General features: G+C 39.4%; 4 protein-coding genes across 7 annotated transcripts; 3 read left to right on the top strand and 1 right to left on the bottom strand.

The window, feature by feature from the left end:
• The first annotated feature begins 20,995 nt into the window (after positions 1-20,995).
• On the top strand, positions 20,996-26,510 carry LOC107227592 (probable methylmalonate-semialdehyde dehydrogenase [acylating], mitochondrial). 2 transcript variants are annotated; one of them, XM_015668788.2, is made up of 7 exons: positions 20,996-21,137; positions 22,252-22,333; positions 22,661-22,860; positions 22,939-23,017; positions 23,121-23,488; positions 24,330-25,037; positions 25,761-26,510. In XM_015668788.2, exons 1-7 carry the CDS (start codon positions 21,105-21,107, stop codon positions 25,860-25,862), a joined length of 1,572 nt encoding a protein of 523 aa, XP_015524274.1. In that variant the 5' UTR covers positions 20,996-21,104; the 3' UTR covers positions 25,863-26,510. The 2 variants fall into 2 exon arrangements, with proteins under 2 accessions (XP_015524274.1, XP_046600203.1); XM_046744247.1 differs by lacking the exon at positions 22,252-22,333 and having other exon boundaries at positions 21,018-21,137.
• Positions 26,511-26,783: 273 nt separating this feature from the next.
• Positions 26,784-34,237, top strand: LOC107227591. Its single transcript, XM_015668787.2, has 3 exons — positions 26,784-26,880; positions 27,806-28,569; positions 30,987-34,237. The coding sequence occupies exons 2-3, from the start codon at positions 27,835-27,837 to the stop codon at positions 31,197-31,199; spliced, it is 948 nt and encodes a 315-aa protein (XP_015524273.1). The 5' UTR covers positions 26,784-26,880; positions 27,806-27,834; the 3' UTR covers positions 31,200-34,237.
• A 964-nt stretch (positions 34,238-35,201) lies between these two features.
• LOC107226814 (pyruvate carboxylase, mitochondrial) lies at positions 35,202-53,360 on the top strand. 2 transcript variants are annotated; one of them, XM_015667738.2, is made up of 14 exons: positions 35,202-35,344; positions 45,083-45,333; positions 46,172-46,491; positions 46,580-46,730; positions 46,808-47,019; positions 47,110-47,312; positions 47,456-47,717; positions 47,794-48,112; positions 48,631-48,681; positions 48,812-49,279; positions 49,648-50,037; positions 50,118-50,553; positions 50,675-51,071; positions 51,280-53,360. In XM_015667738.2, exons 2-14 carry the CDS (start codon positions 45,198-45,200, stop codon positions 51,526-51,528), a joined length of 3,594 nt encoding a protein of 1,197 aa, XP_015523224.1. In that variant the 5' UTR covers positions 35,202-35,344; positions 45,083-45,197; the 3' UTR covers positions 51,529-53,360. The 2 variants fall into 2 exon arrangements, with proteins under 2 accessions (XP_015523224.1, XP_015523225.1); XM_015667739.2 differs by lacking the exon at positions 48,631-48,681.
• LOC107226815 (zinc finger protein 84-like) lies at positions 52,700-59,361 on the bottom strand. Of its 2 annotated transcripts, XM_015667740.2 has the most exons (3): positions 59,012-59,361; positions 58,417-58,638; positions 52,700-57,736 (listed from the first exon to the last, which is right to left on the bottom strand). In XM_015667740.2, the coding sequence occupies exons 1-3, from the start codon at positions 59,021-59,023 to the stop codon at positions 56,147-56,149; spliced, it is 1,824 nt and encodes a 607-aa protein (XP_015523226.1). In that variant the 5' UTR covers positions 59,024-59,361; the 3' UTR covers positions 52,700-56,146. The 2 variants fall into 2 exon arrangements, with proteins under 2 accessions (XP_015523226.1, XP_046600202.1); XM_046744246.1 differs by lacking the exon at positions 59,012-59,361 and having other exon boundaries at positions 58,379-58,547.
• Positions 59,362-71,262: the final 11,901 nt, after the last annotated feature.

The following is a 71,262-nucleotide window of genomic DNA, read 5'->3' on the forward strand; positions in this document are numbered from 1 at the left end:
TTTAGCTAACTTTCGCAAATATTATTGTTTAATTTCTAATTATTTGTGTGTTTTCGAATCCGAATTTATTGTATATCAAAGGTGTACGATTGATGGAGCTTTTGATCATAAAACCTGCCCAATATTATAGGGAATTCTGAATTTTTTGACGAGAGAAGTCAGGGAATTTTATTTGCGAAACTTTTCGTCACCCAGTATTACGCCGAAGTCGAGGGGAAAGAGGAGAGAAAAAATTTTGGAAGTTTTCGCACACGCGGTGCTGTCGTATCGTGCCGTTTTTTCAAGAACACCGGTACCACGCTTCGGGGCTCAATTTTTTACGGACATCCTGTGCGCCGGTGTGAAGAAGCAATTTTACGTCATTCACTTATTCTTTGGTTCGAGTCTCCTTCATTATTTAAAATTCCCGCTACTATTTTGTGAAAAAAAAGAAGATGGAAGGTCATTATAATCACCCCGAAAATGAAAAGTTAAGATCTCGACGTTTCAAGGTATGGAGAATCAATCACCTCCGACCAATTTTCGGATAAGATTCTGGCCGCACGTGTGTGAATTTTTTGCCCGACGATATGTCAAAAACGAAGGAACAGTTTTGAGTGATTTTGGTCTCGATCGGCGAGGCTTTTCCTAGCCTGGGACTGGCTGAATTTTTGATTTTACGCAGCTTTTGAGAAATTTAAATGACAAACTTTCAAAAAATTCGAAAACTTAATTTCACTTGATTCGATTACGTATTATTCGAAAATAGAAAGTAAGCTGTACGCCCATGTTTCGCAGCGCGCATCCCGTTGCAGAATTGCGTCTCACTAGCTGCACTGCGGAGAATTTTTGCGGCGTGATCAGGTAACCAGAAAGGTCAGGATCCTCGAGACGTCGCCTTTCGCACGTATAATACCTACATTATATGCGGTTGTGAGATTCACTCTCGAAGTAAAAGTGATTCCTGGTATTAGATGGAAAATTTTTGCATTATGTGATTCACTGCGGACCTTTGACGTTTTGTGTAATAGCTACCGCTAGGAATTGTGTAATCACGACAAATTTCACGGCGTTATCCGTGTTGATTTTTACGAGAACTTGTCTCTGCGCTATCCTTTGAATTTTTTTCGCGCTCACGTAATAACGAGTTTCCGAAAAGTACTTCATCGGGGATATTTCGAAATTGAAACGAATGGTCATTTAAATACGGTACGTAACACTGAGAAAAATGTCATTTGTTACAGTAAGTAGAAAAATTCAGTAAAACATATATCGTTATAGAAATTGTTAGAATATTGTTGGAATCACGAAAAACAAGGTACCCGCAACCATTTTGCGCTATCGTCGATCTTTTTTTGGTAATTGAAACGCAAAATCAGTTTGCTCGGTTTACTCTACTTTTTTATTCAAACAAGGCTTCAACGTCAATTTATTGTTGCAGAAGCATTAAATTTTCGCAACAATTACAAGAAAATATGGTAACAGAGGTCGTAATGAGAAAGAATAGCAACGGATACTAGACTTTCCGGTAACAGCTACAAAACTAATTTTCATTTTGTACCTAAAACTATGTTTTTCGATTGTGGTAAAAAATGAAAATAGTTAAAGACTGAGCGGCAACCTGAACTAAAAATTTCTCTCAGTGATAAATTAAATTCACCGTCACTCCGTATTAAGCTCGTTTAGCAATTACACCACAATATTCCGTCTAAACCAAATGTCAAGATTTTTGACTATGATTTCTGTACTCTGTGGATCGCACGGATACCTGCTTAAAACAAAAATCTCGATGCGTTCAGAAATAGTGCTATTAACGATAAGCTCTAAAACGGCAATATCATTTTCCACCGTCTCCTAATGTGAAAAAGCTCGGCAATTGCGGAGATTTAATGCGTTTCTGAAATTAAAATTTTTACGACAACCTTGCAATTTCATATATTGCACAAATAATCACATTGAACGCGAAGACTGACAGAATATATCGACAGCCACTCACTCGTACATGATACGTAGCTCGTCTCTGAGCTGCAGGTCTAGTCGCTCTCTCTCTCTCTCTTTATCTCTCTCTCTCTCTTTATCTCTCTCTCTCTCTCTCTCTCTCTCTCTCTCTCTCTCTCTCTTTATCTCTCTCTCCCTGTCGCACGCAATGCCCGCGCGCATGTGAAGTTGGTGCATGGAGGTATCGCTGAGGATGTATACGTGTGATATCATCGGCGAGGTGGGGGCTTAAGAAAAGATGGAGAGTCGCGAGGGCAAAGGTATAAGGTGTATTATGTACGCATACATGCATGCATGGATGCATAGACGCGGCGTATGATGGCGGATGGAAGGTTGTATAGATATACCTGCAGGATATACGCAGCGTGTGCGCTCGTCTCGCCGCAAAGAGACAAAGGCCGCGGACTTTCTACGACGAAGGATGTAAGCATATGATACATGCATTATATGCATATACGATATACATATATGTATAATTGCGGGTGATGTAGGAAGCCAGAGCCGAAAGAGAGAGAGAGAGAGAGAGAGAGAGAGAGAGAGAGAGAGTGTGTTTTACAGGCATATCTATCCAACAACGCTGGTCACGTGGTCTGAGCTTTTCCTGCATCCGGGTAACATGGAACATGAAGTGAACTTTTATTCCTATTGCCATTACACGTATTTATTGCTAGATATTTATTTTGGGAATATGATATTACTGTCGTGTGTATTTTACCACTGAAATTATCGATTTGTCGAACATTTAGTAACTTGAATGCTTTTATGTCCGCAATTTTCGTTCGATGAAGAGTGTAATATAGTCGCCATTTCCCTGAACAGAGCAGGATTCAGGCTTATTTCTGCAGTCGAACATATTTCAAGAATATTTCATATCATACAGTTTTCTTTTCTTCAATTTGAAGCTAGCTCGTGTTATCGCATATTCGAATGTTTTTGAGATCATTTTATGTGGCGAATAACGTAAGACGAAAATGATTAGAATCGATTGAAAAACCACAAGGTTTAATCATTTTGTAGCATTTGATTATAAAATTTTTTCTCAAATAGTTGATGTCTCATCTTGCTTTATTTAAATTGACGTGGAATAAGTTTCACGCATAGCAGATACGTCGTTGTATTCGTGCTTACTATAATCGTCGCAAATACAACATTGCCAGCGATCTTTTAAACACGGTTTCATCCAGTTCGTCAAATTTTAATTCCGATTGATTTTCCTCGAGGAAATCAATTACTGTAAAGCCTCTTCGCGTCCCTCGGTAGAAAAAAAAAAGAAAAAAAAATTAACGGTGAAAAATTATGCACGAAAGCTATAGTTGAAAAAAAAAAAAAACAAAAAAACGTTGGAGTAGCAGCAACGCTGGGAGTCAGCGCATACAAAGTCCCATGCAGTGTGTATACATTATACAGTTCGTTCACTTGTCCCGGTGGGTATAACCTACTACGCTGTACTCGCGAGTTATTTTGAAGCGCGGGAGGAGCCGCGGAGTCGCCGAGGTGGAGGTTAGGTTAGGTTAAGTTAGGTTATGTCGGGCCGGCTTCGAGCCGCAGCCTGAAAACGCGGGGGGCTTTCAGACGCGGGGAAAAAAAATGATGTTGTTAACCCTGCGCTCCCTGACGGCTCCTCTCGCGATCTGTGTCTGCGTTTATACAAGCACAAGCGGCGTTTTGTCCTCCGTTTCTCGGGGCTGAGGGACTTATGTGTCAGATAAAAACCGTTTCCCCGATAAGATTGCCGCCAGGCCAGAGCCGATACCTCGGTACGAACGTAGATTCGAAGCTGCCTCAGCAGAGTTCAAACTCCTAGCCGGCTATTATCGGCTTTTTTTTTTCCCCCTCCGAGACTATTGATAAGATTTTATTATTGCCGTTGTACTCGACAATGATTTATTGTCCGAACGAAGCTCGACGGTCATGCCGCACAAAACTTTTCCAACCTCCCAGCAGCCCGGATGTGCGCTTTTGTAATGAGAGTGAAGTTAGTTTACTGCAACGATGCATGCTTAGGAAAAATCGTTACTTAGAATCTTTTGGAATTCCTGAAATTTATCAAACGATGATAAACAAGAGATGCTCTTATTTTGAAAAGTCATTCTAAAATTGCGCGATAATGAAAAATCATTATTCCAGCAAGTTTCGTTACGTTAACGTTACTAACTTCAGCCTCATCTTTTTTATCGGTCTCTACATTCGTTCCTATTTTCGTACAAATCCTGCCACTATTTGTACAAGAATATGTAGGCATCGTCACCTCGATTTCGACTCATTCGGATCATTCCAGAAGGTCCGACCAATCGGTAACGTTTGACAATAACAGAGGAGGAGTATATTCTTGAAAAATATAAATCACTTTGAACGTAGGTGCGCAGAATCGTCAAAATTCGCGCTAACCCGCAATATGCGTGGATATCCTCACGGTCCAAGATTTGCGAAGAGTTGACGAAAAAAAAAGACGAGAAGATAATGCGCTTCGACCATACATAACTATAATCGGGAGTCTTCTTTCCCTCGAAGTAACAAGATCCTAATCACAACAAAAGTCGTAAAAGATCCTCCGTACGTCGGTTAGTTTGGCGCTAATACGCATAAACTTTCATTGTAACAGCGTGCTGGAATATCCCATATAATGCAGACCGAGTTGGCGTCCGTTTACGTAAATCATGCACCGCGTATGCCAGGTTCCAGGCAGCCGGTTCCCCCACCTCGGCTGTTATCATCTTGAAAGACGAGAAAGAAATCTCCGGTTTATCGGAAGTCGATGTATACGACGTTCGTGCGTGCGCTTCCATCCTGTTTCGATTTTTTATTTGTATTCCCCCCCTCCCCCCCTCTTGTTTCGAATCTCTTTTTCAACTTTCCTCATCGTGCTGCACCAGGATTCCGATGCCGGTTTACAAATTTCAACGGAGGGTCAATGACAATATTGTAGATTTCTTATATCGGTCATTTAACGAAGCTCGGTGTCCTGCCTTTATCCTGGAAATTCTGCAGCCATGCTGGAATATCCATGAATTTATAACTGGTTTTACCGTATAGGTTTCAGACCTGGATTAAGAAGTGAGAAGAATGATGAGAACGTTTTTGCCAAAGCCGGGGTTTGAATGATCGGAGAAATTTCCGTGGAAAGATTATGGAAATCTAGGAAATTTCAAATTTGTGCAAGAATACGTGATGCTAGGTGATCACTTTATGTATATCTGCGATTTCGAGCAGGAATACTCGAGAAAAAAAAACCTTCATAAGACTAAGAATAAGAAATAAGTTTTTTTTTTGTGAATTATTAGCCCGAACGTGAAAATTCGGATTGTCAAAATTGTCAACAACATTAATTTCAGCGGACATCTGTTTTTCGCTTGATTACCGTATTTTGAAAAGACTTTAGACATGTTCTCTTACCCAGAAAATTATTACAAGCATAGGTAGAAATTTGAAAGATATTTAAGTGTTTACAAAAAAGTGTTGCAATAATTTGTTTCAAAATTTTTTAGTACAACTTTTAGTGGCTGTCATTTTATATAATTGTGAAACGCACGGAACAGATTCTTGGGTTGATAAACCAATTTCCAAACTCGATGTCTGACGACGAACACGTCTAGTGATTAAATATAATATTTCCATATTTCATATTATTCATAAACGTACGCGCGGCGGTATTTCCGTGAAAAAAACGCACCGCGTTAAGCCGCGTAGCCAGCTATAATACGTATCCGCACGCTGCACAAAGGCGGTGAAGCTGGCGCGAAAATATTTAGGAATCACATTGTTATTTATAGAAAATTATTCGTTGAGTCGGTCCGGGGAATCCCTGCGTTAAATTTCGTCCCTCGTTGAAAGTTCCCCGTGAAACGTAGAGAGAAAGACGTGGAGGGAGAGAGAAATGTGAACTCTATAACTTTCAAATGGGCGCAGTAATACTCACACGTCTAATTTCTAATTCGCTGTTCCAGAAAGTTGACTCGCATTAACTTGACGACAGTGTTATTGTTTTTAAATTAAAAAACGATTGACCTAAAAAAAATTCTAGGATAGATTTTTTGATTATTTTATTATCTTTTTATCAGATTCTAGTCCTTTTGTCTTCGATTGGTCATGACTCAAAAGACAGCAAATTGATGTTCAGGTCGAGGGGGATATAACTCATTGAATTGATGTGACGATAGGTTTGTGAATTAATTGTAATTCAACTGAATTATCAAAAATTAACTGGAATAATGAGAATTTCCGGAGGAATCATTGAATTATGGAAGATTGAGTCAAGTTGATTTGAATCAATTTTGATTCGTGCCAGAATTATCTGTTTACAGAGAAAAAAAATTTGGTTGAATTAAAAAAAAATTAATTTGTATTAACGGGAAATACAAAAGAATGAATTGAATATGCTTGGAACGTTTTTCGATTCGATTAGAATGAATTAGCGAGAGTTATCGAGAAGAAAATTGAAATGAATTAAGATGTATTAAAGAAATTGATCCGAATAAAAGAAAATCAAGTTGAATTACATGAATTAATTTAGATCAATTCAACTCAAAAATTATCGCGTCACTCAAATCTCGAGTCATTTCTCCCTCGGTTTGGTTGATCTTATTCAACTGAATATACTCGTATTCAGTAGACTAAACGAATGAGCAAAAAATGTGGTAGAATTGAGAACTGCAATCACACACTGAGAGAAATTTTTAGTTCCGGTTACCGCTCAGTCCTTAACTATTTTCATTTTTTGCCACAATCGAAAAATATACTTCTAGGTACAAAATGAAAATTAGTTTTCTAGCTGTTACCGGAAACTCTAGTATCCGTTACTATTCTTTCTCATCACGATCGCTGTTGCTATATTTTCTTGCAGCTGTTGCGAAAATTTAATGCTTGTGCAACAATAAATTGACGTTAAAGCCTTGTTTAACTAAAAAAGTAAAGTAAACCTCAGAAACTGATTCTGCGTTGCAATTACTAAAAAAGGACCGACAATAGCGCAAAATCGTTGCGTGTACCTCGTTTTTCGTTACTCCAACAATGTTGAAACAGTTTTTTTAACGATACCTGTTTTACTGAATTTTTCTAGTTACTATGACAGATGCAATTTTTCTCAGTGCACTGTAAACGGTTACTTGTAGCACGTTTTCTTGTAATTCGAACGATATTCAAATCGTTATCGTAACGACGCTCATTTAATTTCTGCTAATGATTGTAACAAATGATATTTTTCTCCCGGAACATTGTTTGCGGGCAAATTTCGTATGCGTATTTCTACCTCCGCTCTGCGAGGCATACGTGTCACGAGTCCGTATGGTATACGTGTATATTATACGTTGCTCAATCGAATCCACAGCGTTTAAATTTAAATTTAAACTCAGTTTCGTTTCAAAATAGACTCCCGCGTGCTTCCATTCTCCGCGGCATCTGCGATATACATTCATTCCGCCCTGAGCGGTTGTACAAGGTACCATTCTTCTGTCAAACTGTTCACTCTATTGCGGTATAAATTTATTACTCATCAGGTGAGTCGAAGAATTATTTGGGGCCGGGTTAAAGTTCCGAAAGCGAATAATTCCGAATTATTTGCTGACGAAACTTGAAGTAAAGAAGGGGAACTTTCAAGAAACATCAAAGTTTCGAACGGTCGGAAACCCGGCGGCTCAAAGTTCCGAAATCCAAGATGCCTAAAATTTAAGTTACGATAGAGCAAAATTCTGAAAAATAAAGTTTCTACAGAGTAAAATTCCGAAAATTAAAATATATCCATACAGCGTAGTTTACTCAACGAGTAAGTGTAAAAAGTGAGAAAAACCGAAAATTAGAATGACCAGGAATGTGAACGCAAAGATATCGAAAACCCAAAACAAAGAAAGTTCAAAGTGGTAACGTTTCGTCAATCCAGAAATCCACAGATCTGAAAATCTTCGATCATTCGGAATTTCGATGTTTCAGATTTTATAAATTTTCTCGTTCCCGCAGTTTTGTAACTTTGACTTGTCGGATTTATGCTCTTTCGGAGCTCTGCACTTTCAGAACTTTGATGGTCGGGTTTCGGACTATTCGAAACTTTGATATTTCCTCAAAGTTTGATTTCTCGACGTCAAGTTTCACCACCAAAAAATTAGGAACTTTTCAAATTTGAAATTTCAACGCCGCCCGAATTGCTTCACCCAAATTCGTATCGTAAGGATCTGAATTGGTGAATTGACAAAACATTCGATATTTGAATTTTTCCATCTGCATTTTCAAAATCTGGCTCGGGAAATTTCACAGCATTGAATCTTCTCTTACTTAAAATCGAATATCCGGTACCAAAAGATTAAAGTTTGTCGGACGTAGGTGTTCGAGGTCGTAGATTGCTCAACACTTTTGTCGTCCGGCGCCTCTGTAACTTTCGCTTTCAAAAACTCTCAAACATCCGTAAGACTTTCTTCGAACAAGCTGGCCGGCTATTTTTAACGGTTAACTTAATCATACCGCGCTAATCGGGTCCCGGGAATCTTCTTTCTTCCTTCCTTCCTCAATTTGTTGATTTCTCATTTCGCTACTTGTATACGACTCGCGTTGCTTTCGGACTTCGTCGTTAAATCCGCTAACAATTCGACGCAAATACCAGGCTGATACCTGTGCCTACATTCGCCAACCGTTTCCGGTTCTGCAATCAATTAGAGAAATTTCTCTTGCCTCAACTGCACTCCGCCGTTTGTTTATAAGGCTTGCCGCTACGTTTCTTGTAACATTTTCGGCCTTCCTTCGTTTGATTCGTAATTGGAAAGTTCACATGGCTTTGGGCCAAAACTGTGTACCTACATTGGAAAAAGTATCCTGCAAAATATTTGTCAATTTTTTTTTAAAACCGTACGTACGAAAATAATTCAACGCACCTCTAAAACTAGATGACGAAATTTATTATTTCAAAATCTATCTTTGGATGTTTGAGATTAAGAAAGATATCGAGTTTTTCGTTAGACTCTTAGGTCAAGTTTACAGAGAATTTTGAAGTGATTTCAAACAGAGTAATTATACCTCAGTGGCTTTGAAAAAAATATTATCTCTGAAGCGTGTCCATTGTTAATTCACAAATTTTTCAGGTATACTAACACGTTATTTTTCCCCTCATTCTTGGCTCCTGGTTCTTCAGTGTCATTCATTTCTGTTTTTTTTTTCTTAAAGTAAAAAAATAATCCGCCGACCACGTCTGATTGTAAAGCAAGCAAGGCTTTTTCAATATTTTATTCTCTCACAGTTTTTACGTCATTATTTAAAAAAACCTTGTCCTCTCTCTTTTTTGAAACTTTCTTCCATCTTTCAAATTCACCTCCACAAAAGCGACGATATCGTATATTCGTCTTCTCATTTAGAGAAAGTAATATTTTTACAATTAATTGAAACCCACGATACTTGGCCGAAACCTCGCTTATATACCGATCCTTATACGTCGTGTGGTTAAATTTTCATTTCCTTCCCTCCTTTTCTCCTGCAAAAAATATCGGTCCTCGGATAATATCCGCTGGTACGCGATAACCAGGACGAGAACGAACAGGTTGAGCGTGTGCTTTGGATATAATTTATTGTACGTAAATAATTTATGACAACAGCTGCTGGAATATGTAATCAATATAAGTTGGATCCTGCTGACAGTCAGCTAAAGCGTTTGTCCGAACGGTAAATATTATCACGTGCGTATACATGTTGGTGAAAAAAATTAACGATAATAACGTATGAATAGAAATTTGTTCGGATATTTATGATTAATTAATCACCTGAGAATATTAGAATAACATTTAGAATATTGAAAGTGATATTTCATTTCAATGAAGTTATTACCGAAACGGCGACAACTGAATAATTCATAAGTTGTACCCAAATGACTTTTTTCCATTATTTTTTCACTCTCCTATAAATATTACTTAATAGCTGGTCGATTAATAAGCGTTTTTTTTCTTTTCCCCCCTTCTAGTCCCGGAATAAATTGTCCCAGCTTCGTTATATCCATTGAATAAATAATTCCACAGGGTGTGTAACTCGTCGAATGAAAAAGAAACGAATAATAATCGGCTAAAAATAAACTCGTAGATTCATTTGCGCGCATACGAAGGATGATTTTTCAAGGCACGTTTTCACTCGTCAAAAGACTCGAATCGAATATCAAACTTACGAGTTATTTACACCGATTCTAAACCGCTGATGCATCAACGTGAGAATTGTCTCCCGATGATTTTACCCCTTATTCCACTTTTTTCATCCCCATTTTCCGCACGATTCTCGCTTTCCATCACGCCAAGAATATCCCGGTGCCGCGTAAATTCCTACGGAATGATGACGGAGCGTAGTAAACAATACAACGCGGACGAAATGGAAAGTCCGGCACCGTTTCTGCCGTTACAATTGAAAGTAGGCGGTTTACGCTGTGCTCTATGAAGGTATGCACAGTACATACCTGCATACAACTACAGTACCGTGCCATTTACACTCTGGTGAAAAGCTGTAGTAACACGTGGTAACTCGTGAAAAACCCGTAGCTTTTATGGTTTTAAAAGTTGCGGCAAAAGTGTCTTCATCAAGGTTCGAAAGAGGGCGTTTGAAGTGGCGTAAGACATTTTTTAAAATTTTTCTTCCCGTCTATGGTGGTTGGTTCCAATGGGGATGCTGAATTGAAAATAATGTGATTTGACGCGCTTGGGATAGACGAAGACGGCAAAAGAAATAGAACGGGAGAAACTGTGATACGAAAGACTGAAAGATTGAAAATATGGAAAAGCTTTTCGAAATAGTTGTAACGAAGCGTATTGTTCGTACAATCTCTCGAGAATGATCATTTCTCTTTAGTTCTTATTTGATTGATCGATTTCAAAGCGAGTATGCGATTTGTCGTAACTTTAACTGATAATCTGTCAAAGTGAAAATGTAAAATCGGTTTATTTTGAACAGTTAAACTACACATGTTTTAATCGGGAAATAAACGATTGGGGTATTTATCACTTAGTGACTTGAACAATTAATTGAAGTAACTAAATAACGTGTCATTATGCACACGTGCTTAGGAAAATAACGTACGAAACACTTGGCCAATGTATCCTTGTGTCCATTTTTACACACAATCGAACAATAAAATACATACGTCATAATTGCAGTTGTAGACTTTTCTGTCATTTTGGCAGTTAATTATCGCACATGCAACGCGATAGTGAATCAATGACCGAGATGAAATTTCTGTCACTAGAAAAATATAGTCAAATATTACTAAAAAACATATGGCAAATGATGATTCATCGTAAATGTACGTACATGCATTGTCTTGTTCCTAACAATGTGTTGTCCGTTGATTACTATATGAAACTACATTGCGCTTAAGGCAATTTCAACTCTTATTGTCAACCAATCGAATGATTCCGCAATACTCATAGTTGAGATTACCTTCGGTACCATACTTTGTTTTCCCGTATTCCGAATAAACTTTATCCACCGATTGTGAAACAACAAAGGAAATTTCTCGCTCACTTCCCAGTTTTCGTCCAACTTAATAAACTTATACTGGAAAGTCTCGGAGAAATGAAAAAATGTATCAATCAACTGCCTAGAAATATGTATTCATTTGCCGGACTTTACAATATAATTTGCAATAACTTCGGTGTGAAAATTTCCTGCAGGCTGTAAAACTTTTTCCCAGTGATAAGTAAGTAAATTAATAATTTGTTGCGACGAAGGTAGAAAATTTCCGGCCATTTTTTGGTAAAACAAAAATCATGCTGTATGATTTCACGCTCTTCGTTGTATTGCGGCGGTGTGGGGGTATAAAAAAAAGGAGGAGGAACACAGCCAAGGATTGATTCGTCTCCGAGAAAAGATTAACGCACATTCGTCCCGGACTCCATCAGCTTTCGAAAGTCACGAGGAGCTTTATTTATGCCCATTGCTATAATACCGCGAAGTGAGCGATCCGTTAAATTGGCGGATATGACCGAAGAACGGCCATTTCCGGTGAAGGTGAAGGCCTGCCGGTTCAGTAAACGAAGGAGGTGCGTTAGAGCTATCTCTTGGAACGAAAAGAGGAGAATGCATGGCTCGTTAGTCTGTCGCGACTTGCACGATCGGCGTAAGTCGTGATTTCATCATTTCTGAGACGTTGTTCAGCCGGCAAGATTTCGAGCCAGCCAAGTTTTCCACTTTTCTCACTTCGTCTCAAACACAGGAGTGTTTTTCTTCTTCGCACGCAGCCTGCATAGAACGACCGACAAGAAGTTACAAATAAGTTTTCAACCTGAGAAATTTTTATCGTAACCAGTTAGTCGTTCGTAAAAATACTGCCCAGTAAATTGGAGAAACGAATACGAGCATAACGTTATACGTTAGGCAGTTCTGAAATTGAAAATATCAGTTCATATTACGCTGAAAATATTTTTCCCTTGGAAAATTATACTGGATTTAGAATTGTGCAACGTCACGAGAATGGTTGGGAAAAGCCAGATAAAGAACTAAAAATACTTTATCCTGCTTAAATTTTATCAACCATTATACACGCAGGGAACTGATGAAAAAAATTACTCCAGCTTGAAGATGACGGTTCGAGTAATGTTTGAATTAAGCTGTTTATTCATGTCCACCATTCGGGTAACTGTAAAAATAGCTTTACCGAATTTCTTTACATACAATATAATACAGGCAAATCATCGCATGACGCGATGTTATTTCAACAAAAATAAATCAAGGGTATCTTAATGCATATTTATATAATCCATTGTACGTGTTTAATCCAATCACGCGGTATTACTCAATGCGGTCAATTTGCCGACACGGTAAATATGAGGATCTAGATTAAGTGTGTGGGAAAAGTGATTCGCTAGACCAGCCTCAAGACTTTTTTTTATAACAATTTATACGAGTACGACAAACAATTTCTTCCGCGTATATTAGCAACAATTTTACTGTTTTTATATTCCAGGATTTTTGTCAGATCTTGTCAAAATGTCAATAGTTTTTCTATTCTGGGGTAAACGATCTGCCGTAACAATTCTTAAATTTTTCGCTGTGATCGAATGCTCTATGTTCAGGCGCTGATTGTCAAGCTGAAAAGTCAGTATTAAGAAACCGGGAACTCCGTGCCATTCACGAGTCTCCAAAGTTCCTTCTGTTCTCCGTGTGCGGTGCCGCGGTTAGATACGAAAGAAATTTCTAAGTATACCTATCCGTACTGAAAGCTTGTTTCATTAGCTTTTTTCCTCGTCATTTAAAGCCTCTTACCATTTATAAATGTGCAAGTTACTACTAAAATTTTAACGAGAAATGGATTCACTCCGAATCCAATTCTCAGCTCGTAACGTTTTACACATTATAAATGTTGCATAATTCTTCCGGCAAATTCGTTCGCTGATTTCTCAATCGTAGAAACATATACCAAGCTTCGCCATTGCCGCTACATTTCATCCGCGAGCAATATTTTCTGCAACAATCTGAACAGAGTTATTCGAACCTACGTGACGTTCTGCAATCAGCCCGAGTTTGGTAACGTTCGTTAGCGTGTCCGGTTATCTGGAAATACGACGGGATTACGTTATACGTAGGTGTAGTCTCACCCGATAGCGTTCTCCGGCAGATAAGACGCAAGTAGTCCACGTACATCTGGTCAGCCGGATCGCGTATGAGCACAAAACAGGGCGTAGAGCCTGCTGCAGAGGCTCGTGAAGTGTCTAACGAGGCATTTACTTCCCGACCATATAGTCGAAATGTATTTTTCCCTCTCATCGCGCATCCAGACGCATCTGGTTCCCATCAATTTCCTTTAGCTGGAGCTTCTGTCTTGTAAAATAGGAACTAAGAATTGCGGTCGATATTTCAAGCTACAAATTTTTTTTTGCTCGCGTATAAAAATGTTTACGTATACGTGTATCCGCTGCCGATGCGTTGAAATTATTTCCGATCTAGGTGGTGTATAAATACGTGTGCCACGTCACAAATACCTGTGCTTACTCGCTATCTGCAACCTTCGTTGAAACAAATCGACTCTTATCGACCTAACATCCGGCTGTCCGGCAGAACTTCCATCATTTACCGTGTTTCAGAGCTGGAAGTCGGCTACCTGCACGTCTGTTGAATCTCAAAAATCGTGGCTCGAGTTACTTCGAGTCTCTGAAAAGTCGCCTTACTCCAGAGTCGGACGATGCCTGGTGATTCGGTGTCGTGATTAAAAATTCTGACTCCAACTGCGGCCGTGAGTCAACGATGATACGCGTGCTGCTGTAATTGCTCATCGGAATGGAGAAAAAGAGGAGAGCGAGAAATCGATTCGAATTATTACCCGCACAGTTACGAATGATATTTCGATACTTTGTGGCTATTCGTTTGTGCTCTGTATAACGACTCGAAATAATCGTCCCACATATTTTTCGGCGGTCGTCTGTTTCCGCGTTGTTATGCTTCGGATAACCGGAACCGTGATTTCCGGCAATTGTACCTGCAACAACAACAAAGCGTGGTTGTGACCTACAACGAAATTTATACTGCATCCATACGCAACCCAGAGTCAGTGCATTGCGTTTCGATTATTTTATCAAGTCAGAATTGAATGGATATAATTTCACTTCTTTGTTGATTTCGAGTAATCATTTTGTTGTAGATAATTCGTAAATAACGAGCGTTGGTTTTTTTCCGTAGAGAAATAAAAGAGAATTTCATAATTATTCCACCGATTTCATGAGTCCTGGCTTTTACCAGATGACTAAGACGAGTTTCTTTTCATCTGTAATCGCGATGATAGATCTTTCCGCGGTGTGGAAAAACCTGACGTAAGTTCAATTCACTAATGTTTCCCGCACCATAACTTCAAGGAATGCTTGACTTGGGTAAAACTGAATAAGCGTTATTTGCAAACGATCGCACAAAATTCTATACAGTTGTACAAAGAACGCACAGTTTCTTTTCGGCACAGCTCGGGAAGATTCGGTAGATCTGAAAAGGTTCAAATGAGAGTGATTATTTTAAGGTCAAGGACGGAACCGGAGTAGCTCGAAAATGTAAAAAAAAAAAAAAAAAAAAGAAACCGACTCACGTACACCAGTTGCGTGGAATACGCTACAAACGACCGTGACGTGTAGTTACAGGTGTGCGTTCCGTACGTTACGGATTTGAAGGCGGCGCAAAAACACGTGTCTACAGGACCTACTTAACCACCTGTAAATATAGCAACGATCGGGGAACAATGCTGGAGTTGACAATAATTCCGAGTCAGGTTGTAGATGCCCGGTTCGGTTTATAGAGTCGCGCTCGTTCGACCTTACAGAGCTCTGTACAGAGGTAATAGCCGATCGGATTGTCTGTCTGTATTTCTGGTACGTGTGACGAGCCAAGCCCGACTAGCTGTATCATTACGTAAATATTTTTAGAACGCGGAACAGGGAAACGCACCGGCGAAGGTTACACGCGACCACCGCGTAAGAACACCGACACAGGACATTGAACGTTGAGCCGGCTAATGATTCCTGCAGCCTTTACCTGCCCCGTTTTGGAAACAATCGTTCCATACATTTGCATAATTCGAGTCCAGCTTCGAGGCTTTATCTTTCGTTATACGTCTAACTGGCGGCCAGACGCGGCTCCGCCCTCGAATATTTTCAAACAGTTCTTGCGGCCAAGGTATTAGACGTGGTCGTACGCTCTCGCAAATTTTTTGCAGAGCTCGTCGGGACCTTGAAAACTTTTGAACGGAACTTTCATCTATCTGTGAGAGTTTAGTCGGCGTTCGCACGAGTGTGTGATCCCCTTCGGAATTGGCTTGCGAATATCGTCATGTCTCAAAAGTTATAACGATCAGGTTGTAACGAGATGTAGCCTGAAATCTTGCCAGACGTTTTAGCTATCCGCAGGAAAAAAAAGAATCGAAATCGGTTCAGTGGTAACGGAGTTACACGCCGAACATACGGACAAAGAGACGGAGAGACGTTGAGTCGTATACGGAGTGGATTTCTAACGACTGCGCGCTCCGTCGTCTGCTAAAACTTAACGCGCACGCGAGAAAATCTGAATATCGTTGTTTGCCAGGGCGACCAACCGTTATAAATTCGGACGACAGTTCGGCGCGATGTATGTAACATGAAAAATTTTTTTTACTCGCGTTTACGACGATTGGTCGTCCTGGCAAAGATCACCAGATAAAGAATCTCGTATTGTAGCGCGTGCGCGTCAAATTTTAGCGGAAGACGGACGATCCAGTCGTCAGGAATTTATTCTGCATGGATATGTAGAGGAGAGGAGAAGACGAGGAAGAAGATATGTAGAGAGGGAGAGGAGACACTCCGAGGCATATTGTACACCTTGAATATTCCTGAAGTGCCTAAGCGTGCTTTGCGTTCGCTATTCGTTCAATATTTGCCAGGATTTCCGATACCCCGGAGAAAATTGATGACGGGAAAAATTTCCAGAACAAAACTCGGATATATTTTCATTACCAACGTACCGCAGATGCGCCGATGGCGTCTATTGCCTGTATCTGATACAGGTAGGTATTTTACCTGGCGACACACGTGGGACGATGATTATAATCGTATTTTGATTTGTTTGTTATATTGTTATACCGTATGTACGCAAGTTGAGCCGTAACTGCATCGAGACTTTCAACAGGCAGCTACGGCGCACGTCTCCATTAAATTGCTTACACACGTTCGAATGATCGCCGCGACGATTCAAAGCGGCTGCAGACGTAGTCGTCTCGTCGGTCGGGTATATTTCGTTTTGAGAATGCTAACGAGTCGAGTTGAAGCGACGCGAAGCACGGCCATAAGAGCAGGTAAAGCATGCGCAACTTACATGTATACCTCTGCTTGGAGGAACGAATGTAAATGTGTTGCGGAGGATCCAGCGTGCGCGTCGGAATACTCAAATACAATATACCTGTAGCTTCTTAAAGCGGCTGGATTGTAATGTCATTTTTACCAACATGGCCGGTTGTATAACATCGCTTATTCGGACGGACGAGAAGAAGCGGCGAGCCAAGAAATTGATTCAAATTTTACGAGTCGATCGTTGTAATCAGGATCGACTCTTATCTTCAAAAAATCAACTCACTACCGGAAGATAAAGTTATAATTAGCGAGTTTCGAGAATTGCCTCTCGAGTTGTACAATATTTACAGATTTTCTTTAAATTTACTCCACGTGTGTTTAATTCTACGTAAGATCTGGGGAAAGTTACGTTTCTCCGTCAAAATTTGTATTTAATGTGATGAATATAATTTTTTCCAGATAAACAGAAAGAAACTTACATATAGCTATAGTTTTGAGAAAATAGGTATAAATTTTGATGCAACATTTAGCCACAATTTTCTAGTAAAAATTTTCAAACGAAAACTTTTGAGGATTTTCCGGAGAGATTTTTTATATATATTCAAAGAGTTTTTTTTTTTTGTAAAAAAATACACCGTTCACCGTGGTAACTTGGTTAGTATAAACACGGTGTCGAATTGCGTTTTTTTTTCTTTTAACAGCGAAACGGAATTGATTCAAAGTAAATGAAATACCCTTAAGTGAGTGTAATAATATGGTGGGTGAAATATGTAAGGAGGAGAATTTGAGGTGGGGTTATGCTATCCGGTACGACTGCTTGAGGCACTGTAACGAGTTTTGTAACGCGCGTATTGCCGCGTGGAATATTAAGCCAGATTACGTATGCGTGGAGTTTTACTTTATGCGTAGGTTACACTATGCGTGTATGACTACTGTAAATGCCAGGTAGTGTGTGTAATAGACACAAGCCTATCTGACTTTTATATATATATATTTTATACATACATGTATATATATATCAGCGACGTATAGACTTTGTACAAAATGAAAAGAGTCAGAGAGAGAGAGAGCGAGAGAATGGGAGAAACAAAAAAGGAGAGAAAGAAAGAAAGAAAAGACGACTCTCTATACCTATACATCGGTTAACGTTATAGGTGACACAACTTTCACAGTCATCTCCTTCACGCATCACCGCGTGTTTATAGATACAAGGTATGTATAGCACACGAGTGCCGAGAGACGTATGCAGATAAGGTGTAAAATTTTATCGTTTATCATACCCGCGACAATGTGACGTCGATTTAAGAAGCGAAAAATCAATTACTTCTGAAATATCTTATTATTTATGATTTTTGCGGTGATATCGTGCACCTGAAACTGAAACTCTGGTACGAATGCGGATGCGAAAACGGATCTCACGTTCAATTGAAATCTGTAATGTCTAAGAGAGAAGGGATCCTATTCCAAATTTCATTTGATGCGAAATATTTAGAAACCGGATAGATAAATTCGTCTGTCTACTCGATCGTGGCAGGAGGTATATATAACGAGTTGTTTTTCTTAACGTTTGGAAAATGAAAGTGAGAGAGATCTCTGGCTAATTTTATATGTTTTTAGGACAACGTTGAACCTCATGGCGCAGTGTTTCTTGTTGGTTCAAGGTGGCTTGGCTTTTTAAAGTTGTATATATATATAATGCGCGTGATGCGCCGAAGACCGAGGCAAAAACGGAACGATATTTCACTGCCAGACTATACGGGGAATTGCCCGTGGCGTAAACAGGCGAAAACAGAGCTGTGTGCGCCGATTCGTAACTTCCAGATATAAAATTAAAGAGAAAAAGTCTAAATGAACATTCAAATCTGCGACTCGTGTGGTCTGGACGCGAGGTTAATATTCCGGACTAATCGTAAGGAGTAACCGCATCGTGTTACAAAATGCATTGCGTGCATTAAACATTATTTATGCACACATGTATATCACATAGTCCGAGAAGTAAATGATTACGTCTTATCGCAATTATTCAAGATATTCCACATCGGTGAGCGATATAATTACTTTGTAATTCGTTCTCCCTCACTCTTTCTCTCTTTCTTATTTTTCTCTCTCTATCTCTCTCTATCTCTCTCTCTCTCTCTCTCTCTCTGCTGGCCAATCGTTCGCAGGCCTTGAACACACATGATAAACGCACTTGTGATATGAAAGTAGAAAGAATGAAAATGAATAATGAAAAGAAATAAATAAGTCGAATGAAACACGCTTGAACTTTAATCTCTCCCGAATGTATGCGCATGTCGTTAATTTTCCAAATATCGACCCGCGTGTACTGCGTAATCTCATTTCACGATTTCTACCGAATTATAATATAATTTGTACAATATTGGCCGCATCATGCGGGCATCGCGGGAGGCGTTAAACGCCGAATTACCAGTAAATGACAGCTGTTTCGTTATTTCGGCTCTATCAATCCCAAGGCGAGTCATTCAAGTCATTGGTCAAATATTCATCTACATGTGCGAAAAAAATTGTTATTCATAAACGAGCTGAAGAGAATGGAAGTTGTTTCAAAAATCGGCAAAGCTTCGAGCGCAAAAGTCACCGCAAAAAACCTTTCTGCTGCAGCGCGTATTTCGAATATAAGCTTTTATCAAATCTATTTATGTATTCATCTATTTTTCACGGATTTCATCATTTATTGAAGCTTTCTATACGGTTTCCATTAATTCGTAGTACTCATTAATGTATAATTAAACTTGTTTGTATTCGAAAGAGACTTTTTCCCAGACGATAAAAACGTTTGTATAAAGTACAAAGTAGAAGAAAAAAACAGAGCCGGCTGAGAGCGGAAGTAAAAGCTCGTATAGGAGACGTATGCGAAACGGATTTAAAAGCAACTTTCATCGTCTCTCTTTCTGACAGATATTATAGATATATGTGTGTGTGTGTGTGTGTGTATACATATGTATACACGTATATTTATTTTTTTCAGTATTGCAATTATAACCTGCGGTTACAAAACCGTTAGTTGTCAAATCTTGCGTGGAAAAGTTTGTACATACACAACGATGCACCTCGCGATAACGTCTATCAGCGGGTTCTTATAACAAACGGCCGAAACGGGTTATAATTTACCTGGAATTAAGGAAATATTTAGAATCTTACATTAATTATCGCGCCGGAACGGCGCCAAAAGGAGTGTGACTTGTGCATTGATACACGGCTCGTTTGTAGGCTTGTATACACATAAGTGTGTACACGAATAAATTCTTTCGTATTTTGTTGACACGAGACTGGTTCTTAACGCTAAAAATGTCAGCGTAATTATAGCGAGAGAGATTGACGAGAAGAAAAATGTCGCGCATTTGATACAATGTTGCAGCAACGTCGTTGATCGAAGTGCAATTTCGTATCAATATTACCAATTTTTGAAAAAGCTTCGATTTATGAAGCACGTGTCCCCATCTGCCGTTCATTTTATTAGATTGACGAGTAACCGACAATGATTCTTTAACCGGAGGCCTCCGGTTCCATAAAAATTTATCCCACGTATTAAAATTCTCGCGGAGAACATTCTATAATATCTTTGCTCCGCAAGTACGGCACTACAGAAAATATTTATCCTGAAATCATAATCATAATCTTTCATACAGTAATTCTTTTCTACAGAATGCGGTTTTACAGAAAGTGATGCCTAACTTATTCTAATCTTTGGGCTTATACAGTCACCTTCTGCGTTCTTATCAGGGGATCGTTTTCTATCGTTTCAGATATTACTTAACTTACTTACCATCACAGTGCCACGAATCACTTGAACGCAGTTTCTGGACAAGTGGTTCTCAACTTATTTAGATAACTTTCCTATAGAGAGAAACGCTGTAGGATTAAGTTTCTGTAGAATAGATCCTGTACAATATTCTCCGTAGGATTTTACCTCGGTAAGATAGATTTCTGTAGAACCGGTCCATCCCTCCGTAGATAACTCGACGGATAAGTTACCATCGTCGTTGCTAACAGGCACGAACGGATCTAGTAACAAACGTTGTTTCGACACGAAGCGACATCATTCACCTCGCTTGAATTGCAGATGAAATTATTAGCAATTGAGATTTTCTACCGGCTAAAAGCGGTCACGGCAAGCATTGTTTAAAATGTGTAAATACGGTGTTGGAAATGTACTTGGTTTTGTCGAACCTCAATCGGTTATCAGCGGCAATACGCGGCGTTATCGGTCCTGAAAACATCGGCCGTTCGTGACGTCAGCCGAGCGACGTACAACCCGGTTAACACAAACAGTGTCGCGCATTGATTAGACCAACAAGGCCAACCTGCTGCTCGACTCTATTCCAGTTGATCAGGCTTCACCAGAGGAATCACATCGCCGCGATGTCACGCCTCGCCAAAATATCAATATGCGAGGTAATTCGAACATACGCACTGAAATTAAACTCGCGTGTGAGGAAACGATCTTTATTTTTATACCCGTTGCATCGTACGCAGAGTCAGTGTCGAGCGACCAACGTGAAGGTGGCTGTAAGGCTTGCAGTCTGCGATTTCATTGCATCGTTTCGAATTAATTAAGACGTGTGCGTGTATTTGAATCGATGCAATTTGCTCGCCGAGATTCGATCTCTCTACGTTTGCTTTCAGCCCTGCGAAATACGCGAGTCCGCGTGTCCGTCGGACCGGGTTATTTTCGTAATATCTTGTTGCAATCGCGAACACGTCATTTTGCTCGGTCGGCTGGTCGGTTTTCGCGGTATTTTTTTCACCTTCAAAGTTGGCGCAACGTGTGTCCACTATTGCGATTTCAAGTTCAAGGACAGCGATTTCAGATTAGAGAATTCAACGTTGATAATTCAATTCTCGTACATGTATCTCGCTCACAAGCGTTATGTAATATAATTTCTTGACATATCAGTTCTTGTTTGAGGATTTTTTTTTTGATACCTCACTATCGCATCATATACTACAGGTTTTAGGGCTATTGCAAGGATTTGTTATCAGTAAAAGAAAACTAAACTTGCCAAGCATAATATGCAAGGTGAACATTTGATACCAACTTATAAAACTTATAAAACTTGTAAACTTGCCAAGTATAATATGCAAGGTGAACATCTGATACCAACCTATATAATGTATAAACTTACCAAGTATAATATGCATGGTGGAAATTTGATATCAAGTCATATCTGCATAAAAAAAAATCAGCCGTATCAATACAAAATCCGATTTCTAAAAATCGTTCTCATTTCTCGATCATCGTCAATATTCTGATAATAATTACCTCTATCGAATATGCAGAAACTGTTTTTAAGCATTTTGGGTTGACTTATGTTAGTCTCTTTTCTCCCGAGACTTTGATTCGTTTATCATTTCATCGCCTCGTGTTGTTTTCTTGAGATGCTCGAGCCTGCCGCTAAAGCTCTGAGTGATAGCGGCGATCTCATTTAACCCTTGTAGCAATAATTGATAAAGAGACGTATTCACCGTGAGTCTTTATTAATTTTACGTAACGATTTTTTTCTTTTAGCTAAAGAACAATGCCAGGTCTTTCAGCTCCGGCGGTTCCCTCGCGCCGGCCGTCAAAATGTACCTAAATGGAAAATTCGTTGGTAAGAATACGACGATGCGACTACCGATCAACGCATTTGTGCGATCATACTCACAGTATTCTGATCAATAACGATCGATTATCGACGGATTTAGAGATCAACCAGACTGCAATGAATTAACACATTCCCACCGGCAATTGTCGGTTACAATTATCGAATTCCCAATTACTGGCTAATTCCTCTCGCGATTCGATCAAGGGTAAATGGAACTGGTGTGAAAATATGTTTGGGCTAACGTCCTTTCGTCAGTTAGATGTTCGACTTCATTGCAAACTACGGTTAGAACACGTAGGACTGTAATTTATAATAATTTTTTTTTTTTGGCAGACTCTAAGACGTCGGAATTCATTGATGTCCACAACCCGGCTACTAACGAGGTTGTCTGCAGGACACCAAAATCGATGAAAACCGAAATGGAGAGCGCCGTCGAGTCGGCGAAAGCCGCTTACGAAAAGTGGCGATGGAGTAGCGTCGTTACGCGTCAACAGGTCATGCTCAAGTACCAAGCCCTTATCAGAGCAAACATGGTCTGTCCCCGTCTTTCGTATTTTCAACCTTCGATTTTAAATTAATCGCATATCTAACGAGAGAACAAATGTTCGCAGAAAAGAATCGCCGAGAACATTGTCGAGGAGAATGGAAAGACGATGGTCGACGCGGAGGGTGACGTGCTGCGTGGACTCCGTGAGTAAAACTTGGAGGTCGAAACTGCCCTCCCTCCTCCCTTTCCGAAAACAATTCATGCCCCCGAGAACGGCGACTCTATCAAGAAACCCCCGACTTTCAGAGGTCGTTGAGAACTGCGCCGGGATCCCGTCTCTCCTCCTGGGGGAAAGCATGCCGAACATAGCCACGGACATGGACACGATTTCGTACCGGCTTCCTTTGGGCGTGACTGCGGCGATCTGCCCGTTCAATTTCCCCGCGATGATTCCATTGTGGTCAATACCGGTTTCCGTCGCCTGCGGCAACGCGGTTATCATAAAACCGTCCGAGAGAGTTCCCGGGGCCACGATGATCCTCGCCGAGTTATTCGCCGAGGCCGGAGCACCGCCGGGCATCCTCAACATCATTCACGGGCAACACGAGGCCGTTGATTTTATATGCGAACATCCGGACATCAAAGCCATCTCCTTTGTCGGCTCGGACCAGGCCGTGAGTACAGGGCAATGGTTTTGCACATAATGGCTCATTATGCTCAGAGGTTGTAAACTCTCGTTAACGTATTCTTGAGCTCATTGATTCCTCCGTCACTCGATACATCGTGTAGACCTTGTATACTGACTCTAATATGATCAGCCATGACTACTTCGTTTGTTCAAGTTCGTTTTACTTGTTTCCAGCAATCTCTGTTATGTAAATTGGCAGAGAGATATACCGTATCAGATAGGTTCAACTAATCCCGCAATTTATGATAGTTTAGTGTCGGACTAAACGTATCGCAAGTAAACTTGTAATATGTCGCTGAAGCAACAGTCTTTCGTAACTCCAATAAAAAGCCGTCAGCGAAACTCACAATCAGATGCGATCCATACGTCTGACATCAGGTTATACTGAAAAGAATGACGTCAAAGTATGAGCTTAGTGTCACTTTAGCTATACTGTTGAAGCAACGTTTATTACGAAACTGATTCAAGAAATTATGTCAATTTAGGGCACGGGAATAATTTCATGCGTTCATGGATAATGTTGTCAAAATCAATGAAATTTACATAAAAAATTGACAAAACGTGGATATTTTTGTCAAGTAGAATGTGTGAAGAAATCGCCGTCCGATACAATTTTATAATATTCAACAACTCCTTGGTTATTGTTAGACTGTAAAAATATTGATGATAAAACAGACTGAAAATTTGTCGTTGCGGAAGTGCTATGGAAGAGTTTTTGTGTAAAATTCGGATATTCAAAATCAGATGGTGTAAAATCGAGACCAAATTACAGTCTACAGATATTCCTACTGTTTTTTTTTTTGCCTACAGCGTGAAATTCCTTTCAGGGTAAATACATCTACAAGAAGGGTTCCGCCCACGGTAAGCGGGTGCAGTGTAACCTCGGGGCAAAAAACCACTGCGTGGTGATGCCGGATGCCAATAAGAACAAAACGATAAGTCAGATCGTCGGGGCAGCTTTCGGAGCGGCGGGTCAACGTTGCATGGCCCTGTCGACGGCGATTTTCGTGGGGAAGTCGCAGGAGTGGATCGCCGACATCGTCAGCGCTGCTAAGGGCCTCAAAGTGAACGCCGGGCATGTTCCAGGCGCCGATCTGGGCCCGGTGATATCGCCGCAGAGCAAGCAGCGCATCCTCGACATCATCGACGCCGACCTGAAGAAGGGCGCCTCGCTTCCGCTCGACGGAAGAGGCGTCGAGGTGCCGGGATTCGAGAAGGGCAACTTCGTCGGGCCGACCGTCATCACCGGCGTCAAACTTGACATGCGTTGCTACAAGGAGGAGATATTCGGACCTGTTCTTGTCTGCATCAACGCCGACACTCTGGACCAGGCCATCGACATCATCAACGCCAATCCGTATGGAAATGGAACAGCCATTTTCACCACCAACGGCGCAACTGCCAGGAGCTTCACTCATCGGGCTGACGTCGGTCAGGTCGGCATCAACGTTCCAATTCCGGTACCGCTTCCGATGTTCAGCTTCACCGGCAGCAGGGCTTCATTCCTTGGAGATAATAATTTCTATGGGAAATACGTGAGTACACGAGATGTTTATCTGCTTTCTAAATGTACTCTTCGTACTGTCTTTCACATTGTTATGCTTCAAGGATCAAAACTAGTCTCGAAGTATTTCGAGTTCGATTTGAATATACAAAGATACACGATCTTTTGTTAGTATCCATATTTTGTCTTTGGACTATTGAATATTTTTTGATTCGTAATATTATTCAAAATGTTCGAAATTTCGACTACAAATCATGAGAGGGAGTTTGCATTACGCTGAATTAGAAATATCCTTTTCGTTCAGAATTTTTATGTCTTCATAAATTATTAAAGCTTTCAGAGACTTGAGGAAAATTTAAAACGGCTAATAACCGTGAAATTTATCTATGGATACAATTCATGTTTTTTAGTAACCTTCATTCCCTTACGAATAAAATTTCAGTTCTGCTTGGTAAATCAATTGTACAGCAAGTTTCGCTGAAAATGAATAATTTCTCTGGTATATGATGCGATAGAAGGATGAATTATTTATTTTTAGTAAAGGAATGAAAAAAGCGACAAACCTTTTAACCTGTCTCATAGGAACCAATAAATCGTGAATCCTGCAATATATTTTACATCTGTTGTGAGTCTATGCTTGAGGTTGAAATGAAAATGAATAAAAAAAGGTCCCCGTGACTAATAATCACTATCGGTGAAATTTAGCGAAGCACCGCGAAAGGAAACGGAGATAACTCTGATAACGTTTTCGCAGGGAATTAACTTCCTCACGCAGACGAAGACGGTCACGCAGCTCTGGCCCTCGGCGGATGCGACACACGTAACATCGGCGACCGCAATGCCCACGATAAATTGAATTCGAAAATAAAAAATTGAAGAGAAAACGAGGAGACGATGTTCCGAAAAGGCTGATACTGTTGGGTACCGAATAAATTTTTTTTCCGATATACGGAGCGACCGACGTTTGTGTAAAATGGATTAATAACGCCGTCTGCGTGCAGACAATTGATTTATATTTACTAACGTGGATTGAAACAGGCACAGGTGTGGATAGGCGCAGCACTTGGTACCGAGTCGAACCACAACTAGCTTTTAGCCGGTCTGAGGCTGGTAGGTATTAAATCGATTCCGCATAAGGTTTAATTCTTTAACCAACGTTGAAAGGAGGCGGAAGAGAAATGTGCAGAAAAACCGTATTCCGAGTAGAAGATCTGAAGGTCCTTTGAAAATCAATTCATACGAAATAAAACCCCAGTGCTGTCACAGATATACCAAAGATATGCACGCAAAGTACGGCCACGGTATAGAACTAAGTTCATTCATTTTATCACACGATAAGGTCTTCCATTTAGGTATACATACACAATGTACATACGTATGCATGTAGGTATAACACGGAGTTGCGTATCGCCAAAAAATAACTCACGGATTTGATTCTCCGATATTTCCCAATGATGTAAAAACGTATTTTTGTTACACTAATAAATTTGTTGCAATAACGTTATTAACGAGATATTGATTTTTTTCCTCTGATATTAAATTATCTTCGTATCTGGTGTTTACTAAAAATGCGTCGGTATCCGCATCCCAACCTTGCGGTCGGATTTTATTCAAGATCAATTGTAATTCTCTGTAATCTATTAACTCTCATGTACGCAGCTTGCGTTATAAATTGAAAAGCGTAAATATAAGGAGGCTTGCAGAGGCGCAAGCGCGTTCGATTCCTCCCTTGAAGATCGAGTCTGCGCATTTTCGTGGCAGAATTTTCTCAGGCGAGGTTCAGCCTGTCCCGGAGAAGCACGTTCGTTTTGAGGACCAGTGTGGAAAATTTTTTTTACGAAGAAGAATCTCGCCACTCTTTGTTGAGACATACTGTAAGTTGTTCTTTCGATACACAATTCTTCATTTCGAGATTCGCACCGAGAACTTTGCCCCAATCCTTGCATTTATTATCAAAATAGCATTCAGCTATCGCTCTGTCAGTTGTGCGACGAATATCTCTTACGCCTAGAGTCAACCGACTAAGGAAGAACCTCGTCGAATCTTACTTTTCGTTTGTTTTCATTTATCTCACGGAATGAGCTCAGAGAGATACGCGTTGCTAGATTGCAGTGTAGAAACCAACGAGCATTAATCTCTGCCTGAAATTTATCTCTCACATAAAAACTGACGAGATTATCACGCTTTTCGTTTTTCAAAAATTTAAATCGATAGAAGAAGAAACACATCTTACCTGCATTTCGTGACAGCTGATGTACGGTTCAAGGACTTTGGAGACACATCGCCTATACTCGATAAAATTATGAGAGCGCAATCTTGTGACAAGTATTTACCCTCGATGGTTTTACGCGTAAGAGAAAACAGTTTCTTACCTCGTCGAAGGCCGTATGTTCGGGAAATCTGAATCCTGGAACTTCTTTTGCCGAACGTAATAAAGCAAGAAAAAATTTCATCTCATTGGGTACAGAAATTAGACAAATTGGCAATTTGCGTCCTTACCCCATAGCAGGTGCATCCGTGACACGGATGGGTATTTTTTCGCATGACCGCGATAAGCATCGGGGGCGTAGTTATTCGTTCTTCATAAAGCGGCGGTTAGGAAATAGAAGTGTCAACTCCTAATGAAAGGATGTATTGTTCGCGGAGCTGCTATGAATTGCAAATTTGTATTTGAACCCGGTTTCAGAGTGTGCAACACGTCCGCGCACACAAAGTCTATGAGGATAATGGCTGGGTACTCAGTTTCGCGATATACCTGTGCAACATCGATTAAAACCGATGGGGTGAAATTATCCGCAGGTGAAGCGGGTCGCAGACAGAAGCGAAATATGTACAAGACAGTGCGAAAGGGCGACGCGTCTCTTCAGTACACCATCTTACCACAGACCGATCAGTTCAATGCCGCCGCGGGATTTTCCCCTGCAGCCTCGAGCAAGGCGAGACCAATGGTCCTGAGGTGCACGATGGCGCTTGTCGTTGCGCTGATAATCCTCTCCTGCATCGCGACCCCTTTTCTCATCAATCAGAAGGACCACAACCTGTTCGCGAGCACGATGCTGAGCATGGGAAGAGTCGAGGTCAGTATCCGCAAAAACGGGACCAAGACTGACGCCGAGGACGTCGTCACGGACAAGCAGGAAGTTAAGCTCGACGACGAGCTTTCGGCGACCTCGGCGAAGCCGGAGGGAAATGGCCTCCTCGGGACTTCCGCGCCGAGTTCAACTCCCCTGAGCTTGACGACGACCACGACGTTCTTCTCGACCCAGCAGCAGACGTCCTCGGTTTCGTCGACCACCTCCAGGTCATCCGCGAACCCCTCGTCCTCGACCGAGGTCCCCAGGAAGCTGCCCCGGGTCACCCTGAAGCTTAGAGAAAACGAAACCATACCGCAGATGTACATGAAGGCAGGCATCGCCTCCTACAAGAAGGGCAACATCACGACCAGCGTTCTCGCACATGGACTCAGCCTCGAAGGACTCATCTTCAAGACTCCGGAGGGCACGATCAAACCCTGGCCGCAAAAATGGTCCTTTGCCGATCCGTCATCTTACTTTCAATGGAAGGTGAGTGCTTTTCCTTGTTTTCATGATCGACTGGTATAGGTATTGCTGTTTCCCCTCATGTGGGACGGTTTTCGACAGAGTCTAAAGAAAATTAGGATGTTTTGTCCGTTTTTCATAACGGTGGATCAGATTTATGATGCAGGAATAAAGTTTGTTGAAGCAAAAAATCATGAAATCAGGATACAGGAAATGAAACCACCGATGAATCTCTATCGTGGAAAATTTGGAAACCTCAAATTCGAATAAAGAGTGTTTGCCCTTTAATAACTTTAAAGCAATTAAATATTTCTATTTTTTTCACACACCACAATGGTATTCTTTGTCTGATTTTTCAGAGATTAAAGCAATGATTCTGAATTTAGCACAAGTTTAATAATTGCAATCTACACAGTGACCTTATTAATTTGTTTTTGTAGTTGTTTGAAAACATGAGAAAGGAATTCGTCCCGCATGATCTATGGGGAATTTGTCAACAACATAAAATTTACAATTTATCAGAGTGTAAGAAACGGTAGGTTTGTTGCACCGAAGCAATCGTAAAATGATTCAATCACTCTGAAATGATTAATTAAGGGCTACCACCACTCTAGCGGCCAAAGAAAGGCCTAACTTTGACGATTTATTTTGAGAGTATAGAAAATGGAGAAGGCCTTGTTTTCAGAGGGTTTAGTTTACATATATTGAAGTGTGAAAAAAATTATTCTTATCATCATTCTGCTGCAAAATGGCAACGACAGAGCTAATCTTCGAAATCACATTTTTTTAAAACACCTTCACGGGAGGATAGATTTCTCGTAAAGTATAAGATCTGAAACAAAAAACAATTAATAATCTATATACTATTGCCTATGGAAGTGCGCAGGATTTTTTAAAATTAAATTTTGTCGAAATAAATCGATTTTTTGCCAAAAAATAAGCAGTAAATCGTTTATAAAAAAAATGTTGGCATTAAATAAAAAAATGGCTTCGCACTTTCACAGAGAATGTAATTGCGAAGATATTGTCAAAATTTCAAACCGATCCATGCAACGGTGTTCAAGTAATTTGTCCTCTCAGTTTGAAAAATGTGGTTTCGTGAAAAATGCGTTAAAAGTTTTACGAGCACTCAGCGCGCACTCCAAGGTACTGTGATAAAATCGTGAATGGAACTTGAAAAAAAAAAAAAAAATTTCACCACGAGACCAACTGGGTATGGTTTTTATGACCCTAGACTATTGTTTAAGCAAAAAAAAAAATCGAATTTTCCAAAATGCTAGAGTGGGGTTACCTCTTAACAATGACGCTTGCCAGGAAGCAGAAAACAGACGGCAGGATACTTGACAGGAACGAGCTTTTATCGATATACTCTCAGACAAGTTTATTGGATATACTGATAATATCATAAATCAATTTCAGTATAAGAAAATCTTGTAAGAAGCGAACGTTATATTATGCATAAGCTGCTCATAAAGTTCGGTAAAACGAATGATGATTCGCAACTCCTGAGTTGTTCATTTTGCGATAAGATTAAGATTTATTTGCAACGGAAGAAGCGTCAAATTATTTGGACCGCCAAGTAAAACCGTATAACCCTTCACTTGTCCGTGATCTAGTTACAATTTCCACGGATTCTAAAACATTTTATCATAGTTAGAAACGATCTCTAAGCATTTTTACAAAAAAAAAAAAAAACAAAGAAGATAATACGGATGAATAAATGGAAAAAATTCAAATGAAAAACTTGACTATTCCGTGAAAATGTGTCGCGAAATTTTGCAAACTTCCAGGACTTTCAGTTGCAAAGTCGCGGGAGACTTAAACTTTTTGAGAAACTGATTATCCGGACGGTTTATTCTACTCGCTATCAGTATCAAATTTATGAAGAAAACTTCCGTTACCGTTTCACATCGCGCTAATTACCTAATCCTGAATTTTTCACTGCTGGATTTGGATGAATTTGACATGGCATCAAATTTTTTAAACTCGAACTGGAACATTGCCTGATATTCTCGACCCTTAAAAGATCTGTCACTTTTGCCTCGTGCAAAAAACTCAAAGTAGTTGGATCTTATCCCGTTCTTATCCGGCGATATCCGGTAACCGCGAGCACTGCAAATAAGTGTCCGGACAAGCGGTGTATGTACCTGATTCCAACTGGAACTTGAATGCGAATCGTGTGTTTGTTCGGGGGCGAGAATCCGCCTTCAGGATCGGAGACGAAACGAAGCTCTTGTCAGATATATCGGTTCATTGAACGAGGGAGCGAATCGAGGCGTGGAATCTGAATGCTCCTGATCGTGCATGGCTAGGTCCAACTTGGGTGTATCGATCATGTTGCGGCAGAGAAAAGCATAGCATTAAGTCGTGGCGGGTCGATAGTATGTACATGAAATTGAAGTAACAACCTGCAGTTGCTTATGGTGCTGACTCTGTTTCAGGGAATCCGACAAGTTCCAAGGATGGTGTACTTCATCCTAGGCGGACTGGCGGCCCTCGCCATCCTCAGCATAATCCTGATGACCTACGTCCAGTGGAGGGCGTCGCGACGCCTTCAACGAAGGAACGTCGAGGTCCTGGAGATCGAGAGCCAAGAGGAGGACGAATCGACGCTCCTCGGTCCGGAGACTCGCGAGGGTGTCGATAAGGAGTAAATCGTGCGAAGTTTGGCTAGATTCATTTGATTTGCATATTTTTACAGACCCAGGCACAGACAGACACACACACACACACACACATCGGTCAGAGTGAGGGTCTTCCACGCGCCTTGGTCTACAAGGGTCTTCGCGACGGTGTGCATGATGTACGTTACGTTCATCCCGGTTCCAATGTTATGTGCGACAATTCGTTTGTCGAGTTGCAAATTAAGGCGGTATATATATGTACGGGTGTAGATGACTGAAGATGCTTGTGAATTTTGGGAATTTATATCACGAATATCAATTATTCAATTCGGTTCGGGATCGTTTCATTCAAAAGTATGTGGATCGAACTTGTACAACATATTTTCTTTATTATATTCAATCAATAGTAAGCATTGTTATTTACAATAACGTTGCCCATTTCGTAATGATGTGTTCTGCGGTGCCGACGATATCTCAAAAATGACTTTGACCGATTCACTACAAAGTTGGCGAGAGTATTCAGGACAGGAGAGTTTATGCTATTTTTTAGCAAGCCATTTTGTTGGAGAAAAATAAATGTGTCAAAGGATATACTGACTCAGAAGACTGTAGCTTCAAATTGGAAATAAATTGGCTGAACCGTTTTTGAGATATCGTGGGCATCGCTGAAACATGTGATCGACAGAAATGGTTGACGTTATAGTTGATAAAAATGCTGCCTATTAAGTGATTTTAATAAAACGAAAAATGTTTTGAATAGAACAAACTCCGATCGAATTGAATAATTGGCTGTCGACCTGTAAATGCTCAAATTTCGGCCAAACTTTCAGCCGTCTAATCGTATATAATGTGCAACCTCTAAAGTAAGATGCAGCGGTAACAGGGCGAAGACAAATCACTACATACCGCTTGAAAAGCGAGAAAAAATGAATAAAAATAAATAAATATAAATTGACGTACTATTAATGTAATCTAAGAAAACGGTTCTTTATGCTCAACTGTTTTTTACGTACGTACATTACTACTATCGTATACATACTTATATGTAACATATATTTAACATACATAGGACGTTATTGTCCAGCTTAATCAAAGCTAATATCTTTTTGAGCGACTCCGGCTATCAGCCCTGATACTTATAATAACATTACAATACGTGTAATCTTTGAGGTGTGTTTTCTCGCTTACGCATTTGAAATATTGAACTACACAGATGGTGATGACAGTATTATTATTTTCAAAAACCAGTTCCGTAACTTGTGTTAATTAGTACGATCGGTTTTTCCTGGGACTTATCACATTGTCGAGTCAAAAGTTCCTTAAACGAGGTCACAATTTGTTCATAATATGCGCAGGAATTTTTGTGGTATATATTATCGTGGAATTCGATTGTTTTCTTATTGGTACTGAACATTGAATGAAAATAATGAAAATAAAAATGAAAACCGAAGATGAAAGATAGAGAGAATGAGACGGAGAGATATCGCGAGATTGAAATAACGGCTGTATGTAATTATGCATCGCCGGGTGTGCGAATGAAACGATTTAAAAATTTAAGGTCTAACACAATAAAGTCTAAAAATTAAATTTGTAATATGTATTTCGTGATATTGTGTCAATGAGTTATAAATTTCAAAATGAGCGATCAGGACTCAGTTGTTTCTATTCGGTAGCTTTAGCAGCTCACATAATATACATATACATATACCTAGATGGTTTCAGCTCGGTACAGAATAAGTTTTTGACTTTTCCCTTTTGTTGCGTTATTGCTTGAACGCGGTGAACTTTATCCGGCGTCCTTATTCTCGAGACGGAAATGATGCGAAGAATGATGCGAAGATGTCAAAAAAAAAAGGCAATTTGTCTAAGCGAAATCCTTGAATCAGGCGAGAACTGGTTATAGCTGGACGCGGTCAAGTTCACCAAACCTTTTATATCGTATTAATTACTTCATAGTGTAAATTTTCGTACAAAATGATGTTCGATGCGTTTTCCGAAAGAAGAAAAAATTCCATGGTAGCAAACAAGCAGAGGGAAAAAAAAAAAAAAAAATCAATAATTATCAAAGTGAAACGCAAAACAATAACAAAACAAAGTAATTAGAAAGAGGACAAAAAACAAAAATACAAAAAAACAAAAAACAAATACGATATAATTAAAATCATCAAAAAAATAAAAAGAGAAAGAATAAAGAAAAAATACGGTTATAGTTTCTATTTTGAATATTATATTTTTTTAACTTGATTCATTTTTGACTTCCAAGAGTGATTAATAAAAGTAAATAACATAATAATAATTGTTGTAATATTAATTATAATAACAAATCAACAAATTATTGTATATATCCCGCGAGTCAAGGGAACGTAACGGAGCGTCAAAATTACCCGGATCCGGTTTTAGGTATGATATAAATAACAGTTTACTTTTTGTATGATGCATTGAATGAACGTAAGAATTTCGAGCGTTGTAAACCAACCACTGTAAGACAATTGGGAACAGACAAAAAACGAAATTGATTATCTTCTTAAGGTTTAACAAACAATACGAAATCGCCCGGTATAGTTTAGCCACCTAGGTAGGTATGAAAAATTTTTCATCAAAGACGCGAAAGTGTTCATTGATTGTTGTTTTGAAAAACAGAAGTGAGAGGATCCGCATCGACTAGAATTGTTTCAAGTAGTTCATAAATGAACGTAATGATATGATATATATGAGGCAATCCAACTTAACGAGTAAATCTGAGTACGTAATTATCGAAAATGTTCAAATTAATTGTCCGGCTAAAAACTTTGACATTCGCAGTCAATGACACGTCGATAAAAAAAATTGACTGCAGTGACTGAGAATTATTAATCCGAGTACGTGTCGATGAAAGTCAGACCTCTGTTACGTTGCTTCGATGCCCTATTAGCTAGCTTAGGTAGGCAAAATAATAATTATTATATTATACATGTACATACATGATTGAAATCGCGTGTCATAATAATTATGCATATAAGTATAATATATATATATATATATATATATATAGTTATCGATTACGGTGTTTATTAATGAAAGCTAAGAAACAAAAAAACTGAACTGTTGGATGATGATATAGCTCATAAATAGTTAGGGCCTTACTGTGAAAAATAAATATTATTAAATAAAACGTTGATAAATATTGAAAAGGGTGAGAAATTTTCTCTGATTACGTTAATTTTTTATCCCATGTTCGAAATAACCTAATATATCGATCAATAATTGACCATTGAAAATACCAACTTTTTTTCGTTGTTGTTTTCTCTTTTTTCTGGCGAGCTATAACGATGTGAATTTTAAAGGGCATCCGCTGGAATAACAGGTGAAAGCTTTAAAGCTTTACCCCAATGAAAATTGTTATATTTTCGTGATTTCTTTTAACACTCGTAGCAATGCAATTACCTACCTTTCACTAAATACGAATAAATTTGAGAATTGTGAAAAAGTCAACAAGGCCAATGAGCTTTTTTGTATTTTGTTTTCAAAAAATGATCGTCAGATTTACAATTTTCATAGCTCATAAAATTTCAAACAAACCAGTGTTACCGTTTTCTGCAAGTTAAGAAATTTCTACTCTCTCACAAGTGTTTTGAGCATGTTTTATCTTGACAATCTTTTTGTTACTTCTGCTGCAGTCGCAACTTTGTCCTCAGTACAACAATACAAACTTAATACGAAAGAAGATGATTAAACTGTAACAACGTCACGATCACAAGAGGTTTATAATAATTTATGATATACTCGTTAAAAACCAAATTCGTTCTATTTCTAGTGCCATAAAGCCACGAAGCGCAGACAGGCGTAAAAAATGGAATCAAATTTCGAAGAAAACGACGAAATCTGAAAACTTCAGTCCGTCCCGTCGAAGCAAATTTCTTACACAGCAAGCTACCGTACCGACGGTTTTAAAGATTCATACCGTTTTGGATGTGCTGGTTCCGACTACGAGCCGCTGTGGCGTTTACATCGATTCGAAAAGCGTCAACAGCAAGCCTCGACGCCAAGCGTCTCTGAAACACGCTGTTGTAACTATATACCAGCGGTGTAGAGTACAGGTCGAATACGCATGTGTCTCTCAGTACGGTTTGGGACACGGGCCGGCTTCAACCGGACGCTTCTACTGCTCCTTGCACCATCATCGGCAGCTTAGTTGTGTGAGTAGAAATTTTTGAGTCGACTTTTTACATCCGCCCAGCGATTAGTAGGGATTCCGAAGGCACCGATGCCCCGAAAAATTCATGAAACATCACCGCCTATTGGAAACCATTCGCTCAATACACGCACAGATAATGTTGGAAATCCCGAATGCGGTGCTGTCTTTTCTATAGAATCGTATTATTGATAGGTTTCAAAGTGCCCTTGAACGATTCATTAAAAATTCGAACAAAATTACATTTATATATTAGGGCTGTTCTATCTCTCCTTTATTTCTTTTGATACCGTCTTAGTTTCTCTGCATTGCCTCGTTATTTGTTTAATTTTTTTTTTTTTTTATTTCATTAAGTTACGTAAAACCCGCACAACTGTTCAGCATTCGTGTGATTGATTGAAAAAACATATTTCGTAATCGTTTGTTCAAAGTGACGTGTCTCGAAATCCGAGCCAACAGCGCGTCGTTGTAAGATACATGAATACAACGACGGAATTCTATTTACTTAGGCGTATACGCAGGCCGATTAGCACTGGGTAAAGAAAAAAAGAGAGAGAGAGAGAGAGAGAGAGAGAGAGAGAAGGGTGGAAGCAGAGTTCAAAATTAAGGAAATACCACTAACCGTTAATGCGCCACTATCAGTCTGTTCGTCCAAAGCGAGATAATTTTGATCTCGGCATAAGTTCACGGCGATAATGAAAGTTATAACAATTGGTACGCAGCAATTAGCATCTGTAATTATTACCTTATGTTAAAAGTGTTGATCAGGTTAGTTCATTGAAGAGGCGACGTTTGTTTATTTCATTGCTTATATGGGTTATAGCGCGTTTCACAGAATTCCAGCACCCGTGCCAATATAATAATTAAATAATAATTATCTCGGTTTAATCGGCTGTTGTTTTGGCAAACGTTGATTACTTTATCCCGTGACGCACATTAATTTACCGGACGCGTGCGTGTAAAATCGATTCCACGACGCCCTCGTGCTTTTGTGCGAAACTCTGCAGGTACTCGAGCCAATTTCTGACTATGCATTATTTCCGCATTGTATGTGATGCAAATAATTTACAGTAGTTTGAAGCATCGTCTTCGATTTAAGTCTGTGCGAGTAAATCTTCGGAGACCAGATATTGGGACGTTTACACAACTTGCAAAAATTTTTCATTATACTACGTTCGATCATTTCTACCAAAAACACAGATTCATATGAATTTGTAAACAATTACTGTACTGTCAGCTCTCGAGGATTTTTATACTAGCACGAGTCTGTAGGAACTACCCTTAATTGACTTGAAATTCGTCTCTTGGAAATAACTTTGACACTTGCAAAATACTTATCCGTGGTACAATAGAGTGCAAAGTTCAAATGTCCGACGTTATGACACTCCTGAATATTTTATCTAAGCCCTTAACTGTAACCTTCGGTATTGGAAGCCAGAAATTCATCGGAATGAAGCCTGCGACAGGTTTAATGGCGTCCTGTCTGCGTCAACAAACCGAATAGGAGTCGTTATTGAATCTACGTCATCGGCTATCGGAACTATCGAGTGTTGAATCCCCGTTGAATCTTGCCTAGCATCAGCTATGATGATCGGAGTTGGAAAAGCGGGGAGAATCCGGCATCATTTTACTTGGAGAAATATGGTGTAGTAATAATTGGTGGTTGGAGTGCAGTTTTGTCATACTTGCAATTAGGGCGCATACCAATGTCGAAGTAAAATATTAGATTAATAATATTTAAATGCAATTAAATTTACATTACTTTTGATCAGTTTTCTACGGCACTGAAATTTTTCGAACGATTGAAAAAATTAATATTTTGCATAACAGTTTAGACCTTCGTTTATTCCTTATCGATAAACGGTCATAGTTGAAACGCAAGTTAAATATCTTTGTATTGATGCGTATGTCATTTGGAGTCGATAAATTTATACCACGAGTCGTCTCTTTTCGAAGAAAATCAACAACATATTTAATAATTAATACGCATCGTCTTAGCCAAGTTTTCCAAAGTTTCTGTGAAAACTACTCTGCAACTTTCCTGTATGCGTATTATGAATTTTCCCAGTCAATTGTTATCTTCTCATTTTACAATCGACTTTTTATCTCCACTCTCATGATGTAACAGATGTGGATTTACTTGACAATTTCAGGGAAGGAAAATAAAAAAGTCTTTCTCGTATTTATATCTACAGTAATAAAAGCATAACCGCAGCAAAGTTGTGGCTGAGTTGTGCGAGTCGCACGCAATGATCTGGTTATATCTACTATCGTAATTTCGTTGATATTGACGGCGTCTAATGCGAGCGTGATAAGGGTTGTATAACGTTGTAAGATGGACGGTTCAGCAACCGAACATTCCGAGATTAGTGTAATCTTTATCTGACATTAAGATTTTTGACAGTTGTCGGTGGTGGAAGCTCCCTGAAAATTTTGCTCAACTATTCTTGTTGATTTTTGAAATCTGCGAGACTTACAGTTTACAGAAATATCATGAAGCAGTAAAAGAAATATAGAACTGAACCGGGATAAAGAAAATTTTCGACTTTCAAAGTTTTGGAAATTCGTATAGAAAATATTTTCTACTCGTGCTATCTACGACGGTTATTTCTGTATTCATTTTTTTTCTATTCAGTACATTCGTGTTCAATTTCTATGCGCAGGTAACCATCCTTGCGACATTCACTCGACAATGTACAGAATCTCTATTCTTGTTAGGAAGATTATGAAGAATACAGTAAATGGACGTAGAACATGTCCTTGAATGGTAAAATTTTCTATTTAACGATCTATTCGTTGTATAATTGGCAGAAAACAGCAATGACTAGTGATAAAAAGAACTGTACATTGGCTTGATAAATTATACATGTATATACGCGTAAAGGAAGCAGCTGATTAATCGTGTCGCTATACTCTATTAATAATACTAGATAATATCTCTGAGTGGGATTATCAGGCCAGACGATTATGTGGTAAAAAAGGTCATTTACGTCAAAGACTTCAATAGAGATCCGTACGTGAGTAATGTAACAGTACTGTAATACGGTGGCCATTAAAAAAATATTTATGCTCCAAGTTGAAAAGTCTTAAGTTTACCTTGAAAAACAAAGATCCTCAAAGTTTCAATACTTTATCTCATTATTAAGGGGTGCCGGCGGTTTAAAAAAAAAATTGTCATTCTTGTTTTTATTTTATTTTTTTTCCTCATAAAATAAGATTTCATTTTTTACGGACATTGATAATTTAAAATTTTATAACCAATCAAAAGAAAAAAAAAAAATAAAAATCAAACGGTACACAAATAATCTGTGATTAAAAATATCTTATACACAAATATTTTCAATATTTTATGATGGAATAACCAACATAGCATCAAAAAAAAAAAATATAGCCTAGAAATTAGTCCATAAAATTTTTTAAGGAAACCTAGAATAAAAAATTAAGAAATCAAATTACTAACAACAAATAAATCATGTGTGCACAGACGGTGTACGTTTTTCAATTGATTTTTTTCCCAAGCTCTGTTATTAATTCTTACATTAATTAAAGGTTTTCTCGATAGTTAATTAATGGGATGCGGTAAAGATGGTTGTAAATAAAATTACCTTATTACAAAAATGAACAAACCATCAGTACAGAATTACAGATACGATCAATTCGCTTTTTTTTCGCAAATTGTCTTATAACTGTCTGTTTTCTAGAGTCTGGAAATTTTTATACAAGTTAGATACTGCGGTACTCAAGGTAGATAAAGAACTGAAGTTTAAACGGTAGTCGTTGACGTAGTTTTCAGTTGACGGTGCCAGATGTCGAATCGGGCAAAAGTATTGAACAACAGGTTAAAAAACGTACACCGTTAAATACACCTGTGCATACATGATTTGCTTTTTGTTACTATTGTGATTTGTTATTTTTTTATTTTAGGCTTCTTTAAAATTTTTTATACACCAATTTCTCGGCTATATTTTGTTTGGACGCCAAGTTCATTACTCCATCATGAAAAATTGAAAATGTTTTAGTGAAAAGGATTTTTAATCCCAGATTTATTTTCCTACCGTTTGATTTTTTATTTAAAATTTTTTTTTTTTTGATTTGTTGTAAAATCAAAAAAGATCAAGGTCTAAGAAATGAAATCTCATTTTTTAAGGAAGAAAATGTATTTTAATAAAATCTTTCGGCACCCCTTAATAGTGAAAATATATGTATGTATAATTTATACAAAATCGCACGTGTAGCCTAATATTCTGTAAGCTTGTCACGAGTGAATTTATATGCTTAGCTTATGCTGGAGGTGAATTAAAGGCAGGTAATGATTTTACAAGCTTCGAAGTGGCGCCAAATGAAGATGTAGGCGCGATGATGAACGGGACTAAATTCAGAAATTTCTGTCTCATACAGAAATAGAGAAAGAAAAAAAAATCTTACGTACAACAGTGGAATAGACTTGTAAACATAGGCTGCACATGAGTTGTGCAATGTAGCTAGATAAATACTCCCTCAGCTATATGCTGCGATATGATAAGTGCCTTGGCATTTTCTGAATAATTTTCAGCTCGGGAATATAAACAGAACTTTCTTTATCAAAATTAATGTGCTTTCTTTAACCACTGTGAAAAAGCTGCACGTCTATGAAGACTCACTGGTTTTGATAACGAGATTTCAACACTTGTACATCAGGGTACGATTTTTTGAAAGTTTAACTTAGAAAAGCTTCGGGAATAATGGCAAAAAAATAAAAATAAAAAATCCCACGAGTTTGAATTTATCGCAAGCTTTTCAATATTCCGAAAATTGTATTATATAAATGCAGAAGAATACAATTTTAAAATCAAGCAGTGTTAAAAATGATCGATGTGCGCTCGTAATTTTTTAAATTTTGCCTTTTGCCGTTTGGTTATAATATAGATTTGCGAAAACATGACACGTGTGACGCGGGCCGTCGTTCTACGGCTTAACGCCGATTAAGAATGTTATATGAATATCTTGATAAGGCACTCAATAAGGACGTCGTAGATCGTGGGATAATTTGTTACACTCAGGATTGCTTATCTAGCGATTAAAGTGACCTGCGCAATTTTTGCCTTTTTTCAAATAAGGGTGCGATATCCTAACTTCTCTAACTATTCACGTTGCCTGTCAAGAAAAGAGTTCTTGCAGTCTACATTCGTCGAAATTTTATAGGGTGTTACAGATCCTTCCAGCTCGAAAGAGTCTGCATAAATAGTTGTTGTTACGTTCGATCTTATACTTAAAATGAAGCCTGCAAAATTGAATAACGCCGAACTAGCATCGATCATTATTTAACAACGCTAAGCACTGTCTCCCATTTTAAAATTCAGTGGATGTTCAGAGCATGGATATAACGTGTATCGTTCGCGTACGAAGGTGAAAATGCCTGAACCATCTCGTGTGTAACACGTGGGAATAATTGTTAGGTTCATTTTCAGTCTTGGAAGGTAAAAGACAGGATAAATCATCTTGGTACGTGCGAATAAAAGGCTGGCTTTTATGAACCAGAAAATAAAGGAGCTTCCAATGTATAATATAGCCGAAAACCTTGTTTGGTTGAAAAATTAGAGTAGCTGAATATTTTAAGTACGTCAATATTTAGAGTGACACTGGAGGCGTCGAGTTTCACTGTCTTCTTGGTAAAACACGTGCAAAGTAGCTCGATATGGATTTTCCCAACACGACAGCTTGTTCCGAGGAAAGAATAGGGAAAGAGGAAACCGGCTGCCTGTTTCACAACGCGTGTTGACTTAATCCAGATATTGCATTTGATAATTAATTAACTAGGGTTGCGCGGTATCGAAAATTTCATACCGATTTTCCGTATCGATTTTGTAGCCGGTATTTTCGGTTTACCAAAATACTGCTCATATCGGTGATTGCCGAGATATTGTTCTGCCGGTAAATATTGGAATACTGCATTAACGACAAAATGCCAAAATATCGGTAAAACATTGAAGTAAACGTGAATCAAAAACTGAGCCGTATGAAATTAGAAACTTAAGTGAATAAATTTTTCACCACCGGATTAAGGAGGTACGAAAAATGTTTACCACGCGGCTGCTGATCTTCTCGGAATAATCAGCGAATGATTCGATAAAATCGTTTTTGGATCAAGTTGGTATACAACGATGGCGAGTCTTGTCGCTGATGTAATAACATTTTAAAGCTCTTATCGCTTTTATCGCTCGGGTGATTGAGCTCGAGGCATATTTCTAGCGTTATAAGACGACCATATCAATTCGAGTATACCTACTTGCGTTTAAGCATACATGTACAGGGTACGTAATTCGTCAGTGTTAATATCTCTGCGGTTAAAGTCATTCACACCTCTCCTCATTGCACAAATTACGAGCAATTTAATCGTTCGACTAATCTTTCACGAGTTCTTCAAAAACGTAAGTAATGACTGTTGACGCGCAATCCTTAACTTTGCCAATCGCGTGATAGTTAAGCATCGAACTCTTATCATTTTTCACGTGGCCACTAACTATATCTCAAATAATCTGCACTAGGAAATCAAGAAATTCACTGTATTCTGCGTGTTATAATTGTTATGTCAAGATACCGGTTAAAACCATTCAAAATCATGTATACAACCTTATCGCGTACCTACCACAAGTCATGCGAAACTCATACGAGAACCTAACAGATTTCACGGTAGAAGTGGTGTTATTTCGAAGATAATTTGTGTGCCAATCGTCCCTGGTATCTTATATTTTCCAATGCTAAATCTGCTATCAGATCACCATGGGAGCGATATTCGAGGGATTTCGAACAGTTTTCGTATAACGTAGATTTTCGACAAGGGAAAGATCGTATTTGTGCCTGCATTTCAAATTTCAATATAACATCCTTTCAAGTATATTTCCAGACAGCTGTGAATTACGAGGCGTCATTTAATCTTTCAACCAATTAGCAATAATGAAAACCCAGGTGTTTCTACACAGAGAACAAAGCTGACTAGAGATCATGAAGTAATGGTTAACACGAAATGAGAATGATTCAGATGGGTAGATTACCAAACGCAGTGTTTTTATTGCTATTTTAAGGAAAATATGTCGTTCGAATCTTTAGTCAATACTATAAGATATCTGATACCTAAGTTTAACGACCGACTAATGTTAGTTGATTACACGTTCACGATTCGGAATTGTTATTCTAGTTCGACTTTCAAATATTGCATAACAGCTCCGGCACTCAGAGACGGTTTGTTCGCCTTCGCATGGACTGTCGGTGTTTTATGAGACTTGAAGTTGATTTTTCAAACCTTGCTGTTGACTCAGCATAATTGAAGGAGAAGGAGATAATTGAGGAGAGACATGCATCAGGATATCTAACCTCGATCATTTTAACGTAGGAGATTTTGACAAAAACTTCGTTAACGCGAAAATTTGATTTTTCGTACTTACTCTAAAGAATTAAGCTTGCTCAGATAATAACGACAATATGACCTAATCTGTGCTCATTATATTTGTTAAATTTTCCGGTCCCCTTATAGCAGACACATATCAATCAGGAGGAAATGTGCAGATTGTCATATTGTATGGTATAGGCATCGCAACGTGGCTTGGAAAACTCGGTGTAAAAATAGTTGGACCTTCAACAGACCAATTGATCCAATTTATTTAATACAGTTGGACTATGATTTTGCCCAACAATGGACACGCCTACCAAGAGCGATTGCTTATTTCTAGCTTAATCGACGCTTGGTAGTCATAAATCGTAATTAAATGATACCGCAAAACAGCAGGGTTCGCAAAGAAATCACAAAAGTGCAACCACGCATCACGATTCCGCTCCACTCTGTACGAGATTTTGCTTTCCGATCGCTGCAGCGTTTAAAACCACAGATGCTCTCTTCAATCACATTCTTTTTTTTTCCATATTTGGTTTCCAGTAGTCACGTCGATACGCAATAAGATCTTAATTGGTATTCAGCTAATGATTGAAGAGGCCTTAATCACGCTATTTCAGTTGCGGATTCCGATTTGAGCATAATGTTGATATGTCGTGTCAACCACACTTGAACCAGTTAAACACATTTCAGTTCCCAATGAGCTATCGAGCACAGAGGTTGATCTCACGGCCTTGGCACATGCTCAGACGGATGTCAAGCGTATCTACAACTCCAAATAATTCGCATGATATTCCAAGATGGACTACCGTTGACATCCGATGTAAAATTAGTAATCTCGCGTCTCGATAGACGGCGGAAGAAATTTTGTTAGGGAGAAGAAAAACATTATGGGAAGATTATGGGTTTTGACTTTCGATACAGATGCGACGGTCCGATTTGAAAATTATAGAAACGATAGCAAAAACCGATCTCTTAGAATGGCAGACCTTGTATTGCTCACCTTTAGATCGGCGATTTTGTCATCAATTGCACAATGTTGTACTACGACTCTCTGCTACATGTGTCTAAAAAAATTTACTCATTCTATTCTTAAAATTGGCTCGGTGAGCAGGAAACTATTCCTAGGGTCATCACGTGAGCTATTCTACAGTTGAGGGTCTGAGTCTTGTTGATATAGATAGTATTCTGAGTTCTTCACCAGTACGTTTGCCTTAAAATTTAACGCGTTATTCCGCGGATATTTATTTATTCCTTTTTTGAAATTATAGAGAATTTTTTTTTTTTTTTGTCATTCATAATAAAAAACTAAAAACGTTAACGATCATCAAATCTGTCAAAATCAATAAATGTATTCACATCCGTAAATTTACCGTTGAAAACTTATTCGTTAACAAGCATTGTTCTTCTTTTGTAAATGTACATTAGTTAATAAACAATATATCAAAGAAGAAATTGGTTCCATTCGCATCAATTATCGTTCCACGAAATCACTTAAACTTTGTAGTTTTATCATACGCTGTACAAATACCGTGTGTTAAGAAGTAACGCTGCTAACTCATGCAGTGCCAGTTATGCTATTGCAATGTCGGAGGAAATCGCAGCAGCGAAATAGTGGGTAAACGAAATTATAATTAATGAGAATTTCGCACGCCATGACGGTCATGCATGCGAAAGCGTAATTAAAATTCTCCCAATGAACGCGATTCGATTGAGTTCGAAGAATATGTCTGTACTGCAAAACTGTCTCAAGGTAATGTTTAACAAATCGCGCATCCGTCTGGTCAAAGTTCGAGTTGTGTAAGAATCAGCGACCCGATCGGCTGCGTTTCTGCAAATTTTGTAATACAACCAAGACGGATGGAAATCGCCGAGCGTATATTGAGAACCGTTCATTTAAAGTGCTGGCATAACAACGTCATAAGTATCTTTTCTGTCATAGGTTGTATGATATTTCATATATTATACGTATACCCGCTCGATATCTAATCGCGACGATCACGTGATCATGCTGCAGGTTGCACTATCTGTACAGAATGTTTCAACTCTTGCTTTTCGGCAACTACTTACAGTCGAAATTTTTTCACCGATGAAACGGAGATTTAAGTACAAAAAATAAGAATCTTTAATAATCCAGCCGACTTGAAAGTGGGACGGTGAATGTGATTGGCAATGCATGTAGAATCAACGTTTCTTGCGACGATAAAATTTAAACGATAACTGGGATACAGTGGATAACCCGAATATTTCATAGGTTCAACGAACCAGTCGCATGATTTCACTTGAACGTCAACGATGACTGTGTGAATAATCGAGCTCAAAAATACAGCCGGATATATACAATAATATGCAATAATTGTATGATTATTTTTTCAGGAGGTTACGAGTCCCGATTCGAGAACGAGAATTTTGGGACGCTGCAGAGATCAGGAAGCGGTTCCAAGGGGAAACCGTACTCCAAACGCCGATAAATATACAGAGATAATCGAAAATGTATTCGGCAAGAAGAGCGACGCGGGCTCTCTCCAGGCACCGGGTTATCCTCCAGACCTGGAATGTGGCTAAAAACAATTTCGCTACAGATGTCGAGTACAAGCCAATAAGAAGCGTCCTTGTAGCGAACAGAGGTACGTGCGAGATTATGCGACTCGCATTTTAATAAATCAGAATAAATGTATGCCGCAATTGTTTATTCCAAAACGACTATACAAATCTAAGTGTCGAACGTAATGCGTTGGTGCTAAATACAAAGCTTAAAGTCTTTCAATGGTCACACATATACACACGTTAAGCGGAAAGACGAACTTTGATCATGTAGCAATCAGTGGTGGGTCAACGCAACGCGATAGGAGGAAAGTTATAGTTGTAAGTTTTTAATGGTCTTAGAATGCCGGATGAAGAACGTTCGCTTCACCCTTGGCGTAACGCGACTTGTGAAAAAGGACCATTGCGATATCCCAGACACATTTATCTCTCTGCGGCAAAAGATGAAATTCCAAAGTGATACGTGTGGTAATCGTAGTTCATTGAGTAACATGAAGATGTCAAGTTCGTTGATTGGAATTTTTCACCCCACTTTAGTAGCGCTTTAATGCGCTGCAGTTACGAAATAACGCAAAACACGTCGATATCATTTCATGAATTTCAATCACTACGTGGGATTCTCCGATATTGAGCTAGAAGTATTTTACAAATTTCTCACGATGCCGGTGCATCGAGTCATTCAATTAAGAGCACGAGACCACAGTTACCACTGGTTTTACAAATGCTTCTTCACGTGGCTACAATGATCGAGTACGTTATCGTTGAATTCCACTACATCACTTCTGTTTGTGTCTCAATCGTTGAACCGTACACATTGCGATCGTGTCCAAACTCCGTTTTCTGCATTGCACGGCTTGAAATCTATCGTAAACCATACAAAACCCCTTTGACGAGTACCTTATTCCAAATTCGTGACCATAGGTGAAATCGCCATCCGAGTATTCCGGGCGTGTAACGAGCTGGGCATCCGTTCGGTCGCCATATACTCGGAGCAGGACAAAATGCACATGCACCGACAGAAAGCCGACGAGGGTTACCTGGTAGGTCGAGGCTTACCGCCGGTTCAGGCGTACCTCAACATCCCTGAGATAATCCGCGTCGCCAAGGAAAATGACGTCGATGCGATCCATCCAGGGTACGGTTTTCTCTCGGAAAGATCGGATTTTGCGCAGGCGGTAGTCGATGCCGGCATCCGGTTTATCGGCCCGAGTCCAAAGGTGGTCCAGCAGATGGGTGACAAGGTAACGCACGATATACGTGACGATCCTTCCGATGTAGCATCGAAAGCAATATCTCAGCAGTCTTTTAATATCCAGTAAATCCGACCAGGTCGCCGCCAGACAAGCAGCGATCAGCGCGGGAGTTCCCATCGTCCCAGGAACTGATGGACCCGTCACGACGGCCGACGAGGCTCAAGACTTCTGCAACAAGCACGGACTTCCGGTTATATTCAAGGCTGCATACGGTGGTGGTGGTAGAGGTAGGTCTCGCCGGATGATCAACAGTTGTCTCACAACTGCCGGCTGACTTTAACGTCCTGGAAATATTTTATTTCAGGAATGAGAGTTGTCAAACGGATGGAAGAAGTGCGAGAAAGTTTCCAACGTGCGTCATCCGAGGCTCAGGCTGCCTTCGGAAACGGAGCGATGTTCATCGAGAAGTTTATCGAGAGGCCTCGTCATATAGAAGTTCAACTGTTGGGTGACCATGCGGGGAACGTCGTTCACCTTTACGAACGAGACTGTTCAGTTCAGCGTCGTCATCAGAAGGTGGGTGGAGTTTGCGTTAGAAGAGAATGGTCCTCAATTGCAGGTGTATGAAAAGTCTGACCAAATACTTTCTTCTGTCGCTTGTGTCAGGTCGTCGAAATTGCACCGGCACCCTCACTGGACCCGAAGGTTCGTGACAAGATGACGGAGCACGCGGTGAAGCTGGCAAAACACGTTGGCTACGCGAACGCGGGAACGGTTGAGTTTCTTGCCGATGAATCCGGAAATTTCTACTTCATTGAAGTTAACGCGAGGCTCCAGGTGGAGCACACTGTCACCGAGGAAATCACTGGGTAATTATGAGGTTTCGAACCCTACGTGAAGTGATCTCTTAACTCTTAGTTGAGGATCCGGAGTTTGGTAGAGGAATTTTAAAACCTTGAGAGTCTGGTCACTGTGTCTGAAGATCGAACTGACCCCGCTTTTTTACTTCCAGAATCGATCTTGTCCAGTCTCAAATTCACATCGCCGAGGGCATGACTCTGCCCGAACTCGGCATGACGCAGGAGAAAATCGTGCCTCAAGGATTCGCGATTCAGTGCCGAGTCACTACCGAGGATCCAGCCAAGAACTTTCAGCCGGACACTGGGAGAATCGAGGTGTTCCGATCCGGAGAGGGAATGGGTATCCGGTTGGACAGTGCCTCGGCGTTCGCTGGGGCTATCGTATCGCCTTACTACGATTCCCTGCTGGTCAAGGTGAGAGCGGGCAGTCCTTAAGGTGCTCTGCGCATTCTCGACGCTTTTTGAAAATCGGGCTTTTCCCGAGTTTTAGGTGATAGCCCACGCTGGAGACCTTCAGTCGTCCTGCGCGAAGATGAACCGTGCACTGAGGGAGTTCAGAGTCCGTGGAGTCAAGACGAACATTCCGTTTCTGTTGAACGTACTGGAGAACCAGAAGTTCCTTAACGGGAACGTGGACACCTACTTCATAGACGAAAATCCGCAGCTATTCCAATTCCAGCCCAGTCAGAATCGGGCGCAGAAGCTTCTCAACTACTTGGGAACTGTGCTTGTAAATGGGCCGAGCACCCCGCTTGCCACGTCGTTAAAACCAGCCGAAATCAAACCACAAATACCTCAAATCGCTCGAGGTACGAATGAATGTTGGAAATGAACAGACCTTAGGTATTGGTGGATAACGTAGTTCGGGATGGATTGCCTCTTCTTCACGTTCGGCACATTGAATCACAATGGCCCAGGTTCGCATCGGGAATCATACTCACATTGTCAGTTTCGTTTCTAAGTTAATTAATGCAACAAATACATTAACTGCAATCTTTAGCCGCAATTCGGTACGATAAATACAAAAAATGTTATCTTTGCACGCATTCGAAACACGAGGCATGAACTTTATTTATTTGCAAATTTTAACGACACCTGACGTAAACAATGCTGGGTCGTTTATGAGTTTCAATTTGTATAGCCATTGGATGCCCAAGTCATACCGTAACTATCTCATACGATCATTGATCTGAACACTCGCTCATGTTACGTATACCCACCCAACTTACATCTTAAACTTATTAATCTCTTTTCATTTTTATACCTTACACTATCATTTATTTATCGCATGCCTTTTATCCGTTTTGTTTGACAATTGTTTTTTTAGACTTTGCTAAGCTTGCCGCCGCTGAAGAGACGATGGATCCAGATGCTCCAGGTAGGTTTGCACAATTCTTAGGTATGAATTAAACAACCTAAAGCATACTACGTCAATATCCACTTTCACCGCTCGTTTCAAATCTTCTGAATTCACCTTCAGATATTCTAAATGGTGATCTAATTTGTAGGAATATTGGAACCACCACAAGGTCTGCGTAAAATTCTCAAAGAGGAAGGACCAGAAGCTTTCGCAAAGGCGGTTCGGGCCAAAAAAGAGTTACTGTTGATGGACACTACCTTCCGGGACGCTCATCAGTCGCTGCTAGCAACGCGTGTTCGCTCGCACGACTTGTTGCAAATTTCTCCGTTCGTTTCCCACAAATTTAGCAACTTGTACGCGCTTGAGAATTGGGGTGGTGCTACATTCGATGTAGCTTTGAGGTTCCTGCACGAATGTCCTTGGGAGCGGCTCGAAGACATGCGAAAAACCATTCCAAACATTCCGTTCCAGATGTTACTCCGCGGAGCAAACGCAGTGGGGTACACGAACTACCCTGACAACGTCGTCTTCAAGTTCTGTGAGCTGGCCGTGCAGACTGGCATGGATATATTCAGGGTCTTCGACTCCTTGAATTATTTGCCAAACCTGATTCTGGGTGAGCACAGCGATGATGAATTTAATTCGTACTGAAAATCCATTGAAAGTGGTAGGGTAGATGCGCCGTAGTGACCACCGATTAGAAGTGTTTGAATTTTTTTTAGTACCGAAAATCGATTCAATTATTGATGAAATCACAAGCACATCTTCTACAGTAAATGTTCACGGTACTTTTGACCACTCAATTGTACAAAAATTAAAATTTACAGCGATCAAAGCAAACTTAACACTATTGTGCCATTTGTGGTCAGGACTCCACTTACATGTAGTTGATATACCCAGAAATGGATCAATTGACGGTCACATACGGTATTAAAGTGGCAAAATATGGTACTTTCATTCTAGTAAATGGTAAAATCTTTGCAGGTATGGAGGCGGCTGGAAAAGCTGGTGGAGTTGTAGAGGCTGCAATTTCTTACACCGGTGATGTTAGCGATCCTAAACGAACAAAGTACGACCTGAAGTACTATACAAACCTAGCTGATGAGCTGGTGAAGGCTGGAACCCACGTTCTATCGATCAAAGACATGGCTGGTCTCTTGAAACCTAAGGCTGCTAGTTTACTGATAGATGCTATCAGGCAGAAACAACCCGACGTACCCATCCACATTCACACACACGATACAGCTGGTGCCGGAGTCGCGTCGATGTTGGCTTGTGCCGAGGCTGGAGCCGACGTCGTCGACATTGCCGTCGACAGCATGTCCGGAATGACGAGTCAGCCGTCGATGGGAGCCGTCGTTGCCTCGCTTCAAGGTGTGCTTGACTTCGGTTCAGCTTGATGGTGATTTTTCGATGGATCAGTAGAAGCCTTTAACTTGGAAAATGTATTGCAGGAACGCCATTGGACACTGGGATAAAACTTACTGATATATCTGAGTACTCGGCCTACTGGGAACAGACGCGTACCCTTTACGCACCCTTCGAATGTACGACCACGATGAAGTCCGGAAACGCTGATGTTTACTTAAACGAAATACCCGGAGGCCAGTACACCAATTTACAATTCCAAGCGTACTCTCTTGGACTTGGCGAATTCTTCGAGGACGTTAAAAAGGCCTACAGAGAAGCCAACCTCCTTCTCGGCGACATTATCAAAGTCACACCGAGCTCGAAGGTCGTTGGTGACTTTGCCCAGTTTATGGTACAAAACAAATTGTCCGCGGCTGAGGTGCTTGAAAAAGCTGAAGAGCTATCTTTCCCGAAATCCGTCGTCGAGTTCCTTCAGGGTGCCATTGGTGAGCCTTACGGAGGATTCCCAGAGCCTCTCAGGTAAGTAGCAACTTTAATACAGATAACAATATAAGCGTTGTCTCGCTGTATCCGATTTTCCCTAACTTTTTCGTCTATGCAACAGTCAGGTTAATACATCCAAGTTCAATTCATCCTACAGATCTAAAGTCCTGAAAGCGATGCCGCGCATCGAGGGAAGACCGGGCGCGAGTTTACCCCCGTTGGACTTCGCTGCTCTAAAGACTCAGCTCAAAGAATCTCACCCTCACGTAACCGACAAGGATGTGATGTCAGCAGCTCTGTATCCGCAAGTAACCGAGGATTACCTCAACTTCAAAGAATTGTTTGGTCCGGTGGACAAGTTGGATACGAGAATATTCCTGACTGGGCCGAAAGTTGGGGAAGAATTTGAAGTTACAATAGCGAGGGGTAAGACTCTTGGTATCAAAACTTTGGCGATGGCTGAGGACCTCACGGCAAACGGAGAACGTGAAGTATTCTTCGAGATGAACGGACAACTGAGATCGGTATTCATTAAGGATAAGGAGGCTGTGAAGGTATGTAAAAGCCACTCTCTTACCGTAATTTAATTATTATATACATTGCCGTGCCCTTAACTCGCAGTAAGTCAGAGCTAAGTGAACCTACCTTACTTTCACGATATTCTTCCATGGTGTCTTACCATTATACTCGCTAATTAATACTTTGTCTTTAGAATATTTGTAGAAAACTGCAGTGACGTCACTCTCTGTTTTATAATTTCAGGAACTACACATTCACCCTAAAGCATCGAAGTCAGACAAGAGTCAGGTTGGAGCTCCGATGCCAGGAACCGTGATCGATATAAGGGTGAAGGTTGGAGACACTGTTGAGAAGGGGGCTCCTTTGGTGGTACTTTCGGCTATGAAGATGGAAATGGTTGTGCAAGCACCAAAGGCTGGAAAGATCAAGTCGCTTGACATAAGTCAGGGTATGAAACTAGAAGGGGATGATCTTTTGCTGACTATGGAATAAACGCCGACTGTGAAAGGTCAGACTATCTGTTTAAGAGTCAAGTCAGTTCTTTGCTGTCGCAGCAGAAAAACTACAAATGGACGATTAGACTATATCACAATATTAACATTTCACAACAACTGCAAAGTACTGAATTTCAGTTACCGACATAAGTGAAGAAATGAAAAGAAAAAGAAATGATACAAGTAAACAAAACTTCGAACAATGGACAAAAAAATTGAAACATCCCAAAAGTACACTTTGAAATACGAAAAACTGCGTTGAGTCCGAACGAAAATTGATATTTTTCTCAAAGTTCCTGTAATCAGGGGCGCAAGATGCGGTTATAAATTACAGTCATCGTGACATCAAGTAATTTTAATAGGTCGTAAACGTAGATCAAACATTTTGGGATTACAAATAATAATAACATACTTAAAGCCAATATATGTATGCATAGTTGGAGGCCTTATATTATAGTTCCGGAGATATTGTGTGACTTAGAATGGATCCAAACACACCGATAAACGAATGCATAATAACGGAGTGATTATCAAAATTCAAATTCAGCATGGTGGCTGAAATGTTTACAAATTTTGAACCTTAAGCACCTTTATAATGTAATAAGCCGATGGAATATAGAGGCAATTGTAATCTCAAATATTTTTAGAACTTTTAATGTTTAGACGAAAAAGAATAAGATTCGTCAAACAAAAATAACGTAATAAAACATCCAGTCGATGATAAAATCACGTATCGTATTAGAATAATAATTACATAGCATTAGTCGTAAAACGGACATGCAACACAGCGAGTTGTCATGTCTCATCAAATATCGCATTACTATATACGGATGGCATGTCAATACAAAAATATTAGAAACACCAGGATTTTGTACCTGAGTCAGTTTTTTTTCTTTCTTTTCTTTTTGGTGTTCAGGATTCCTACATTCTAGCAAACATCGTCACGTGATGTTCATATTTCGTACAATTTTTCTCATCAGATTAGATTTTTTCTATGAAATATATCTGTAAATAAATCCGTTTCACTCACAGTTACTTTTACGCATAATAACTAGGTTGTGGATCGATCGATAATTGCGCTGTCTAACTATCGAATTATTATTATTTTTTGTTTTAACTAGTAATTGGGATTATATGAATGCCTAACTGTTTTTTTTTTTTTCTTAGAGTCTCGATTTTTGTTCTTATAAAAAATCCAGATGAAATACACACGTCCTTGGGACACTGCAATCGAATTGTACAGCTGTGTATGTCATGTAAGTACACTTTACTTATTTGGTGAGAAACGATATTGTATCCAGCAATACTGTATAACACGTTCAAATTATCGCCGCAGACTCTAGCAAAGTTCCTATATAAACAGGTGCCCAATTCTTTTGTTATTTTGTTATTGTAAATAATCTTCTGTTTTTTATTGTTGCATTAGGTCTATATCTTTTGAATGAATCAATATTACATCATGTACGTTAATTATATTTGTAAGTATGCTGGGTCGTTGATTTGTACATAGATGTAATAACTGTATCATGGGTTGCCTACAATACGTATGATGCAAGAGAAAATGTTATTTCAATTGAAAATACTTGGAAATGAACATCACATATAATGTTGTTAGATATCTAATATTATGTATTATATTATATATAATATATATATAAGTATATAGTGGTTTTGATATTTTGCCTGGAGCAATTCTATTATCTGCAGCATCACGCAGCTATATTCATTCGTAAATTAGTATATTGTACAAGTCATGTAAACGGGAGGAAAAAGAAATTGAGAATGAAAGTGAAGAAGGAAACGCTTCCAATAAAATTATATTTTCAGTAATTTCTGTGAACCTGTAAGTACCAAACCGCATAATCAAGAAAGGGACATTTTGTAAGAAACCGTGTAAATTGTAACTTCAATCTATGCAGAAGTTTACATCAAATCACGGTATCAAAAAAGTTTATCCATTGTTGAATATGGGTTTTTTCAATCACTTGAGCTCGAGTTTGGAATCTTTTTTCATGTTGAATCCAGTTTTCCCGCAGTTTTATAGCGCAATTTTTGTTTGAAAGAACGAATAGGTGCTCAACTTCAGGGCATCTGCGTGATTATATGTAATGAACGGCGTGAATTACATATTCTGACGTCAAAAATATCACAGAACGAGATGAATTTGAAGAATGAAAAGCTTCGAGAAACTTTATTTGTAACCTTGAAAATATTTATTCACTTTTTTTTTGTTCTTTTTTGTACAATTATAATTATAAATAGTTACTAAACGCTAAAGTAACGAGGTTCAACAGTGCAACGGACAGTTTTATTAAATTATAATGTGTAACACTTCGAAGCACTTCGGTATAAAAATTTCTATATTCTTACAAAGTTGGAAAGAGAAAGCAAACGAAACAGATATCTTTGCTTAGTCACGTATTAAGGGGGTATTGTAGTCTAGAACTTTGGAAAGATCAATTTTCATTTTATGCATATTATTACAGGTACATTTTTTAAGAATATTTTTGCCCAAGCTGATGTCGAATTTCCAAAAATTGAGAAAGTTATGGGCACCTGAATAAGGAAAATTGATTTTATTTCCGTTTCAGATTAATGGAAGCATTGCAATCATATCAACCGTTTCAAACTGTATTTTTTCACAGTTACATTTAGAGGCCCATAACTTTCCAGTTTTATATATATATATACAAACATTTTGGCTAAGTTTTTGAAAAATCAATTAAAAGACTAAAAAAAATGGATGGTAAATATATATACGTATATTTTTTTTTTTTTATCAAACCCGAAATTTAGGCCTCTAGACTAGAATAACCCCTTAAACAAAACCGATATGAATAAGTTACCAAATCTGTGTGTAAGATAAATTTTGCTTATGTTTATCTTTGATCATTATTTTCTCTCATAATTTTAATTGTTCTACAAAATATGAGTGGCGATAGTTATATAGAACAGTGTGAAAAAAGTTTTAGATACTTGTGTATCTATTTTACACTGTTTACCTAGTTTACACTGCTGGTCTCTGATGAGAAAATTGTAGTGTAGAAAAATGGTAAACGCAAAAGTCAACATTGTTTATACTAGTGTAGATATCAAACGCGTTGCCCCAGAATATCAAGGGGAGCCTGAAAACTTTGACCTAACTCACGTCGGTAAGAAAATTCAAAAGCAATCTGAAAGTAAACTGACAAATAAACAACAACCAAACGCGTAGAGCGGACAGAAGAACTATCTCCGCCAACGAATCTATCTACAAAACCAAGTCCTCAAAGAAATGAGTCAATCATCTCCGAGGCTATCTTTGGAGTAGATGTACGGAGTACCAATGATTGTTCCACATCAAACTTTCTTCACCAACTTTCGTAAGATCGTAGATGTGGCATCCAAAACGTACGACGGCTACAGAGCAGACGAAAAACAACTCGAAAGAGTTATTGTCCGAGAAAAGGTCGTCTACTATGCTACCGCTCTATCACATCTAAAGCTGATAGAGGTAAAGAGTAAGCAGGGACTTGAAACTCTCACAAGCGCACAAAAGGATATTCGTAAAGCCGTACACGACCACAAATTCAACGTCCCTCTGGCGTTGCATGCATACCTACACGAAATCGAAACTTACAGAGATAAGCTTGGGAAGGAAACATGTCTAGCTATACCTCCCTTGCCAACTACAGTAATCCAAAATTTCGGTGAATATCATGCCCAAAAAGTGACTGACACGCACAACCTATTCGAGGAAGTACCATCGCTTGGTATTGCCCGCGACATGTTTATGGAACCTATACCTAACATTTGAGTAAGAAAACCTGCAAACTCAGAATTCATGCCGAACTCAGCAGGCAAATTCTTTCCAATTGGTCCTAAAGTACCAGAGATTGGTTAGTGCCTTACCAGTTTCGGGATAACCACTACCACATTCGCTGAGTATGTGCTCGGAACAAGATTCAATCTTAAGTATTTGATACACGTATCAGATACAATAAGAAAATTCCAAACGTACAGAATCGACAACATTGCCTTTAAGAACGTAGGCATGATGGGGTCTGAAGCATAGGTCATTCGAACAAGACCAAATGAAAAAGGAGACACCAAACGATGGTACAAAAGGAACGTTCAACCCACGTCTGCCGCAACCAGCGCGACTGCAGAAGTGGGTGCATCTTATTGTTTCGGCTTCCAACTATACAAGGAAGAGGGACCAAGAGAAACACACAAAGCAAAAGTCGCAAACTGGAGCTGCATCATAGGCACGGGAAAGAGACCATTTCAAATGCCAGATGATTGGTATAACAACCGAAATAAACGAAGAAACTTACCAGATGGTATCGGAACTGGGAGGTTCAGAGCCGTGACGATGATATAAGATATTGTTCTCACAAACGTGGTATGTTGAATATATAAAACTAGCAGATGATAAATCACAAGCAAAGATGATTTTATATCGACCGTAGTGGCTTAGATGCTAGCACTTGTGACTGTGGAATGGGAGGACTTGGGTTTAAATCCCTGGTCTGTCAATTAAGTCTTGAATGGGAACTTACAAAAACGTAAGACCGGTCACACCGTTCAGTCGTTACATTTGTCACATCAGCTAACACAATTGCAAACATTATTAGTTACTCAGTTAGATGAAGATGAAGGTGATTTCTTAAATTGGAGAAATGCATAAATCGTTTTTTACACTTGTCACACTCAAATGACTTTTGATTGGCGTGCGATAGCATGTGATTCTTCAAGTAATCCTTACGAGAAAATTGCTTGTGGCAAATGATGCATATGAATCGTTTGAGTCCCGAGTGTACTAGCTTGTGTCTGTCCAAGTCTGACAATCGAGAGAACTCTTTCCCACATGTATCGCACTTGAAAAGTGTGCCTAAGTGCAGCCGCATGTGTGCTTTCAAATGTTCGGGTCGTGACAGTTGTTTATGACATATATTACACCTGTTTTCTTCCTTGTCTCTACCGTCAAACGAAGAAAACTTTTGATCCCCATGACTGCGAACGTGTTCTTTTAACCGAACCTTTCTGTTGAAACGCTTCTCGCAAACCGCGCACTCGAATCTTTTATCCCGCCAATTATGCACGCACACATCGTTTTCAAAATTGTAAGTACTGGCGAACTGTACACTACAGAGGTCGCAGTTGCTCGATCTTTCCCTGCACTCAAATGTGCTCGAATCCACCTGCAGCATTGTCTCTTCTTTCACCGCCTGACACCCTGCGCAATTTGGGCTCTGATGATGAGGGCAGATTTTATGTGAGGCGATATGTCTCTTCAAATGGTCTTTCCTTGCAAAATGCTTTCTGCAAATGTGACACTCGTGGCATCTCGTGTCACTCTCACGACTCGGTGTGTGTCCTTCCAGGTGCAAGGGTAATGGGAAACTCTTTCTCAAATTTAAACAAGAATTGTCGTCGCCCATATTTATTTCAAAGCCGATGTTCTCGTGGCTTTCTTGGTTTGTCGGTATCGATTCGACATGAGAAAGCATGTGCTTTTTCAGGTTGTCTTTTCTGGAGAACTTTTTTTGGCACGTGGGGCAATCGAACAATTTCTTATCCAGATGTGTAAGTTTGTGTCTATCCAAGTCGGAAGGTCGAGAGAATTCTTTTTGGCATATCTCACATCTGAAACATGTACCCAAGTGGAGTCGCATGTGAGCTCTGAGATGCGAAGCGCGTGAGAATCTTTTGCTACACTTGTCGCACTCGAACAGTGTGCCCAAATGCTGACGCATGTGGGTCCTTAGGTGCTGAGGACGAGAAAGCTGTTTATGGCATATCGTGCACCTGTTCAAGCCGTTGTCGAAAGCAAAAAACTCGCCATCTGAACATTGCGAATGACTGAGTATGTGCTGCTTTAGATGATCCTGTCGGGAAAATTGCTTCTGGCAAGTATTGCATTGGAATGGCTTTACGCCTGTGTGTATCAACTTGTGCCTGGCTAAGTCTGACACACGGGAAAACTCCTTGTGACAAACATCACACTGGAAACGGCCCGTGGTACCTAGATGCAAGTCTACGATATGTCTATCCAGTGAAACTCGACTCGAAAATTGAACCTGACATATTGCACAGCGGTATGGGCTCTGATTTCTTTCATTCAGCTTCCAATCTTCTTCGGTGCTCCCCTCGTTGAACGGACCTTGCGTTTCTGCCAGAGCGATGTATTGTACGGCTGATTTTGTCATAGCGTCTTTTTCCACCTGTAATTGAGATAAATCATGTTAGCTTGGTCTCCTTTCACTTGTTTTATCTTTTCTACATTTACTCAGTATTTACCGCTGGGCGTTGTGTGGTATATGAATAGATTTTAATTTTTTTAGTAATACTGGAACTGAAGCCAATTTGTGAAAGTAAAAAGAAGTTTTTCAATGGACGCAAGTTTTTGGGTTATTTTAGTATTTATGGCAAGAGGTTAAAGTTATTAACATTACGTCAACAAAGTATAACCAATAAAATCACTACTTCGCAACTTTGGAGTGACTTTCAAGAGAAGTTGAAATAAAAATATTAGTATGTTTTGTTTTTCAACAGTTTACTAAATTTTCAACTATCTCTAAAGTTCTAAAACAGTCATGCGTTTTAAAAATTCTTTCATTACATTAACGACATGATCTTCAATCTCATTCGGTAGCAACGAGTTTGAAATTGCCAGATTGAAAGTGTAGCATCGTAAACATATCGTTTACTTTCATCCTGTATCTTACAAACACACATCGAGTGAGAGGTTCAAAGGATAAAATTTGGAGAATGATCTTCCATGCATGGTAAAGTATAAATATTTAAGCAGTGATATGAATTATGATTTGAAGATCGTTTGCTGACAGAGTAAACTGATCTCTTACTAAAGAATTCTGGGAATCCTGGGTCAGCTGTTACTCACTAAATCTGTAAGATTCGTGTTTGTGAATTTTTGTTGAATCACATTGGCAGCGGTGGCATCTTCCGTCTTTATCGAATCCTTGCTCTTGATTTTAATGTTTGCATTTGCGAGGGTATCGACATACTCGAGAAATCCTCTCAAAGTTGACGCGGCATCCTTATCGGACTGCTCTTCTGCCATACGTGCCAATCCATCAATGCTTTCGAACAAAACATTGCAGCCCTGGACGGAAGGATCGAAGGTTAAATCATAAATAGATTATCCATTAGTCTTAACAAGAAAAGTTTCACCTTTGTGTACGTAAATTGTCTATAAATTTCCAGCACGACTAAAATATTCTAAACTCCGGCTCTTCGCTGTTACAATGATATCAAAGAAGAAAATGACGATTTCTTGATATTTTAAAAGGCTTTCTGATATTTGTGGAATTTTTTCAGGATTGTAATATCACAGTTGAGAATTATGTGATTGTTCGAACGTTCTCATTTATACAATCGAATCTAACCTAACTTAACATGACCCAATCTGACTTTCACAGAAGCTGTGCAGGTCACAATGATATGTCAAATAAAGTCAACAAAAATTGTTTACCTACCTCACGTTCCATTTTCGGCGTATATTGAAAATAGTAGAGCTTTTTCAATCCGCATGCTTCGGCAACAAATCATAATATTCTTCCACCTTATGATCTAAGTTGCATAATTTTAATTTATGTTTCGTTGCACGGCTCCTAATCACGAATTAACGTTCAACGGAGTCAGTCTCAAGTAAGGCTTCACCTGTTTGAATTACAAGCTTATTTTACAAAAGTCACTGATCTCTAATATTAGTGACAATAGTTGAGTAAATATATATTCTTGTACGTAAGCAAACGCGGGCAAATAACCGTTACATGTATGAACAGAGAGAAACCTGCATGAATACTATGAGTTTAGACGGTAAGGAAGGACACTGACCACACGTCCGCAACAGGGTGTACGCTCTTTGTTACTTTCTAACTTCGTCGCCGGATGTCGAAAACCCGCCATGCTGCATTTGACAAATTTAAAAAATTCGAATGTCTTTTGCAGTCAACGTTTAATAGCGGTCGTGGACAAGAGCGTTGACTGAAGAATGTGAAGACAGTTGCCCTGATGGTCTTTGGTGTGACAACCGAAAATCGTCGTGCACTTGCGCTCCCTGAGATGTTCCAACAATAGAGTTGAGAACTTATTGCAGAACATCAGAGATTTACGAATCTCGAGATGATGCTGGCTGCATTCACCTTCCGAGTAACACAGTCTTCGCAATGGTAAACCCAAGCCAGTACTTAGCCCGTGTGTACTGACCGACTTGTCGGCGATGAAAGAGATTAATGGAAATAAATTTCTTCCAAAATTGGTGGCAAAACAGTGATTCAATTGAAGTATAGGTACCCGAGAGAAAAGTGTATAAATAAATCAAACATAATAATAGATCAGATATAATAATGATGCAGAGACCGAAAAGTATATAGTTATATGCGGTCGACGTACGATATTAATATATATGATCCATTTACGATGAATACGTGATGCATACTGTAAGTATTGTACTTTTCCAGAACACAAACTGGATTCCCTACAATAATACGTCTATGATATGAGAATAGAAGAATTATTCATTTCGAAATGAGATTCTATTCGACGCGCGCTCGATGTATTCCGTAACATCGATATTCATAATTATTCCGACAATTTTTCTTTTGCTCTCTCGATCTTAAGTTTTTGTAAGCACAGAATCGAAACGCTGTTTCAGCTAGTCGCAAGTGAAGTATCTACGTTGGGTACAGAAGCAGAATTGTTTTTCGAAAAGTGTCCGTCTGGGAAAAAATTCAGAGTAACTGTAATACATCACGGATGCGCTAATTTTGATCGAGATGAAATGGATGCTCCGTATATGAGAGTGTTTAACGCAGTGTCCTGATTTACAGACCTGAAAAGGTGATTGTCGGCGACTCTTTTTTTTTTTTAATGGGAAGAGATAAAACGAAGCTTCTTGAAACCTAGAGTGTATTTTAACACACAATTGCAAAGTACAAGCAAAATTTTTTATCATCCAACTGTCGCAGAACGGCGGCGTTATTAGCTGACCCGTTAACTGAAGAATATACCCTTTAGTCAGCGGCTGACCATCGAAGGGCCTAGCCGCTTGAGTATGGAATCGGCAAGGAAGATAAAGTGCGTATTTCTTGTCTGGAATGTAAAGACATATCATATAATCATACATCATACATCATACATCGTACATCACACATCATATCATACATAGTATTGAAGTTCGAACCAAAGTTTGGATGTTCGGATGTTCAGAAAGTGACGTCATCCCAAATTTTTTTTCGTCTTGACGTCATCGATCTGAAATCAGCTAGCCGAATTCCTCAGTCTGGAGACAAACGCGCAGTAGAGCGGACGTAAGAGAATCGCGCTTCGCAGATTTCGAGTACCGTGTTCTTTACCTCCTAGATCCTGCGCTCCGAGTCCGCTTTCTCGTGCAACTCGAGTTCCAGGACAAGCGTTGCGTAGTTTCTATGCTCCAGGTCCGCTACCTGGTGAAACTCGACATCAGGGACATGCGGTCCAAAGTTCTGGCTGTCCACGTCCTTGACCTAGTGACTTTTGACCTTCAGGACTAATTTTTCGTAGTTCTGACTGTCCTGGTTCTCCACCTGGTGGATTTTGACATCCAGGAAAAAGGAGGTATGACCCGAGGTGGACAAGGAGGAGGACGCGAAGGACGAGGAGAACAAGGTGGACGAGGAAGACGAGGATTTGTGCTCGGTGAGTTCACGATTTTGACAATATTTAATGGCAATTGTAATTGTATTGTATTTGAAATTTTTCAAACTTGTCATGTTTACAATAAATTATTTCAATTCAGTTTTCGCGCAAGCACAAATTCAATAACTATAAATGTACTAATAAAATTTACTATATCCTTAATTAATCAATTAATTATACTCATCCTTACATAATATTTTTGATGTGTTCTTATACTGAAAATATTTATTACTATTCAAGGTATAACCCAAAGTGGTTGGCGGTGGTTGGAGGTGGCCGGAGGTGGACGAGGAGGAGGACGAGGAAGGCGAGGATTTTTGCTCGGTGAGTTTATCATTTACATAATATTTAACGGCAATTGTAATATATTTCATCTAAAATTTTTCAAAATTGTCATGTTTGCAATAAATTATTTCGATCCATTTTTTGCGCAAGCACAAATTCAGTAGCTATAAATGCGCTGATAAAATTTATTATATTATTAATTAATTAATTATTTATACTCATCCGTACACAATATTTTTGATGTGTTCCTATACTGAGAATATTCATTACTATTCCAGGTATAACCCGAAGTGGTTGGCGGCGGTTGGAGGTGGTCGGAGGTGGACAAGGAGGAGGACGAGGAAGACGAGGAGAACAAGGTAGACGAGGATTTGTGCACGGTGAGTAAAACATTTTTATAATATTGGATAACAATTGTAATTATATTTCATCTAAAATATTTCAAACTTGTCATGTTTACAATGAACTATTTAAATTCATTTTTTGCGCAAGCACATATTCAGTAGCTTCAAATGCGCTGATAAAATTTATTACATATTAATTAATTAATTAATTAATTATATTGATCCTTACATAATATTTTTGATGTGTTCTCGTACTGAAAATATTTATTACTATTCCAGGTATAACCCGTGGTGGTTATCGGTGGTTGTTGGAGGTGGGCGGCGGTGGTTGAAGGTGGTCGGAGGCGGACGAGGAGGAGGACGAGGAAGACAAGGAGATGAAGGTGAACGAGGATTTGTGCTCGGTGAGTAAAACACTTTTATAATACTTGATGGCGATTGTAATTATATTTTATCTAAAATATCTCAAACTTGTCATGTTTATATTAAATTATTTCAATTCTTTTTGCGCGCAAGCACATATTCAGCTATTAATGTAGCTATCAATGCGCTAATAAAATTTATTAGAGTATTAATTAATTAATTGATTATATTAATCCTTACACAATATTTTTAATGTGTTCCTATACTGAGAATATTTATTACTATTCCAGGTATAACCCGAGGTGGTTGACGGTGGTTGGAGGTGGTCGAGCTGGACGAGGTGGAGGACGAGGATTCGTGCTGGGTGAGTTTAACATTTTTATAATATCTGATGAAGTAAGATCAGCATCAGGAGTAGGAATAGGATTAGGACCAGTAGGCGGAGTAGGAGTACGATCAGGAATAGGATCAGGAGTGGGAGTAGGAGTAGGATCAGAAGTGGGATCAGGAGTAGGAGTAGGATCATGGGAAGATGTAGAAATAGGAGTAGAAGTAGGAGTAGTAGTAGGAATAGGACTCGGAGTGGGAATAGGAGTAGAAGTAGGAATAGTAGGAGTTAGAGTAGGATTAGGAGTAGGAGTAGCTGGAGTAGGAATAGGAATAGTCGTCGTAGTAGGAGTTGAAGTTGGAGTAGGAGTAGGAGTAGGCGGGGCGGGGGCATGGAGGGGAGGGGAGGGGCGGGAAGGGGATATTATCATATCAAGTTATCAGTAATAAGCAATTGCGGGTAAAATATTAGCTTACTTTTGTAAGTATTTATGAATGTACCTCTATGAATATTCATTGTTGGTATATAAGGTCTGGCAACGTACCTACTTTCTGTAAGAGATGTTGAAGATTTTCAACATAATTATGTTTCAGTTCTGTGCGCCACCTAGTGATCCACTAGTACATATCCTCCGACGTGACATCGCTGTGCTACGTATAAAGAAGAAAAGATTTATTAAGATGCAGATTGCTCCTCTCTTCTTGCCGTTGTGCTTTCAGCCATCGTTGTGCTGTGTGTTTAAAATTAAGGACAGTATATGTATAATATAGAATAACAGGTACAGCTACGAATATAGCACTACAATAAATTTTATAGAAATGAGCTCTCATTGAGATTTCTCTGTATTTATAACTCGACGCGAGAAGGCAAAAATCAATGTAATGCCATCTGTAAGGTAATTGGACTCGTATTTGCACTACGAGAACTCGTTGGGCATTTTGCTGTGAAGTTTTAAAAATTGTTGTACAAGAAATTAAATAACCAAAAAAATGGATAAAAAATATTATCTCTAATAGTGAATGTAGCTAATACAGCCTTAACCGTATATTGATTATGTTAATGATCTATTGTGACAAGATCGGAATTAGATAAGCTCTCTAAATACCCTTTTCTAGTCTATTAATTTATATCATGTATATGTAAATGTATATTTCTTCAGTTTATACAATCACTGCACTAGGATTACCCTTGCCACGTTTTATGGTGCGCTTGTGTAATTTGTATATTATTAACCTTACGTTTTACTCTATTTGCGACAAGTTGTGAGTGTTTCTAATTTCTTGGCAATTATTTATGTATATGTATGTGTATATATGTATATGTATACTTACGCATGTGTATATACATATATATACACATGTTTAAAACTAGATTTTGACAATAAACACAGAGGTTTTAGTATATTCACATACGGATTTCTGTGTATAGATATACTTGAACTAAAATATCCTTATCTCTAATACGGAGTTCTTCGTAATTCGCATTTGTTTTTGTAACCCAATGTCCTACATACGATGGCAAAAATCTAGATCCAACTTAACTGAGTCTCAAAGCCCTGTTGACATAAAAGCAGCTATTTGATAGAAATTATAGTTTATAGTTTACACAGCCCATTGCATGATATTTCATTATAAATACATATGTTTCAATGTATTTAGAAATAATTTATCAAATATACAGAGGTCATGTGCAAATAATAAATGAATTCGACCGCAGTTTGATGTATTCATTAAAGCTTTAACAATAAATTTAAGCTTTGTTACTTCTGTTATTTTATTATGGATAATCAAAAACATTTCCGACTATTCGTGCTGTGGAAGCATGGGGATTAAACCAAATGTAGCAAAGGATTAGAAACAGTGTATTTAGAGTACAGGTATTTTTCTAATAATGCAAACACGTGCCGCTAGCTTAGTTTTGACATATCTAGAATACCACGCCTTGCGAATCAGCTTTCCAGACAGAGATGAATGATGAATTTTAAGGACTGCATTATCGTTGTTGAATACTCTATGCCTCATGGGAAACGAAAATCTGTAACGATCAAATTGATGCACCGGATCATCGTCGACTTTAACTTATGAAATGTCCTACCATTTTCGAACACCTCCTACCTCCCCCTGCCACCTCCGACCATCAATGGCCACTTTCGACCATCCCCTATCACCTTCTGCCAGCGCCGACCACCTCCTACCATTTCCGAACACCTCCAACCATCCTATTTACCTATATTACTAGATTAGCTATGATATGAAAAAAGAAGAATTATTCATTTCGAAATGGGATTCTATTCGACGCGCGCTCGATGTATTCCATAACATTAGTATTCATAATTATTCCAACAACTTTTCATTTGCTCTCTCGATCTTGAATTTTCATAGGCATAGAATCGAAACGCTGTTTTAGCTGGTCGCAAGTGAAGTATCTGCGTTGGGTGGAGGAGCAGAATTTATTTTTCGAAAAGTATTCGGATGGAAGAAAATTCGGAGTAACTGCAATACATCACGGATGCGCTAATTTTGAACGAGATGAAATGGATGCTTCGTATATGAGACAGTATTTAACGCTGCGTAGTGATTTAAAGACCTAAAAAGGTGATGGGGAGAGAAAGAACGAAGCTTCTTGACACTTCGAGTGTATTTTAACACACATTTGAAAGATACGAGCAAAATTTTTCATCATCCAACTGTCGCAGAACGGCAGCGTTATCAGCTGACCCGTTAACCGAAGGATATATCTTCAGTCAACGGCTGACCATCGAAGGGCCTGGCCGCTTGTGTCTGGAATCGGCAGGAGAGATAAAGTGTGTATTTCTTGTATGAAATGTGAAAACCAACATCATTATACATCATATCATATCATCATACATCATACATCATACACCGTACATCATACATCACACATCATACATCATACATCATACATCATCATACCTAGTATTACAGTTCGAAACCAAAGTTTGAATTTTCGGATGTTCGGAAAGTGACGTCACCAATCTAAAATCGGCTAGCCGAGTTGCTCAGTCTGGTAACAACCGCGCAGTAGAGCGGACCGTTGAGAGTCGCGCTCCGCAAATTTCGAGTACGGGTTCTCAACCTTCCGGATCCTGCGCTTCGGGTCCGCTACGTATTTCGAGTACCGGGTTCTCAACCTCCCGGGTCTCGCGCTTCGGGTCCGCTACGCGGTGAAACTCGACTTCCAGGATAAGCGCTCCGTGGTTCCTCGTTCATGTTTACAATAAACTATTTCAATTCGTTTTTCGCGCAAGCACAAATTCAGTAGCTGTCGGAGCGCTAATGAAATTTCTCGACTCCCAGGATAAGCGCTCCGTGGTTCCTCGTTCATGTTTACAATAAACTATTTCAATTCGTTTTTCGCACAATCCCAAATTCAGTAGCTGTCGGTGCGCTAATAAAATTTCTCGACTTCCAGGATAAGCGCTCCGTGGTTCCTCGTTCATGTTTACAATAAATTATTTCAATTCGTTTTTCGCGCAATCCTAAATTCAGTTGCTGTCGGTGCGCTAATAAAATTTCTCGACTTCCAGGATAAGCGCTCCGTGGTTCCTCGTTCATGTTTACAATAAATTATTTCAATTCGTTTTTCGCGCAAGCCTGAATTCAGTAGCTGTTAGAGCGCTAATGAAATTTCTCGACTTCCAGGATAAGCGCTCCGTGGTTCCTCGTTCATGTTTACAATAAATTATTTCAATTCGTTTTTCGCGCAATCCCAAATTCAGTAGCTGTCGGTGCGCTAATGAAATTTCTCGACTTCCAGGATGAGCGCTCCGTGGTTCCTCGTTCATGTTTACAATAAATTATTTCAATTCGTTTTTCGCGCAAGCACAAATTCAGTAGCTGTCGGAGCGCTAATGAAATTTCTCGACTCCCAGGATAAGCGCTCCGTGGTTCCTCGTTCATGTTTACAATAAATTATTTCAATTCGTTTTTCGCGCAAGCACAAATTCAGTAGCTGTCGGAGCGCTAATGAAATTTCTCGACTCCCAGGATAAGCGCTCCGTGGTTCCTCGTTCATGTTTACAATAAATTATTTCAATTCGTTTTTCGCGCAATCCCAAATTCAGTAGCTGTCGGTGCGCTAATGAAATTTCTCGACTTCCAGGATGAGCGCTCCGTGGTTCCTCGTTCATGTTTACAATAAATTATTTCAATTCGTTTTTCGCGCAATCCTAAATTCAGTTGCTGTCGGTGCGCTAATAAAATTTCTCGACTTCCAGGATAAGCGCTCCGTGGTTCCTCGTTCATGTTTACAATAAATTATTTCAATTCGTTTTTCGCGCAAGCCTGAATTCAGTAGCTGTTAGAGCGCTAATGAAATTTCTCGACTTCCAGGATAAGCGCTCCGTGGTTCCTCGTTCATGTTTACAATAAATTATTTCAATTCGTTTTTCGCGCAATCCCAAATTCAGTAGCTGTCGGTGCGCTAATGAAATTTCTCGACTTCCAGGATGAGCGCTCCGTGGTTCCTCGTTCATGTTTACAATAAATTATTTCAATTCGTTTTTCGCGCAAGCACAAATTCAGTAGCTGTCGGAGCGCTAATGAAATTTCTCGACTCCCAGGATAAGCGCTCCGTGGTTCCTCGTTCATGTTTACAATAAACTATTTCAATTCGTTTTTCGCACAATCCCAAATTCAGTAGCTGTCGGTGCGCTAATAAAATTTCTCGACTTCCAGGATAAGCGCTCCGTGGTTCCTCGTTCATGTTTACAATAAACTATTTCAATTCGTTTTTCGCGCAATCCCAAATTCAGTAGCTGTCGGTGCGCTAATAAAATTTCTCGACTTCCAGGATAAGCGCTCCGTGGTTCCTCGTTCATGTTTACAATAAATTATTTCAATTCGTTTTTCGCGCAATCCCAAATTCAGTAGCTGTCGGTGCGCTAATGAAATTTCTCGACTTCCAGGATAAGCGCTCCGTGGTTCCTCGTTCATGTTTACAATAAATTATTTCAATTCGTTTTTCGCGCAAGCCTGAATTCAGTAGCTGTTAGAGCGCTAATGAAATTTCTCGACTTCCAGGATAAGCGCTCCGTGGTTCCTCGTTCATGTTTACAATAAATTATTTCAATTCGTTTTTCGCGCAATCCCAAATTCAGTAGCTGTCGGTGCGCTAATGAAATTTCTCGACTTCCAGGATGAGCGCTCCGTGGTTCCTCGTTCATGTTTACAATAAATTATTTCAATTCGTTTTTCGCGCAATCCTAAATTCAGTTGCTGTCGGTGCGCTAATAAAATTTCTCGACTTCCAGGATAAGCGCTCCGTGGTTCCTCGTTCATGTTTACAATAAACTATTTCAATTCGTTTTTCGCGCAATCCCAAATTCAGTAGCTGTCGGTGCGCTAATAAAATTTCTCGACTTCCAGGATAAGCGCTCCGTGGTTCCTCGTTCATGTTTACAATAAATTATTTCAATTCGTTTTTCGCGCAATCCCAAATTCAGTAGCTGTCGGTGCGCTAATGAAATTTCTCGACTTCCAGGATAAGCGCTCCGTGGTTCCTCGTTCATGTTTACAATAAATTATTTCAATTCGTTTTTCGCGCAATCCTAAATTCAGTTGCTGTCGGTGCGCTAATAAAATTTCTCGACTTCCAGGATAAGCGCTCCGTGGTTCCTCGTTCATGTTTACAATAAATTATTTCAATTCGTTTTTCGCGCAAGCACAAATTCAGTAGCTGTCGGAGCGCTAATGAAATTTCTCGACTCCCAGGATAAGCGCTCCGTGGTTCCTCGTTCATGTTAACAATCAATTATTTCAATTCGTTTTTCGCGCAATCCTAAATTCAGTTGCTGTCGGTGCGCTAATAAAATTTCTACAACTTTATAATCTTCTCGTAATCTTTTTTTTAGAATATGTCGATAAGAAAATTATATTAAACCTTACACGGTATTTTTGATTTGTTCTCATGCTGAAAATATTTATTAGCATTCGAGGTATAACTCGAGGTGGTTGGCGGTGGTCGTTGGGGGTGGTTAGGGGTGGTTGCGGGTAATCGCGGTGATTCCGGAGGAGAGGGACGAGGATTTCTGCTCGGTGAGTAAAACACTTTTATAATATTTGCTGGCAATTATAATTATATTTTATCTAAAATATTTCAAACTAGTCATGTTTACATTAAATTATTTCAATTCATTTTTCGCGCAAGCACATATTCAGTAGCTATGAATAAGCTTATACAATTTATTATATTATTAATTAATTAATGAATATTCTTATAATATTCAATGGCAATTGTAATTATGTTGTATTCAAAATTTTTCAAACTTGTCATGCTTACAATAAATTATTTCAATTCGTTTTTCGCGCAAGCACAAATTCAGTAGCTATGAATAAGCCTATACAATTTATTATATTATTAATTAATTAATTAATCAATCACTCAATTATATTAATCCTTACACAATATTTTCGATGTGTTCTTATACTGAAAATATTTATTACTATTCAAGGTATAACCTGAGGTGGTTGAAGGTGGTCGGAGGTGGACGAGGAGGAGGACGACGAGGACAAGGATTTGTGCTGGGTGAGTAAAACACCTTTATAACATTTAATGGCAATTGTAATTATATTTCATCTGAAATATTACAAACTTGTCACGTTTACAATAAATTATTTCAATTCATTTTTCGTGCAAGCACATATTCAGTAGCTATGAATAATCTTATACAATTTACTATATTATTGATTATTATATTAATATTCTCATAATATTTAATGGCAATTGTAATTATATTTCATCTGAAATAATACAAACTTGTCACGTTTACAATAAATTATTTCGATTCATTTTTCGTGCAAGCACATATGTAGTAGCTATGAATAATCTGGTACAATTCATTATATTATTAATTAATTGATTAATTACATTAATCCTTATACAATATTTTTGATGTGTTCCTAGACTAAAAATATTCATTACTATTCCAGGTATAACCCGAGGTGGTCGGAGGTGGACGAGGAGGAGGACGAGCTGGACGAGCAGGAGGACCAGGTGGACGAGGAGGAGGCGGGGTGGGTCGTGGGAGAGGACCTCTCCTCTCCTCAGAGGAGGGGTGGGGGAGGGGCCGGGAAGGTGGGGAGGTGGGCGGGGAGGGGGAAGGGAAGGGAAGGGGTCGGGGAGGGCGGCGGGGAGGGGAGGTCGGGGGGGAGGGGGGGAAGGGGCGGGGGAGGGGGAGGGGGAGGGCGAGGGGTAGGGGGAGGGGGAAGGGCGGAGGGGAAGGGGCGGGGGAGGGGGAGGAGGGCGGGCGGGAGGGAGGGAAGGAGGGAGGGAGGGAGGGACGGCGGGAGGGCGGGAGGGAGAGAGTGGAGGACGGATGTCGATGCAAGCCCATAAGAGTTAATAAAACAACACGCCGGCCCTCCGGCCCCTTCCCTCTCCCTCCCGCCCTCCCTCCCTCCCCCTCCCTCCCGCCCTTCCGCCCCCTCCCCCTCCCCCACCCCACCCCGCCCCCTCCCCCTCCCCCGCCCCTTCCCCTCCCCCTCGCCCTCCCCCTCCCCCTTCCCCTCCCCCTTCCCCCCGACCTCCCCTCCCCGCCGCCCTCCCCGACCCCTTCCCTTCCCTTCCCCCTCCCCGCCCACCTCCCCACCTTCCCGGCCCCACCCCCACCCCTCCTCTGAGGAGAGGAGAGGTCCTCTCCCACGACCCACCCCGCCTCCTCCTCGTCCACCTGGTCCTCCTCCTCGTCCAGCTCGTCCTCCTCCTCGTCCACCTCCGACCACCTCGGGTTATACCTGGAATAGTAATGAATATTTTTAGTCTAGGAACACATCAAAAATATTGTATAAGGATTAATGTAATTAATCAATTAATTAATAATATAATGAATTGTACCAGATTATTCATAGCTACTACATATGTGCTTGCACGAAAAATGAATCGAAATAATTTATTGTAAACGTGACAAGTTTGTATTATTTCAGATGAAATATAATTACAATTGCCATTAAATATTATGAGAATATTAATATAATAATCAATAATATAATAAATTGTATAAGATTATTCATAGCTACTGAATATGTGCTTGCACGAAAAATGAATTGAAATAATTTATTGTAAACGTGACAAGTTTGTAATATTTCAGATGAAATATAATTACAATTGCCATTAAATGTTATAAAGGTGTTTTACTCACCCAGCACAAATCCTTGTCCTCGTCGTCCTCCTCCTCGTCCACCTCCGACCACCTTCAACCACCTCAGGTTATACCTTGAATAGTAATAAATATTTTCAGTATAAGAACACATCGAAAATATTGTGTAAGGATTAATATAATTGAGTGATTGATTAATTAATTAATTAATAATATAATAAATTGTATAGGCTTATTCATAGCTACTGAATTTGTGCTTGCGCGAAAAACGAATTGAAATAATTTATTGTAAGCATGACAAGTTTGAAAAATTTTGAATACAACATAATTACAATTGCCATTGAATATTATAAGAATATTCATTAATTAATTAATAATATAATAAATTGTATAAGCTTATTCATAGCTACTGAATATGTGCTTGCGCGAAAAATGAATTGAAATAATTTAATGTAAACATGACTAGTTTGAAATATTTTAGATAAAATATAATTATAATTGCCAGCAAATATTATAAAAGTGTTTTACTCACCGAGCAGAAATCCTCGTCCCTCTCCTCCGGAATCACCGCGATTACCCGCAACCACCCCTAACCACCCCCAACGACCACCG

Source organism: Neodiprion lecontei, chromosome 6 (assembly GCF_021901455.1).
Source record: "Neodiprion lecontei isolate iyNeoLeco1 chromosome 6, iyNeoLeco1.1, whole genome shotgun sequence".
Lineage (NCBI taxonomy): Eukaryota > Metazoa > Arthropoda > Insecta > Hymenoptera > Diprionidae > Neodiprion > Neodiprion lecontei.

Coding starts and splice junctions, on each gene's coding strand:
- LOC107226814 (XM_015667738.2), top strand. CDS start 45,198: ATGTATTCGGCAAGAAGAGCGACGCGGGCTCTCTCCAGGCACCGGGTT. Junction 46,492..46,579: donor TCCAGCAGATGGGTGACAAG/GTAACGCACGAT, acceptor AAATCCGACCAG/GTCGCCGCCAGACAAGCAGC. Junction 48,113..48,630: donor AATACCTCAAATCGCTCGAG/GTACGAATGAAT, acceptor TTGTTTTTTTAG/ACTTTGCTAAGCTTGCCGCC.
- LOC107227591 (XM_015668787.2), top strand. CDS start 27,835: ATGTACAAGACAGTGCGAAAGGGCGACGCGTCTCTTCAGTACACCATC. Junction 28,570..30,986: donor CATCTTACTTTCAATGGAAG/GTGAGTGCTTTT, acceptor ACTCTGTTTCAG/GGAATCCGACAAGTTCCAAG.
- LOC107226815 (XM_015667740.2), bottom strand. Junction 57,737..58,416: donor ACACGAATCTTACAGATTTA/GTGAGTAACAGC, acceptor TCTCAATTACAG/GTGGAAAAAGACGCTATGAC.
- LOC107227592 (XM_015668788.2), top strand. CDS start 21,105: ATGTCACGCCTCGCCAAAATATCAATATGCGAG. Junction 21,138..22,251: donor CCAAAATATCAATATGCGAG/GTAATTCGAACA, acceptor TTTTTCTTTTAG/CTAAAGAACAATGCCAGGTC. Junction 23,489..24,329: donor TTGTCGGCTCGGACCAGGCC/GTGAGTACAGGG, acceptor AATTCCTTTCAG/GGTAAATACATCTACAAGAA.